At 47.3% G+C, this 71,377-nt stretch overlaps 1 protein-coding gene and 2 long non-coding RNA genes across 3 annotated transcripts; all 3 read right to left on the bottom strand.

The window, feature by feature from the left end:
• Positions 1–15,601: 15,601 nt before the first annotated feature.
• LOC128776255 (uncharacterized) lies at positions 15,602–17,034 on the bottom strand. The gene is made up of 2 exons (XR_008421354.1): positions 16,618–17,034; positions 15,602–16,378 (listed from the first exon to the last, which is right to left on the bottom strand). It is a non-coding gene; the product is annotated as an uncharacterized LOC128776255 (long non-coding RNA).
• A 9,603-nt stretch (positions 17,035–26,637) lies between these two features.
• LOC109265817 (uncharacterized) lies at positions 26,638–36,095 on the bottom strand. The gene is made up of 4 exons (XM_053903600.1): positions 36,012–36,095; positions 33,266–33,451; positions 31,264–31,870; positions 26,638–26,948 (listed from the first exon to the last, which is right to left on the bottom strand). The coding sequence occupies exons 1-4, from the start codon at positions 36,093–36,095 to the stop codon at positions 26,929–26,931; spliced, it is 897 nt and encodes a 298-aa protein (XP_053759575.1). The 3' UTR covers positions 26,638–26,928.
• Positions 36,096–38,562: 2,467 nt separating this feature from the next.
• Positions 38,563–67,098, bottom strand: LOC109266104 (uncharacterized). Its single transcript, XR_002079552.2, has 2 exons — positions 66,960–67,098; positions 38,563–42,279 (listed from the first exon to the last, which is right to left on the bottom strand). It is a non-coding gene; the product is annotated as an uncharacterized LOC109266104 (long non-coding RNA).
• Between the last annotated feature and the right edge of the window lie 4,279 nt (positions 67,099–71,377).

Here is a 71,377-nt window from a genome sequence, read left to right as displayed (position 1 = left end):
ATTAAAAATGGTTCAAACCGACTTGGCCATAAATTGGCATTCTCATGCATCTTAAAAAGCACGCGCCTTCCGAGACACTTGGCTCCTAGAATCTAATCATGGCAGACACTCCCCTCACCCCCCACCCCCAGCCCCGTGTTGGAGTCGCGCGGCCTCTGCTTTGCTATCTGTGGTTGTCAGGTGCACTACCTCCCGTGCAGGCCATGTTCAACCACACCTACAGCCGCCTCTCACAGGGTGCGTGCTGTGCTGTGAGCGTGGGCTCTCCCGCCCCACGGCCGCCTTCTCTATCCATGAGTCTCAGCTCAAATGCTTGGTCCTCCGGAAGCTCTTCCAGAATCGCCCAGGCAGATTCACTCCCTTTGTACACAAATCCATTATAGCCATTATATTTTCTGTATTTTTTAAATATTTATCCATTTTTTTTTAACTTTCTATTTATTTTTGAGAGACAGACCGTGAACAGAGGAAGGGCAGAGAGAGAGGGAGACACAGAATCCGAAGCAGGCTCCAGGCTCCGAGCTGTCGGCACAGAGCCCGACGCGGGGCTCGAACTCACAAACCGTGAGGTCACGACCTGAGCTGGAGTCGGACGCTTAACCGACTGAGCCATCCAGGCGCCCCTATTTATTTATTTTGCGAGAGAGACAGTGCAAGCAGGGGCAGAGAGAGAGAGGGAGAGAGAGAGAATCCCAAGCAAGCTTCAAGCTGTCAGCACAGAGCCCAAAACAGAGCTCAATCCCACAAACCGTGAGATCATGACCTGAGCCGAAATTATGAGTCGGATGCTTCACTGAATGAGCCACCCAGGAGCCACTCTCATAGCGTATGTTTATACTCCAATTTCTCTCTCCATTGGACTACATCCCTTAAGGACAGGAGTGATGTCTTACCTTTTGCGGGCTCAGCAGCTGGTTTATTGCCCCATAACAAAGTAGTGTTTAATGAATACATCATATGAATAATTGAATGAATGAACGAGTGAATGAATTATACCTAAATGAAGTTCTACAGAAGCATAGAGAGGGCAGCTATAACCACTGACTAGCCACACCAAGGAGACAGCATCTGAGCTCGGTATTAAAGGACAAATCTGATTTTTAGGAAGGGAAAGGGAAATAAGACTCACAAACAGAAGAAGGGCACGAACAAAGTCATGGGGGTGGGAAATAGGGCAGCCTTCCCAGAAAGCGACGAATACTCTACGTCCAGTAGCAGACAGACATTAAAAAGGAAGAAGCCGGGGCTGACACTTAGACCAGGATAATGTGTGAAGAGCTTAGGCTTTATTCTGGACATAGTGACAAACCATGAGGGGCGCCTGGGTGGCTCGGTAGGTTGAGCGTCTGACCTCAGCTCAGGTCACGATCTCGTGGTTTGTGAGCTCAAGCCCCAAAGGGAGCTCGCTGCTGTGAGCACAGAGCCCGCTTCGGATCCTCTGTCTTCCTCTCTGTCTGCCCCTCCCCAGCTCACGCTCTCCCTTTCTCTCTCCAAACTAAATAAACATTAAAAAAAAAAAAAAAAGAATCATGAAGGAACTTTGATACGTGATCAGATAGGTGACTTCCCTGGAGATCGGTTAGGAGGAAATTGCTGCCGTCCAGGGATTTATAGTTATAGCTGATAAAGCACAGCAAGAGTGGAACAAAGCAAACAAGGGAAACCTGAGGGACCTTTTGGAAATAGGAGCGACCCGTTGAATGTGGGAAGCGAGGGACCCGTGCGGCTGAAGACTGACCTGAGCCCTCTGACCTGGTGACTTGAGTGCAGGCTCACACAGCACCGCCCGCGAGGGCCATCTCGTCTTCACGAGCAGGGTTTTGGTGGACGCCTGGCACTCACTTAGCGTGCAGCCGGGGGCACTGAGCAAACATGCCTCGCCAGAATTCATGTTCCTTATGCGCGCCAAATACATTAAAAAAGGGAAATATTACAATCCTTATGACGAATGTCTTTTTCAGAGACTCTCTGAGCGTTTCTTAGACTCCCAGCATGTTTTTCAACCACAGATGGATTCACAACCCCTTCAACCGTCTCGTTCAACCTGTCCACCCACCAAACTGACCCCTGCCCCTCCATAAACGGAAATCACCTTGACGATCGTGTGTGTTGGGGGGGGGGGGGTGGGGCGAGACAGGCAAGTGCTTGGTATTTTTACTTTTTTGGAAGGGAGCGCTATGACAGTTTCAGCCCACCGAAAAGAAATCCAAAACAGTAAAACGGGCTGAATGTTTTTCTCCGGTAGAAGAAAAGAAAGCAAACCTACTACAGGTAAATTGAAATCCTCAAATAGACCCGCAACGCATCGCTGAGACATTCTTGGGATAATGGCTTAGTTAGACTGGGGCCACAAATCTTTACATTTCTTCACTCGCCTGGCAGGACTAATGAGATTTTATGGCGGGCAGGCTGTTTATCCCTTGGGTGACATTGGCAAGAACAACTATATCTTTATTAGTTAAGACTTTTCTGCACTACAGCTTTTTTCCCCACCAAAGACTGCCCCAGCCTGGATCACAACACACACAACACGTAAGAACCTCATTTCTTCGTATAAACACTCCACCGCCCCCTTCTGTTGTTTGGCTCCAATCCTTCTTTCCTAACGTCACGTCACTCCGTCAAAGGGGCTGGCAGAAAAAAATGGATCAATGGAAAAGGGAAGAAAAGGTTTCAAGGGGACCTGCAAAGAGATATAGAGCTGACAGCTCCACTTCTAGAACATTCGGTGTGCCCCAAAGCCATTAGGAATAGAGCTGCAGACCCTCTGTTACCGGCAGTACAGGCAGGGCTCTGCTCCCATCAGCAGTGGCAAGAGATAAGAGCACGGTGACCTCCACTTCCCTCTGGGAAAAGGATTCGACCCCTTCTGTGGTTTTCTTCCGCACTTAATTAGCATCCATATACACGCAAACAGACAAACTCACATATTTGACAATTGCCATCACAAATGCCTACAATGAAGTATCCATCCTACCTTTGTGACTAGGAAAGGGGCCCCAGGCCTCAGACCAAAGGATAGGGGAGAAATTGCCCAGCCAGAGTCAACGCACAGGTTCTATTTTGGGATAAGGCGGAATAAACACACTCCACCCTGCTTCTCCCGTTGAACGCAGCTAGAATAGATGGACACAATGCACGGAGCAGCTCTATGAGGTCTTTTTAAAAAGGAAAGAGTAGGGGTGCCTGGGTGGCTCAGTCGGTTAAGCGGCCGACTTCGGCTCAGGTCATGATCTCGCGGTCTGTGAGTTCGAGCCCCGCGTCGGGCTCTGTGCTGACAGCTCAGAGTCTGGAGCCTGTTTCAGATTCTGTGTCTCCCTCTCTCTCTGACCCTCTCCCGTTCATGCTCTGTCTCTCCCTGCCTCAAAAATAAATAAACGTTAAAAATAAATAAATAAATAAATAAATAAATTTAAAAAAAAAAGGAAAGAGTAGCCGGTCATCTGGGGAGGAAAACAAGAATTCAAAGAACCTTTAAACTGGCTGTGGACTTAATGTTTTTTTCCCCTTTGGTGTCCCCTAGACAGGACTCAAGGCAGACTGAACCCCAAAAGGAGACACCCGTGTGGACAGAGAGAACTGAGCAGAAGCCTACTAGCTCAGGTTCAAGATGTGAGAAAGAAGTCTTCTGGCAGTGGCAGCGGCAGCACGGAAGGTCCACGGCATAGAAAATGCCAACGAAGGGGAACCTTCCTCTCCAGTTAAAGGAGGGGTGGTCCAAGGACCATGCTCTTTTCCTCTCCGTGTGTACCCACCACTTGGCCCAGGACATGGGAGAGTCACAGGAATGGCACAGAGTAGATTAAATAAAACAGCAGCTTTCTAGATGGATGAACCCAAAGGAGAACCTGCAGGAAACTGGAAAATACAGGGAGATCAGGGAGAGAAAGGAGTTTGGAAAAAACAACGCCATAAAGTTCTTTGCTAATTCGGGGGGGTCTCACCCCAAGCTACGCACGCTTAGATTTGATCACATACAGCATACAAAGAGTCTGAGAACTGAACTAACAGATACGCCACCATCCGGATCCCAGACTGACCATGAGATGGTGGGCGCTCAGGAGAAATCTAAACACTACCGCAAAGACTTTGCAAATGGAACTGACGGTGGAACCACAACCCACAGAAATCTGGTCAGAACTTGCCGCCTATGCCCGACTGTGTCAATTGTCTGCTTAAAAAAAAAAAAAAAAAAAATCAACATTCTCTGCAGGATTTACGTAAGATCCAGTATTGGGGCACCAGGGTAGCTCAGTTGGCTGAGCGTCCGACTTCGGCTCAGGTCATGATCTCACGGTGTGTGAGTTTGAGCCCCGCGTCGGGCTCTGTGCTGACCGCTCAGAGCCTGGAGCCTGCTTGGGATTCTGTATCTCCCTCTCGCTCTGCCCCACTCCCACTTGGGCTCTGTCTCCCTCTGTCTCTCTCTCCCTCAGAAATTAAATAAATAAATAAATAATTAATTAAATAAATAAGATCAAGTATCTCGTAACATAATACTCAAAATGTCCATGATATGTAATGTTAAATTTATTTACTTTAAGTTTCTGTTTTTAAATTTATATTACCATTTATAGATTCAGTTTGGAAGCATTTTGAATGTAGTAATACTTATTTTTAAGCTACTGTTGAATAGAGGTGCCTGGATGGCTCAGTTGGTAGACTGTGCAACTCTTGTTCTCAGAGTTGTAAGTTCGAACCCCATGTTGGGTGTAGAGATTACTTAAAATAAAATCTTTAAGAAGAAAAAAGCTGCTATTGAATATGTGAACATTAATACTAAAAAAAAAAAAAAAGTCCATGAAATGATCCAAAAATTCTTGGCATATAAACCAGGAAAATCTCAACTCACATGGGAAAATACAATTGATGGATGTCAATGCCAAGATGATACAGATGTGAAACTTATCTGATAAAGATTTTAAAGCAACTATTATAAAGAATGGTCCAAGGAAAAATAAACATTCTAGAAAGGATCTGCAAAAAATAACAAGACAAAACAAAACAAACACCTCAAACAGATATTACAGAACTGAAAATACAATAATAAAAGTTTAAAACTCACTGATTGGGCTCAAAAGCAGAATGGACATAAAAACAGAGGGAAGAGTCAGTCAACTTGAAGACAGAGCAATAGAAATGCTCCCATCTTAACAAGAGAGAATAGAGATTGAAAAAGAAAGAATACAACTTCAGGGTCCTGTGGAACAATTATACAAAGTCTCATGTTTGTGTCATCAGAGTCCCAGAAGGACAGAAGAAAGAGTCTGATGTAGAAAAATACTTGAGAAATGTCTTTCTTTAAAACTTCCCAAATTTTCATGAAAAGATGCTCAACGTCGCTCCTCATCAGGAAAATACAAATCAAAACCACACTCAGATATCACCTCACGCCAGTCAGAGTGGCCAAAATGAAAAAATCAGGAGACTATAGATGCTGGCGAGGATGTGGAGAAACGGGAACCCTTTTGCACTGTTGGTGGGAATGCAAATTGGTGCAGCCGCTCTGGAAAACAGTGTGGAGGTTCCTCAAAAAATTAAAAATAGATCTACCCTATGACCCAGCAATAGCACTGCTAGGAATTGACCCAAGGGATACAGGAGTGCTGATGCATAGGGGCACTTGTACCCCAATGTTTATAGCAGCACTCTCAACAATAGCCAAATTATGGAAAGAGCCTAAATGTCCATCAACTGATGAATGGGTAAAGAAATTGTGGTTTCTATACACAATGGAGTACTACGTGGCAATGAGAAAGAATGAAATATGGCCCTTTGTAGCAACGTGGATGGAACTGGAGAGGGTTATGCTAAGTGAAATAAGCCATACAGAGAAAGACAGATACCATATGGTTTCACTCTTATGTGGATCCTGAGAAACTTAACAGAAACCCATGGGGGAGAGGAAGGAAAAGAAAAAAAGAGGTTAGAGTGGGAGAGAGCCAAAGCATAAGAGACTCTTAAAAACTGAGAACAAACTGAGGGTTGATGGGGGGTGGGAGGGAGGGGAGGGTAGGTGATGGGTATCGAGGAGGGCACCTTTTGGGATGAGCACTGGGTGTTGTATGGAAACCAATTTGACAATAAACTTCATATATTGAAAAAAAATAAAATAAATAAAATAAAACTTCCCAAATTTAGCAAAAGGCATAAACCTGTAAATTCAAGAAGTTCAGCAAATCTCGAGTAGGATACACCCGAGAAATACATGCCCAGACACATCATAATCAAACTGCTAAAAACTAAAAACAAACAAAAATCATGAAAACAATCTGAGAAAAGGCAACGTATTATTTATGGGGGAGAAACAATCAAATAAACGGCTGTGGAATTCTCATCGGGAACCAGAAGCCGGAAACCGTCGGGGGTGAGAAGGCAGCTGAAGAGCAATGTGAATGTGCTAGAAGAAAAGCAATTGGCATCCACCAGCATTCTATATCCCAAGACAATAGCTTTCAGGAACAAAGGTAAAACAACAACGACAACAACAACAAAAGCATTCACAGGGTGCCTGGGTGGCTCAGGAGTTTAAGTGTCTGACTTCGCCTCAAGTCATGATCTCACAGTTCATGGCTTCGAGCCCCACTTCGGGCTCTGTGCTGACAGCTCGGAGCCTGGAGCCTGCTTCGGATGCTGCATCTCCCTCTCTGTCTGCCCCTGCCCTGCTCATGCTCTTTCTCTCTCAAAAAATAAACATTAAAAAATTAATTAATTAATTAATTAATGCATCCTCAGATGAATGAAAAATTAAGAGGGTTTTTTGACAGCAGACACGCTCTAGGAGAACTGATAAAGAAAGATCTTCAGACAGTGGCACCTGGCTGGCTCAGTTAGTAGAGGGTGCGACTCTTGATTTTGGGGTTGTGAGTTTGAGCCCCATGTTAGGTGTAGAGAGGAAAGAAAAGAAAGAAAGAAAGAAAGAAAGAAAGAAAGAAAGAAAGAAAGAAAGAAAGAAAGAAAGAAAGAAAGAAAGGAGGGAGGGAGGGAAGGAAGGAAGGGAGGAAAGAAGGAAAGACCGAAGGAAGGAAAGAAGGAAGGGAGGGAGGGAGGGAGGAAGGAAGGAAGGAAGGAAGGAAGGGAGGAAAGAAGGAAAGACCGAAGGAAGGAAAGAAGGAAGGGAGGGAGGAAGGAAGGAAGGAAGGAAGGGAAGAAGGAAAGACCGAAGGAAGGAAAGAAGGAAGGGAGGGAGGAAGGAAGGAAAGAAGGAAGGAAGGGAGGGAGGAAAGAAGGAAAGACCGAAGGAAGGAAAGAAGGAAGGGAGGGAGGGAGGGAGGGAGGGAGGAAGGAAGGAAGGAAGGAAGGAAGGAAGGAGAGAGAAGAAGGAGAAGGAGGAAGGAAGGAAGGAAGGAAGGAAGGAAGGAAGGAAGGAGAGAGAAGAAGGAGAAGGAGGAAGGAAGGGAGGAAGGAAGGAAGATCTTCACACAAAATTACCCTGCATGCAGGAAGCTGGACTCAAAGGTTATGTACTATACCAGTTTCATTTATATGATACTTCCAGAAAGCTAGAACTATGGTTCTGGAGAATGGATCAGTAGTTTCCAGGAGCCGGGGGTGGGATGAGGGTGTGAATAAGGTGGGAGAGCACGAGGGAATCCTGGGCTGACAAAGATGTGTGTATGCTGATTGTGATGGTGCTTACACAAATCTCTGCGTATAGTAAAATGCACAGACCACTACAGCCACATACACGGAGTCGGTGTTGCTACCTACTAAATTTTCTTAAGTGGACAAATCGAGACGTTGGTCCCTACGAAATTTCGAGTCTTTGAGGGACACTCTAAGCTTCACCATCTCCCTTGGATGCGTGCTTGTGAGGGTCATCTCTGCGTCACGGCCATGGTCAATATCAGGCTGTTTCTGCCGCCCTTGCGTGCAACTAATACCTGAATTGACCTCTGCACCGGCCCCACTACCAGCTCAAGCACAGAGAATGTTACGTGCTCGAGCTGAACAATGAGTAAAAAGTGAGTCATTCTGTGGTACAGCCCTCTTGTTCTCCAAAAACTGTAAAGCCGACCTCCCTTCAAACCTCCTCACAAACAAGAAAAAAACCCACTGGACTCCTCATGGGAGCACCCGATTCTGAGTTTCCTTCCTAGCTGCCGCACCCACAAAGGTGCAGCAAATCCCCAGCAGGTCCTGGAGCCTCTGTACCATTCTACCACTTTGCGGACAGTAGACTACTTCCTTTATAACAGATAACCTTTCGGTCGAAGCAATAATTCTCCCTTGGCATCAGGTGGTTGGTATTGTTATTTTTGCCTTTGGCAGCCCTGTAGAAGGGAAAGGGAATCCGCGTGTCTGCAGGGGAAGGAACAAGATAAAGACGAGACCTTTAGCACCAACACTGCAGTTTTGCATCATTTAAAAGTCGTGTGCGTGTGGCTCTCTCCTCCGCCCTTCCCCCCACGTAAGACAGGAAGTGTGCTTTACTAAGTTTTATGTCTCCAGAGACCTGAACAATGACAGACACATAGAGGCGCTCCTCTAACTAGGTTGCCAACCAGTGAATGGATGCCCCCGTGACCGAATAAATTAACTCTGTGACTGATATGGGCAACGTCCTGCGAACATATCAGATGGCCATGCTCCGCCCCGTTCCCCGTTCAACTGTGTCTCTTGCCGTTGAAGGCAATGGGCTGTGGTGATCCAATGGCCTGGGACAGACGAGGGTGCCAACTGAAGGACCCGAGCTGGCAACAGGAAGACAGGAAAGCTGGGTCACCGCAGGTGGCTCACCATCCTGCCCCGACGGATTGGCATGAGAGGTCCATCTCTATGTCGAGCAGAAGGAAGGAAATAAGGAACAGAAAACCGCACAGTGAAATACTCTACGCTCAACGTGCAACCCAAAACATCCTCTAAGGCATTTTCTGTTCCCTGTTGTTCCTTCCAAAAGCAACTGGTCTTCAGGGGCACCTGGGTGGCTCAGTCAGTGACATTGTCCAACTCTTGATTTCGGCTCAGGTCATGATCTCACGGTGTCACGTGTTCGAGCCCCATATTGGGCTCCGTGCTGACAGTGCGGGGCCTGTTTGGGATTCTCTCTCTCTCTCCCTCTCTCTCTGCGCCTCCCCCGCTCATGCTGCCTCTGCCTCTCTCAAAATAAATAAACTTAAAAAAAATTGGGGAAATAAACGCACATATGTGTCGAAGATTTTTATTAAAAAAAAGTGATTGGTGTTCAAATATGTTTAAGAAACACTCTGTATACTGTATCGCCTTCTTAAAGATGTACAATGTATATTTGCTTGATTAACAAGCCCTTAGTAAAGAAATATGTTTTACTTTTTAAAAGATTTAACTGAGGTATAATTAACATATGCACAGACCGTTCAGTTCAATGAGTTTTGAGAATTGAATATTTAAATCTTCCACCAGCCAAAGCACGATATAAAACATTTCCATCACCCCAGAAAATGTCCCCATTTCTGTAAATCCCCTGTCCCTGTTCAGCAACAGCCAGTATCTGACTTCTCATCACTAAAGTCCATATACTTCTTAGACGTAAAAAAACAAAAAAAAAACAAAAAAAAACCCAAATCATGTTGCATAGATTTTGGGGGGTAGGACCTGACTTCTTTTGCTCAGTATGAGATTTTTGAGTTTCATCAATGCTGTTGTGGGTATCAGTAGTTCATTCATTCATGATTTGTTTGTCCATTCTCCTTTCAATGGACATTTGGGTTGTCTCCAAGTTTTGACCGTCATGAATAGGGCAGGTATGAACATTCTTGTGCAAGAATGTTTGGGGCCATATGTTTTCATTTTTCTTGGGTAAATCCTTAAGAGAGGAATTGTTAGGCCAGAGGGCAGACACATTTAACTTTATAAAAACTGCCAAACAGTTCTCCAAAGTAGTTGCACCTGTTAGACTTTTTTAACTTAGTATTTCCTGTATTCATTTGACCACAGACCCCCACCCCCTAACATCTGTAAAATGAGCAGGTAGGGTTAGATAGCTTTTCAGATTCCTCCTAGCTTTATGTGATGAGACAATGGCCATACCTTTCAGGAGTGGAGTTATTTTGTCTTCTTTGTATAGATCTTGTAGGCAAAAGCCAATGAGGTGAAACTCAGGATGGCCAGAATCTAAAAGCCTGGGAGTAGAAAGAAAGAAGACAGCACTGAGTCCAGTGGGTGGGGAAGAGGTGCTGGCAGGTAGTTATCTGGACAGATGCATGAAAAAAGATTTTTAAGCCACAGGGAATTGTGATACCAAGGTTAGAAACAATTAAAGCAGAGGCAATGGTGTAGAGCGACCTCCCACAGCGTTTAAGAAGTTTCTCTGGTCCAAGGACATCACTAATGACAAGGTATTAAGAAAACTCTTCAGGGTGCCTGGGTGGCTCATTTAAGCGTCCAACTCTTGATCTCGGCTCAGGTCATGATTTCACGGTTCATGAGTTCGAGCCCCACGTCGGACTCTGCGTTTATGGCGCGGAGCCTGCTCAGGATTCTCTCTCTCCCTCTCTCTGCCCCTCCCCCACTCTCTTTCTCTCAAAAATAAACATTTTTTAAAAAGAATCTATTGCTGTACGGCTACCACCCTGCATAGATTTTTCAAATTTCTGCACATCTTGTGTAGAAAAACTAACCACCCCTTATTCTGGACTTTCTTTTGAGGGACGTTTATGTAATGGCCAGCCTTGAGGAAAAGAGACAGTGTCTCCTTCTGGAGCAAAACGCAGGCTTGCTTGTATCCTTGGAAGATAGAGATAATGTCTACCTCTGAAGCAAAGGGCGCATATGCTTACTGCCCTTTATAAAAGATTCGGGCTTCTGAACCTCAGGATTCCTCTCCTGAAATGCAACCCACTGCATATGCAGGTATAATCCAGCCCTCTTTGCATTGTTCTCTGGAAATTGAGGTTTGGGGAATCAGTATAAAGAACAAGGCTGATGGTCTGTCCCCCGGTCTGGCCGCGAGTAATAAACTGTCCTCTGACCCAGCAGACTCTTGTCTTCACCAGTGGATACTGGTGAGACTGTAGCAGGCTAACTTTTAAGTGTGATGTAGTGTAAGATCTTGGTCCCTTCAAAATTCTTGACAGTCACGTGTGAACTTCTTGAATAGCAGTAGCAAAAATTCTTCCTCCACGCTTTTCTGAAGTCTAATTTGTAAACAAGGGGAATCGATTCTAAACTCAGGAGATTTTTTAAAAGAACAGTTCAAGAAATTAAGGATTGCTTGATACGCTGTTAATTTCCAAACTTAGGGGCTCTGGGGCAAGTATTTTGCCCCACTTTTTAGGGAGTTATTTTGCTGGCACCAGCTGGGGGAGAGATAATTCCTTTGTTCGAGGAGCCCATACACTAACGCTTCTCTCTCAGATCCTGTATCACAAAGAAGAGAATCAAACTCAGCCTCAGCTGCCAGAATCACTAATGTTGTCCAAGGGCAAGGGTCTCTCCTGCTTCTTCCGTTTCAAAGGGGAACTGGCTCCCTGCTCCCACAGCAGCCCTGAGAAGCGCACATTTCCTCCGTGGCTTCTGAAAGGGAGAGGACAATTGCCCCTCCACGCTGCATACAGTTGGAGAATCCTTACATCTCCAACCAGAAAACCGAGGCTCCGTGGCAGGTGCCTTTTTCCCAACTTGCCAGGGTTACGCCTGTTGTTCCCCGTTTGGAGCGTAAATTTGTCGTCCTAGTCAAAGAAGTCAGGAAGACTCGTCCCCTCTTTCATTCCAACTCTCACTGCACACAGTCACCTCCTCCTACATTCCAGCCACTTCTTCACTGAACTCATCTTTGGAAATGATTAAAGTCATATGAGTGCTCCCCACCACCACTACCACTGTCACGTGAATTTCATCCACCTCGAAAATCATGACCTTGCCTTACACCTTTCTCTGAAGGACCAGGATTGCACCCATCCTGGGGGACAGCCCCCTTCTCTACTCTGAACTCAGTGACTGTCTTCTTCACAGCGTTCATTCCCACCTTCAACCATCGGGCCAGATGATTTCACGACATTCTTTCCACATCTAGTATCTCTCATTTATTGCTCCCTATGCATTTATTCACTCCCCTTAAAACAGGCACATACCGCCCAGAATTGACATTGACCCTACATGTTCCTCCCCTTCTAATACGACCTCCTAAAGTGTCCAAGTACAAGTCAATTCACTTCTAGCTAATTCCCAGGGTGTACTTTATCTGTGTGTGCCACAGAAGCCGTGTTCTTAATAAGGTCCCTAAAGACCCACTCATTTCAAATCTGATGAGTATTTCCCCTCCCTCTTCCTCATTGCCCTTTATCTGAGGACGTGTGGGGGGTGGGGGTGTGCACTCATGCACCCGCCTGCAATTTATTGGTCCTTAACCTTGTTATGCCTGGTAAACTATTAAAATGAACTATGCTTAGCACACTGTATGTCGTGCATTCTATTCTACATAGTATAGTCTACATAGTACATTGGTCTTATCAGGCTACCGTATCCAAAAAACCATAGACTGGGGGAGCCTGGGTGGCTCAGTCGGTTAAGAGGCCGACTTCGGCTCAGGTCATGATCTCACGGTCCGTGAGTTCGAGCCCCGAGTCAGGCTCTGTGCTGACAGCTCAGAGCCTGGAGCCTGTTTCGGATTCTATATCTCCCTCTCTCTGACCCTTCCCCGTTCACGCTCTGTCTCTCTCTGTCTCAAAAATAAGTAAACGTTAAAAAAAAAAAAATTAAAAAAAAAAACAAACCATAGACTGGGAGTCTTACACAATAGACATTTATTTTCTCACAGTTCTGGAGGCCGAGAAGTCCAAGATCAAGTGCCAGAAGTGTTGGGGTCCAGTGAGAGCTCACTTGTTGGCTTGTAGCTGGCTGCCTTCCCCATGTGTTCTCCCACGGCCTTTCCCCTGTGCAGGGGAAGGGGGAAGGAGTGAGGATTGCTAATATTTCTTCTGCTTTTTATAAGGACACTTGTCCTATCAAATTAGGTCTCCATCCCTATGTCCTTAATTACCTCCAAGGCCCCATCTCCCCCTCGAGTCGTGTTTGGGTTCAGGACTTCAAAGTACGAATTTGGCGAGACACAGTTTGGTCCATAACAATAGGATGCAAAGCACACACGAAACAATTACAGAGCGGCAAGGGGAAAAATAAAGGTCACGGCTAAAGGCAGAATGCTGGCTATTATCTGTAGAAACAAGGAGCACATTGCAAATACAGAGGTTGTTTTATTCATATTTTAAATAAGCTCTTCTAGCTAACATGCTGATATCTTGTCCACTCACCCTCAATGGCCATTGTTAAATACAATGATTTTGACTGTACAAGCACAACCAGATTTTACAAAAAAGGGCAGGCTCGGTCAATATTTCCATACCGTGCCACCTGCGATGGTGGGGAAAATGTGACTTTAACATTCAACACAAAAAGGCACACAGTTCATGAATGGCTCTGATGTCCTCTCTCTGACATTGATTAGAGATCTTTGCTGAAGATCCAGTCATTCTGAGACAACTGGGGAAATTGGTTGTGTCTTAGATAATGTGGAAGAAGTATCGTTAATTTTGCTGGATGTGATAATGATATTGTGGTTATGAAAGAAAATGAAGAAACATGCAGAACTATTCAAGGGTAAAAAAGGAGGAGGAGGAGAGAGATAGGAAAATATGAAGCAAATATAGTACAACATTCATAACTTGAACTGGGGGAGGGAACATGAGCTTCATTATATGTTGTGCCTACTTTGTGTACGTTTGAAAATCTTCATTAAGTGTTTTTAAAAAGCATATTGGTGAGCACTTACAAAATGCCTAAAATGAGAGTCAGCCGGCTGCCTGCCATTAGGGGTAGGTCTAACTTTTGCGATGCCTGAAACTTTTACGATTTGGGGAGCACTTTGTAAGAAAAATCATGAATACAACACTCTCTTGGAAGAGGCCTATGTAGTGAGAGGTCCTGATGCTTGAACTTCAGCGGATCCATGGTAAACCCTTCTCTGTCTGTCATGGGTTACGTTTGGCTGGCCAGTGATTTTCCCTTCTTCTAGTCCCCCCCCCCGCCTTTTTATTATGAACATTTTAAACATAAGCAAAAAAGAGATTAGACAAGGACCTTCTCTGCACCTATCCAGCTTCCATGGCTGACAGTCCTTGGTGAGTCTTAGCCTCTACTCTGTCCACTCCCCTCCACACATACTGTTATCCCAAAGCAAACATCTAGTATCATTTTTCTCTAAAATATTTCAGTATGCATCTCTAAAAGATAAAGACCCTTTCTTTAAAAAAAAAATTTATTTTATTATTATTCTTTCTTTGTTTCTTTGTTTCTTTCTTTCTTATTTATTTTTGAGAGTGAGAGAGCACATAGGAGAGGGGCAGAGACAGAGGGAGACAGAGAATCCAAAGAAGGCTCAGGGCTGTCAGCACAGAGTCTAATGCAGGGCTCAAACTCACGAGCCATGAGATCATGATCTGAGCCAAAGTTGGACACTTAACTAACTGAGCCATCCAAGCTCCCCATAAAAATAAAGACCCTTTCAAAAAACAGAACCACAACATCATTAGCATACCTGGAACGATAATTCCCTAACCAAGTCAAATTTCTCTAATTGTCTGAAATATTTTTTTATAGTTTGTTTGAATAAGGAAGCAAATGAAACATATATTTCAATGGGTGATTATAGTGTTTAAGTCTCTTTTAATATGTAGGGTTGCCCTCCACATTGTTGCTTTTCCTTGCAATTGATTTGTTGAAGAAACTGGGTCGTTGTGTCCCACAGGGTTTCCCGCAGTCTGGATCTTGCGAGTTGCATTCCTGTGGTATCATTTAGCATGTTCCCCTATCTCCTTCCTTCCCGTAAACTGGTAGTTAGAGCCAGAAGCTTGAACAGAGTCAGGTTTTGCTTTGTGGACAATAATTCTTCCTAGGAGTATACTTGTGTCAGAAGGCCGTGACTATATGCAGGTGTTGTGTACAAGTTGCGAGATGCTTCCTTATCTTTACCCCAGGCCCACTCCACAGTTTCCCCGGCAGGCTCCCAAAGGTGCTGAGCCATTAGAATTATTAGGCCTGGAAACACCCCAGACAAAAGACAAAGTGTAAGCCTCGTCCTAAAGGAGTTCATAGCATGGGTGTTGTAAATGCATGAAAATAACAACAAAAGAGGTTCACAAGGTGGTACAAATGACTTGTCTAGAGGTCCCCCGGGAGTACCGAGGGGAAGACAGCCATCAGTGGGGACGGTCAGGGAAGAACTTTAACCCAAACACAGATTTTCTCCGGCTGATGTGGAATATTGTGGGACGACGACTGCTCCATAGTCCTGGTTACAAGTTGGCGTCCACCAGCCCACCTGGGCTTCTTGTCACAAACTGTCCTGTGCCTTCTTCTCCGCTGTGTGTGTCGGGCCAAAGTTTAGACAGGAGTAGGGCTAGAGTTACCCTTCCTGGAGACTACATCCGATCCTCAGAGCCTTAGGACAACATCGCTGGTCTCAGAGATACAAATAATCCTGATGAGGCCGCTGTAATGCTGGAAAGGTGAGACCCCAACCTCTAGAGAGTTCTTAGTACTTTTTACATTCCCAGGTAATTTCAATATGTGGACAAAATTGACTTTTTTTAAAAAATTTTTTTTAAAATGTTTATTTGTTTTTGATCCAGAGAGAGACAGAGCATGAATGGGGGAGGGACAGAGAGAGAGGGAGACACAGAATGTGAAGCAGGCTCCAGGCTCCGAGCTGTCAGCACAGAGCCTGACGCGGGGCTCGAACTCACGGACTGTGAGATCATGACCTGAGCTGAAGTCGGACGCTCAACCGACAGGGCCACCCAGGCGCCCCCAAAATTGACTTTTAAGGAACTGCCTTGAGTAGGTAGTGTCTAAGCCGTGACAGCTAATAAAAGAGGTATTTCGCTGTTGCAATAATCTAAGCCCGAGGCAACAAAGGCTAAAAGGGTGGTGGAGACGGAAAATGAGAAATGAGGCAAAAACTATTTTAGAGCAAGAATCTCCAGGGAGGGGCTTAACATAACTCAGATCTTGAGAAGGCTGAAAAAATGTGGTGCTACCTGAGAAACACAGGACAGCGATGAGAGGGGGAGGGGCCCTGGGTCCCCAAGGGATGGTGATTGTTCGAGTTTCTGTGCTGAGCCATAGTTCTTGGCATCATGTCCAGGTGGAAGCGTCCAGGAGGCAGGTGGAGATGGGAACTGGATCTCAGAAGCCAGAGTTACAAATTTTGCAGTCATTTGTACCCAGGTGACATCTGAAGCCTGAGGAGTTTAAAAGTCTTTCCCAGAATGCACTATTGTCCAAGGTATCACCCATTTATAACTGCTGGGGGTCCACACGAATGACTGGAGTTCACGTGCCACCTCTGCCACCAACCAGCTGTATGGCTTTGTACAAGATACTCTGCCTCCTGGGCCTCAGTTTCCTTATGTGGAAAACAAGAATTATCATACCAACCTCTCTGAGCTGTTGTGAATAATAAGCAAGCAAATCCTCGCAAAGCACCTGGCATTCTACCTGGTGCAAAGCATGGCCTCAAGTCTTGTTAGATCTCTCTGATTTTGCTTGCCCTGTCCTACAGAGCTCCCTAGCAAGCCACGGCACAAGTCCTTCCCACAAGTAGAAAATGAGTCCCGCAACAGCACACAATCAATTTGCACTCACCTCAATGGTATTTGAAGATCGAATCTCGGCAGACCGATTTAATTTTCTTTGATAAATAGATAGGCCATGCAGATAAGGAATGAGCGAGAGATACAATCTCTCCGTGGTGGAGTATGACCTCAGATTCCACTGCCAGTGACTTTTCATCGGCGAGATAGAAAGAAAGAAGAGAGGGGTGCCTAGGGGGCTCAGTCAGTTAAGCGTGCAACGCCAGCTCAGGCCATGATCTCATAGTTCGTGAGTTCCAACCCCGCATCGGGCTCTCTACTGTCAGCACAGAGCCCACTTCGGATCCTCTGTCCCCCTCTCTCTGCCCCTCCCCTCCTCGCTCTCTCTCCCTCTCTCTCTGAAAAATAAATAACTATTAAGAAAGAAAGAAAGAAAGAAAGAAAGAAAGAAAGAAAGAAAGAAAGAGAGAAAGAGAAAGAAGGAAAGAAAGAAAGAAAGAAAGAAAGAAAGAAAGAAAGAAAGAAAAGAAAGACTTATTTCTAAGGGGCAGGTACCGAGAGCTGAATAATATCACCCAAAATGTGGCTTATCGATGACTCAGCCTCAACCCGGAAGTATCCCGCATGATCTCACTCTTGTCAGAGCTGGAGCCGGTGCTGAACATCTCTATCTTTACCCCAGTGATGTAACTGAGAACTTCCTAATTAAATCACAGATGACACCAGGTTGTAAGAGGGTAGGAATAGAAGTCAAAATAGCATTAACTGACTTAAGAAATAGTTCATGATGCGGGCGAGGTTCCATAGGAACAAGTGTCACTAGCACATTTTGAAACAAACTGAAGAGACAAAAAAGAAGGATATGTATTGACTAGTTCGCAGGATCATCAACGAGTTTCACCCAGAGCTATAGGCAGGTAAGCAATGTTCAAGTATGGTAGGGGTGCCTGGGTGCCCCTGATGGTGAGAGAAGAGGGCAAGAAGGCAGAAGAAAAGAGGAGAGGCAGGATGAGAAAGAGAGACAGGGAGAAATGATTGACAGGTGGGATGTTAGAGTGCTGTGATGTATGTTAAAAGTGGAAGGTTCTAGTTAATTGGAATCTGAGTTCACTTATACAGTCAATAAAAAATTTACTGAGCACATAGTGTGTGCCGGGCACTGTATCCAGAATCTTGCCCTCGTGGGGTCTTCTTCTTCTACCTGGCTTCTACATGTTGAAGAGCCTTTACAAGCCCTTAGACGTCTTCTCTTTCCGTCTATACTCCCTCCTTGGGTGACGTCACCCACTACCAAGGCTTTCCATACCACCCATCTGCCGATGACTCACAACTCAGTCCTTCCATCCCAGACCCGGGTGACCAGCCGTCTACTTGTCCCTTCAAAAAATCACAGACTCGGGGCACCTGGGTGGCTCAGTCAGCTCAGCATCCAACTCTCGATTTCGGCTCAGGGCACGATCTCACGGTTCGTGAGTCCGAGCCCCGCGTCGGGCTCCGCGCAGGCAGTGCGGAGCCTGCGTGGGATTCTCTCTCCCTCTCTCTCTGCGCCTCCCTCCACTCAAAATAAATAAGTAAACTGGAAAGAAAATGTTTTTTAAATCACAAACTTGGTTCACGTGAAGTGGACTCTGGAGTCTTCTCTCTCCCGCCCGAATCTGTCCCTTCTCCGGTCTTTCCCATCTGCATACGTAGCACCAAACGCGGCCCAAATACAGGACTTGTCCTGGATGCCTGCGTCCCGTGTCCTGTTGCTTCTAATTCTCCAGAATCAGAATTTGATCTCACGGCTGAAAAACAACAAGACCTAATTATTTCACCTCCTAAAGATCACTGCGCCCTCCCTGTGGGGAAAGGAGATGCTGGGAGGCTCTAGGACAGAGGTCGGGAGACTTTCTCTGTGAAGGGCCAGATGGTAAACATTGTAGGACTTGCTGGCCTTACAGTGTCTGTCACAAACACTCCACGCGACCGCCGTAGCATGAAAACGGCCATAGACGGTAATGAATGAGACATACATCAATGAGCGAGGCTGTGTTCCGATAAAGCTATTTATGGGCACTTGAATTTGAAACTCATCTGATTTTCACAGCTTCTCATTTTTTTAAACCACTTAAAAAGTTTAAAAAAAAAAAAAAAACAACCAAAAATTTGTAGCTCACAAGCCATACAAAAACGGAGCGGGCCAAGTTTGGCCTCTTGTCCGTAGTTTGCCAACCCTGAATCCAGGGGAAGCACGCGCAGACACGGTGGGGACCTGCCAGAAGGGGGGACAGTGACATGGGACTCCCCAGTGGACACAGCTGATGAACTGTGGCCTTCAAGCCCATCCTGGGTGGAGTGAAGTGTGGTGAGAGGGCTGTGCGGTGTTTTCTTCTGGAAGCTGGAAACACACAGGAACATAAGCCTGGGCCTGCTTCCTAGCTGGGGTTTCTGAAGGCAGGACCCTCTGTGATGCAGCCCCTGCCCCGAGAGGAGTCGATCTCAAAACTACTGTATTTTTATAAAATGGTGTCTCCCTAACTCCAGCTCTCTCTGAAGTAAACCGAAAATGTACCAACATGGTTACAAGTGACTTATCGGCACGGGGAGCTTCTTGTATGGGTTTTTGGAGTATTTGTTTCTAAATTTCTACTATTGTTGGTGTCATTTAAAAAATATATTCAGGGGGGCTCCTGGGTGGTTCAGTCAGTTAAGCGTCCGGCTTCAGCTCAGGTCATGATCCCACGGTCCATGGGTTCGAGCTCCACGTCGGGCTCTGTGCTGACGGCTCAGAGCCTGGAGCCTACTTCGGATTCTGTGTCTCCCTCTCTCTCTACCCCCCTCCGCTCATGCTCTATCTCTCTCTCTCAAAAAAAAAAAAAAAATATATATATATATATATATGTGTGTGTGTATATAACACACATATGTGTGTGTGTGTGTGTGTGTGTGTGTGTGTGTGTGTGTGTGTGTATTCAGGGGCGCCTGGGTGGCTCAGTTGGTTAAGTGTCTGACCTCAGCTCAGGTCATGATCTCACGGTCCGTGGGTTCGAGCCCCGCGTCAGGCTCTGTGCTGAACAGCTCAGAGCCCAGAGCCTGCTTTGGATTCTGTGTCTCCCTCTCTCTCTGCCCCTCCCTTGCTCACACTCTGTCTCTTTCTGTCTCTCAAAAATGAATAGACATTAAAAAAATTTTTTAATTATTCAAATGAAAGAAGGCTAAGCACTGATACCAGTTAACAAGAGAGGCTGCAGGATGCCTATACCTGAGAGCTTTAAAACTATGACCCACAAGCCTCTGTTTTGGAGGTTTTAAGGAGAGTCCAGCCTGCCTCAAGAAGCTAGGTGGGATAGCCACTTGGGAGTTTCCTCCGTCTCCCACAATTCCGGGGTACAAAAGGAGACAGATGCCCACGGGGATCAGCGTTTAGAAAGAGCTACCCTTCTTTCCTTTTCTCTGACAACAGAGACAGGGGAGATTAACTCCCCAAATCCCCGGGCAACACCGAATACCCAGCAAAAGGGGTTTCCTTTGAAATTACATCTGCCTGCAGAAGAGGGTCACCGAGCCTGCATTTTAATGCTGAAATAAGTCCAGCTATTAGAGCTGCTCTGATGCTAAAAGATTTTTGAAGAGGACAAAGCAAAAAGCTTCTCCATATGACAAAGAATTTGTCAGAAAGGACCGGGTACAAACAAGGTGCTGATGTACTTTTCCCTATAAAAGGGATGGGTGCCCTTGAGAAATTGCCTCAAGTCCCTGAGAAGACACAGACAGCCTTTTTAGGTCGAAAGTTTCTCTGTGCCGAGTGGCCACTGAGTCTCTCAGGATCTGTAAGTCAGGGCATTTTCTCTCCACCTTCTGAGTTTTCCCTAGTGCTAGAGAATCTGGAAATCCATAGGCAATTGGCAAGTTGTGTAGAGGTCACAGAGGGCAAAATTCAGTGCGGTTTGCTCTTCCTGGGCTGATTTCAAATCACTGGATTACCAAGAGCCAACACTGACTTTTCGCCCCCAATTACACTGTATTTAACTGGTGTTTTAAAAATAACATGGAGATAGATAATTATGTAAGATCTTCTGTTCCCCAAAAATGTTTTCTGGCTGTCACCTTTTGCCGTCCAATCTTATCTCTGCCATATGCACAGCGCAAGCTTTGCCGCTGTGATATCATTTATGCCGTGTCATTATCAATCCAGGCGTCCAGATAAGTTGCTTAACAGAGAAGCGGCAGAGACCCCGCTAAGCCCGTTCAATAACGATCCAGCCGAGAAAAGAATCTTCGTTCACTCACCCCGCTTCTGTCCCGGACAGAACTAGGTGGCTTACGTTCGTAAGCAGCACACTTGCAAATCGCTTCTCTTGGCTGAATGTGCTTCTCGCTATTGCAGGATCAATAATGATGAAAGGATAAATACAGAAAAAGAGCAGCATCGCTTCTACCATCCCCACCCCCCCACCGGATGGGCACCGACCATGTACCTGCCGGGGAGCATGCGTGCTCCCCTCCCCCAACAACTGCACAGACACGCATTTTTCATCCATTTTTACAGCTATGTAAACTAAACTGCAGGAAGTCAAATAACTTGCCTCGGCTCATACTTCTGGTATGAAGTGGAGGCTGGCTTCAAGCCCAGCTCTATTTGCCTCCAGTGCCTCGTTCTTCCCAATCTTCCACAACGCCTCCCTCCGTAACTAGCCGGGGCTGACCGAGCATTTTCCGCGGCTGTCCCTCAAGCACATTTATTTGCCTCTTTATATGACCCCTTTCCCACCTCTTTCAAAACTGTTGCTTTTCACTGTAATCGCACAAGGAAGACTTGAAAGAAAAATGTCAAGTTGGGGGTGTCCCTCTCTTCCACCACTGGCTTTAGTTTTTGTATTTTCTTCCAGTCTTCGTCCACGCAGATTTAACTGGTACATCGTTCTCAAATGCGAACAATTCTATCCCCTTTTTGCACTTAACATTACACCATGAACATATTCCTATGTTTGGACGTCACCATGATAGTTACTAATTTAACAACTGCAGACAATTCCATTAGGTTGATACACCTCAATTTCTTAAACCATTTCTCCTATGTCAAGTTGTTTGTTTCCCTAATATAAGTAATGTGACGATAATTTTTTTTAATTTTTATTTATTTTTGAGAGAGAGAGAGACAGAGCATGATCGGGGGAGGGGCAGAGAGAGAGGGAGACACAGAATCCGAAGCAGGCTCCAGGTTCCGAGCCATCAGCCCAGAGCCCGACGCGGGGCTCGAATTCACAAAGCGCGAGATCATGACCTGAGCTCAAGTCGGACGCTTAACCGACTGAGCCACCCAGGCGCCCCGAAATTTTATTTTTTAAGTAATATTCACACCCAGTGTGGGGCTCGGACCCACAACCCCAAGATCAAGAGTCGCACGCTCCACCAACTGAGCCAGCCAGGCGCCCCTACAATACACTTTTTTCACATACATGTGCTTTTTCCTCTTCCTGGGAATTTTCTTTAGGCTAAATTCCCAAAACTATAACTACAAAACCACAGGGGTTGCCTGTTGTACGTTTGACCCTTGTTCCTCCATCTTGAACACGTGAGCTTCGACCTTCTTCTCCTCTTAGGAACACAACCTGCCAGAGCCAGATTCGATTCAGCGTTTCGTTTCCCTCACGCCTGGTGGGCGCTGGGTTAAAGTGGAGGCTGCTGACACTCACAGCTGTGGCCAGTTGGTGACTATAAGCTGCACTTCAAGAATTCTTATGTTTCCCGTTCAAATACAGGCCAGAAAGATTTAAAAAAAAAAAAAAAAATTCTCGTGGCGGCAAGGGCAGAAGGAAATAGACACACTAATAAATTTCACTGAGTATCAACCGGTATAGCCTCTCTGGAAGGCAGTTTGGCAATATGTCGAAAAAGCTCTAAAAATGTACAGATGCCTTAATCTAACCGTTCCACCTTAATAATTTATCTTAAAGGGGAAAAGTCAACGATAGGTACAAATATTTAGCTACACGCTGAATCTATAGCATTTCTTTATAGCATCTCTTTCATTAGCAAAAATGGAAATAAACGTATATCCAAGAACAAGGAAATGGCTTAAAAATGCACGACACATAATGGGGTACTGTGCAACCATTTAAAACTATAATTGTAGGTGAGAGGTGCCTGGCCAGCTCAGTCGGTGGAGCCTGCAACTCTTGATCTCGGGGTTGTAAGTTCGAGCCCCACATTGGGTGTAGGGATCACTTAAAAATAAAATCTTAAAAAAATATATTTAATAAATAAATAAAATTATAATTGTAGATGATATAATACCCTAATGGCATAAACACAGGCTCATACTATACTTAATTAAGAAACAATTTGCAAAACGGCACTCATTATATTACCTGTTTGTGTAACACAGATAGAAATAGTTGTAGAAATGCTCCAGTTGCTAATAGTGTTTATATCCAGATAGTGAAATTACGGGTGTCTAATGGTTTTGCCTTTTTATTTTTTACACCACAGATATTACTGCTTTTGTAATTAAGAGAGAGAGAGAGAGAGAGAGAGAGAGAGAGAGAGAGGTTCTTATTTAGACCAGTTTCTAAAGCCTGCATGTGCACAAAAAATGTTTTCCATACTCCACCCAGCTGGAACAGGGACAGAAAGAACTGTCTGCGTCATCCTCTAGATTCTATGTGTGCTTTATCATCCATCCATGCAAATATCAAAGGAACAGACAAGGGATTAGAAGTGTACGATGACTGGGGTGCCTGGATGGCTCAGTCAGTTGAGTGTCCAGCTCTTGCTTTCAGCTCAGGTCATGATCTCACAGTCCGTGGGCTCGAGCCCCATGTCAGGCTCCGCACTGACAGTGTGGAGTTTGCTGGGGATTCTCTCTCTCTGCCCCTCCCCCCGCCAAATTAAGTAAATAAACTTTAAAAAAAGAAGTGTATGATGATGAATGTAAGGGAAATATCATTCTAGATCTCATTCAAAACACCAGTACCCCCAGTTCAGCAAAGGAAGCGAAGGTGACTCAACTCCTCTACCAGAGACCTATAGACAGCTGAGATCAGCAGGAGGCAGGCACCATGAGGCGCCATCTTGGAGGCGGCCTACCGCATCCCCCAGTCAAGATGCCACAATGCTGAAACCCCTCAGCAAGAGAAGTGGGGGCCCCGGAACCTAAAGCCGCCAAAACGAAATGAGGTTGGAGGACCAGGCTTGCAAATGTATCTGCAACATTTCTAATAGGTAAATTTTTAATTTTATTAACACAAAATAACAGACAATACGGTAAATAAAGAGCTTACCAATGCCATTAGATTAGAGGTACCAGGTACCATACAATTAATTTCCATTTTGTTAACGCTTTGCTTTACCAGAACCTTTTTCAGGTTTCCTTGCCAGGAGTTTCAAGGAGATTTTCATAAATCTATTTTGCTCAGATGCAAACACGATACACATCAAGAAGCTTTTTTCCTCTGCATCTGGTCCCATGTATGAGTGCCACTCCCGCTGATTTCCTCTGAGTCTTGCTCTGATCAATGCCCTACATCACCTTCCACTACCGCCTTGGCTTCCTCTTCACCTCCTTTTCCATTTCTTGCTTCCGTCATCGTTTAGATTGTTGCCAACAAGACCGACAATCTCCCTATACCATCCCCTAAATTCTAGACCCTAATCAAAGGTATCAAGGAAAGTGAAGAGTAGAATTCGTGTGGCCCTTTAAAGTCTTCCAGTGACTTGAATGTAAGCTTGTTGTATACCCTCAGGGCTTACAGCAGAGTCTTTACTAGCCTTGTTAACAAATAAATGAATTAACAATGGGAGGATTCATGTAAGCTTACTGGCCCCAGTTTGGCAAAATAAAAGTCAGCAACTCTGTTTTCCCCTACCCCTACCCCATAATAAAAAAAGGAATTCTACCCGTGAAATTGTGCAGTCTGGGGACCCTTACTGGGCCCGGTACTGCCATCATGTCATTTGTACTGTTAATACCAGGGCTGTTCTGCCTCTTGCGGTCAGAAGACTAAGTAATGCCTATCAACTCTAAGAGGTCCACATTAGGAGGCTTGAGCCAAGTAAGAAGAAACAGAGAAGAATCTTATGGATGAGATACAGAACGTGCTTAGAAGGGGAAGTAGATGGGAATGCAAGCTGGTGCAGCCACTCTGGAAAACAGTATGGCGGTTCCTCCAAAAAAAACCAGTATGGCGTTGGGGCGCCTGGGTGGCTCAGTCGGTTGAGCGTCTGACTTTGGCTCAGGTCATGATCTCACAGCTCTGTGAGTTCGAGCCCCACATCGGGCTCTGTGCTGATGGCTTGGAGCCTGGAGCCTGCTTTGGATTCTGTGTCTCCCCCTCTCTCTGCCTCTAACCCACTTGCATTCTGTCTCTCTCAAAAATAAATAAGCATTAAAAAAAAAAAAAACAAAAAAAACCAGTATGGCGTAGAACTACCCTACGACCCAGCAACTGCACTACTAGGTATTTATCCAAGAGATACAGGTGTGCTGTTTCAAAGGGGCACATGCACCCCCATGTTTAGAGCGGCACTATCAACAATAGCCAAAGTATGGAAAGAGCCCAAACGTCCATCAACTGATGAATGGATAAAGAAGATGTGGTATATATATACAATGGGATATTACTCGGCAATCAGACAGAATGAAATCTTGCCATTTGCAAGTAATGGATGGAACTAGAGGGTATCATGCTAAGTGAAATTAGCCAGAGAAAGACAAATATCATGACTTCACTCCTATGAGGAATTTAAGATACGAAACAGATGAACATAAGGGAAGGGAAGCAAAAATCGTATTAAAACAAGGCAGGGGACAAAACAGAAGAGACTCTTAAATACAGAGAACAAACTGAGGGTTGCTGGAGGGGTTGTGGGTGGGGAGATGGGCTAAAGGGGTAAAGGGCATTAGGGGGGACACTTGTTGGGGTGAGCACTGGGTGTTATAGGGGATGAATCACTAGAATCTACTCCTGAAACAATTATAGCACTACATGCTAACTAACTTGGATGCAAGTTTAAAAATAAATAAGTACATAAAAGGAAAAAAAGAAGAAGTGGAAGAAAAGTTGTATCATGGGGAGAATGTACCTGCTTACAGACCTGGGTAAGTCCAAGGGACCCGGTGGTGGGCTCTCCTATGCTGGTAAATATGGTAATGTCTAGCATCAGGATAGCAAGATGTATATGGAATATTACTCGGCAATCAAAAAGAACGAAATCTTGCCATTTGCAACAACGTGGATGGAACTAGAATGTATTAGGCTAGGGGCGCCTGGGTGGCTCAGTCAGTTAAGCGTCCGACTTCAGCTCAGGTCACCATCTCGCGGTCCGTGAGTTCGAGCCCCGCGTCGGGCTCTGGGCTGATGGCTCAGAGCCTGGAACCTGCTTCCGATTCTGTGTCTCCCTCTCTCTCTGCCCCTCCCCCATTCATGCTCTGTCTCTCTCTGTCTCAAAAATAAAAATAAACGTTAAAAAAAAAAATTAAAAATGGATAGCAAGATGTGTAAGCACTATGTTGTCCAGAACTCACCCACTGGTCCAGTGACAAAAGCTGAACTCAACCAAATTGGCTTAGATAAGGAAGGTGGGGACTGGGAGGCAAGGATTTGAATGCCCTCCGAATTCTTTCTCCCCATCCTCGTCTCCGCTTTTTCTGTGAGAGGACTGCCTTCTCTCCTCCTACAGAGAGCTTTTCTTCACACAACATGGGAGTCCACCTCACTGGGTCGCAGTCGAACGACTCCGCGACCAGAGAAGAGACGGTTCTTCGGCTAGGCCCTGCGAGGAACGTCCAGCGTTGGGACTCTGTTGGGTGACATCGATGTCTACACCAGTCATTATAACCAAGAGGCCAGCCGTGTTTACGTAGTCTCCCTAAGCCTCACTTCCCTCATCTGTAAGACGGGGAAAATGTCAACACCAGCCACAAAGTGTTGCTGTGAAGGTTGAAATAAGCTAAATGAGACAGTGTATATCAAGTCCTGAAGCCCGTACCGGGCACGTGGTGACGGTTCACAAAGTCCATTGCCTATTTCGGCAATCGTTAATGCTCTGTGATCTGCTCAACATGGAGACCAAACCACAATTATCTGGTCTTCCATTCTTGCCGACGCTCCCGCATTCCTACAGCCAGACTGGAATTCTGTTGAATCACATACACAAAACCCTGCATTCTGGAAGGTGTGGGAGGGTCAACAAAGGCCAAAACCAGAATCGCATAGTTTAGGACTTAAAGGAACTCCTTGATATTGCAGATAATAAAGCCGTACCCTTACCTGGCTAGGTACAGGCAGCAGACGCAAATTAGTGCCTAAATCCTGTCATGGAGAGCTAGCCCACGGAATCCGCAGGCTGGAAAGCTAGTTTCAGCAGCGGTGGATTTGCTTCAAGGCCTGTTTCTTCCATCTGTAAAATTGGGATAGTGTTATTCCCCTTCTACTCCCACACTAGGGTGTGGTGGGACTTAATGAGGCACTGTTGGTAAAATGCTTTGGGCTGGGCTAAAGAAAGTGCTGTGCAAGCACTGACATTATCACACGGACCCTTGGTGGTCATGCGTGTTTGGAATAAGAAGTTGGTTGGCACCACTTCAGAGAACTGCTAAGAAATGTAGATATACTGGGGCGGCTGGGTGGCTCGGTCGGTTAAGCGTCCGACTCTGGCTCAGGTCATGATCTTGCGGTTCACGGGTTCGAGCCCCGCATCAGGCTCTGTGCTGACAGCTCAGAGCCTGGAGCCTGCTTCCCATTCTGTGTCTCCCTCTCTCTCTGCCTCTCTCCCAGTCATTCTCTCTCTCTCTCTCTCTCTGAAATAAATAAACACTAAAAAAAAAAAGAAGAAAGAAATGTAGATATACTAAATGGTCTTCAAAACTGAAACTAAATCAGAACAGAAAGGTTGGCCAACTCACTACCTTGTCCTAGTAAGACCTCATGCCTAATCGTGTTGACATGGCTTCCCTCGGAGTACTACCCGTGGGGACTGATGACCTCCCCACACCTTATTTGAGCTTAACTTTTCTTTTTGCCCCTCAAATCAAGCATCATTTCCTTCGAATGAAGTGTCATCCTTTCTTCTGCATGTGAATCCTGCATGGATTACCATTGTGTTAATAATATACGAGTCATATGTCAATAAAACTTGGGGAAAACCCCAATAGATGAGGAAAGGTAATTATGTGCAGGAGAGCAGCTAGTGGCTCGTGAAAACTGATTGTGAAATTTGTAGGAATTTTTTGAGCCGGTTGTGAAATACAGCCAGTTTAAAAACTAAATTACATATGCCTAAAATATTTTAAATTATATTAAAAACAAACCTAACAAACTCTCCGAACTTACTATTCATAGTAATTTTATAATTATCTACTCTGTTGAGGTCATTTAGGTCTACTGTTCACAGCTATTGTGCCCACACGGCGGAAATACAGATAGTCCCCAACTGACAACGTTTCGGTGTAAGATTTCTTGATTCTATGACGGTGTAAACGCAATTCTCATTTGATAGAAGCCAGGCTTCAGATTTTGAATTTTGATCTTTTCCTGGCTTAGCGATACGCAGTACAATCCTCTCTCCTGATGTTGGGCAGAAGAAGCTCCCAGTCAACCCCGCGATCACGAGAGCCAACAACCCATACACTGGCAACCATTCGGTCCCCAGACAACCGTTCTGATTTTCACTTTCTGTACGGTATTCAGTAAGTTCCATTATATATTCAATGTTTATTATAAAACAGGCTTTGTGTTCAACGATTTTGCCCACTGTAGGCTAATGTAAGAGTTCTGAGCACATTTAAGGCAGGCTAAGCTATGCTGTGAGGACCAGTAGGTGAGGTGTATTAAATGCATTTTCAACTTAGTTTACCAGGCTGTAACCCCACTGTAACGTCAAGGCAGATCTGTATTATATAATGATATGCAACTTTGCATTTCTTCCCATCTGCATGTTCAGCGATGTCCTTTTGGTAGCTTGAAATTAGCCACAGTAGGAGTATTTATACCACAGAAACTGGACTGCTACAAATCAGGGCTCCCCCCCCCCAAAAGCCAGTTGCCAAACACTTAGAAGCACACCCTGTCTAGACCCATAAGGACAAGGAGAAGACAGGCACAAAAACAACAGCAAACAAAACATGGCAACAATCTTTTGGAAACTAAAAAAGCAGACGAGTAAGAGGTAATTAATTTAGCAGAGAAGATAAAGCCAAAACCAAGGTCACAGAAAAGGAAGCCTGTAAGAAGCAAACTAGCTACACCACAGAACCTCAGAAAGAAACAGAAATTGGTTCCCTCTGTTGCCGAACATGGGCGCAGGTGGGCGGAAATTTGTGGAAGGAGCACTGAGACTCCCCACAGTTTTTCCTGCACCTGTGCAGCCGGACCACTGCCCCTGCCCAGCCCTGGGAGAAAAGGTTGAATCAGAGATCATCTGCACCGTGGGCACAACGGAGAGCTGGCATGTGACTGACACACTACTGAAACGAGATTAAATGACAGGCTGCATTTTAGATTGTAAGATTCCACAGTCCCCTTCACCCTCTTGGCTCCCAGGACACTGGCAATGAGGCTTATACTCCACAGGCAAAAGAACAGATGATCCGGTTCTGGGGAAGCCAACCAGTCCAAGGGAGAAGACTTACGGAGACCAATCCAGCAGGATTCCCCCAGGGAAGCATCCAGATCACTGCAGAGTCACGGACGGGGAGCCCTCTGGTCCACAAGCTTCGCCCACGCACACGTCCCTTTAGTGGCAGCAGTATATCGCCAGACATTGGAGGGACGCCTCTCACATGAAGAAAAATTCTTTCCAAGGTCTAGTAATACCTTCAGACAAGCTATCGAGCGCCACAGTAGACTAAAGACATTTACAAGGTCTCCAAACATTTACCTGCCACAGGCCTTTCTCAGGAAGACGTGCTCCAACAAAACAAAGAACAGACCAAGAAAGAAGACAGGAGCTCCGGGGAACAGGAGATCCAACATGGAAAAGAAGAAAAGAGAAATCCCAGGACGATGTGGAAGGGACACTCTGAGATGCCAAGTGCCGTAGGCCCAGGAGAACCCGGCGCTGAGTTTGGAGCAGGAAGACAGCTCGGGGGGCGGGGGGGTCCCCACGGGGAAGGAATTGCAACTGAGAGATTGCCAATGCGTTCACCACACTGGGGAGAGCCTGGGGATGAATTACTCATAAATACCCCCCCAAAACTACACAGTTAAATAGAGCAGGCAGTTATTAGCTCCAAAGGGGAAAAGACGTACAAGAGTAGAAATGTAATTATAGTACACTGTGAACAATATTAACACAGTTAAAATAACGTATATACTGATCGGTGATTTAGCCGGACATTGTGATGTCCCCTAATTCACGAGATTCTACAATGCACGTATTTTTCACATTCTAACATCCTGAAAAGCAAACTGCATCTTGTAGCCAACGTGATAAAGTATTGTATCAGGGGCTCCTGGGTGGTTCAGTGGGTGAAGCGTCTGACTCTCGGTTTCGGCTCACTCGCAATCTCATGGTTTGTGAGATGGAGCCCCAGGTAGGGGTCTATGATGACAGCATGGAGCCCCCTTGGGATTCCCTCTCCCCCTTCTCTCTCTGCCCCTCCCCCATGCACAGGCATGCACTCTCTCTCTCTCAAAATAAATAAATAAACAGACATTAATTTGGTTTTGAAGTATTGGATCATAGTGTCATCGAAAGCACTTTTGTTCTTTTGTAGTGACTCATAAATAATGCTCCATCGTATAATGGATGGCATCTAGGAAGAGAAGAAATACAGGACCTCTGTCGGGAAGTGACGGAGAAGTTGGGGTACCTGTGTCCGGGGGGAGGACGAAAGGGCTAAAACCTCATCTTGCACAGAAATAAGTCAGCGGATGATTTCTTTCTGGTTTTGTGTTTTGTTTTGTGTTTTTAGTTAATCTGTTCATTTTGAGAGCGAGAAAAATGCACAAGGGGGGGGGCACAGAGAGAGGCGGACAGAGAGAGAGGGGCAGAGGATCCGCAGCGGGCTCTGTGCTGACCGCAGCGAGCCTAACGCAGGGCCTGAACTCACGAATGTGAGATCCTGACCTGAGCGACGTCTGACGCTTAACTGGCTGAGCCACCCAGGTGCCCCAGTCCGCGGGTGATTTCTAAAATTAACAAAGATGCAGCTTTATAAGCATATTATCCGGCAATGATCGCTGCGCATACCTGGGGTACAGCCAAAATCATAGACAGCTGTTGGCTCCGGGAATCAATAAATGGAGAGAAGAATGGGTAAGGCGGGGGAGACTACTGTGTTGTGATTTCTTCATGCGCCTCGTAAACATACGAATTTTAAAACTCTTTATACATGGACTGAAAGTGAAAGTACTATGTGTAGAAATCAAAGGAATGAGATGAAGCTCTCCATTTCAAGCCTTCCCCCGGCACAAGTTTTCAGACCGGGAAAAATCAAAAAGGGATCTTTAAGGTCTCCCTCTCAGGGCCAAGGATCTAAGGGTCTACTCCGGCCCCCCTCTCGTGCGTGGTCCAGGCTGGTCTGGTTTGCAAGGCGCCTGGGGGGATGGCGGGGGGAAGGGGGACGCGCACCTGGTTTCACAGGCCACCACTCGCCTCCCGCCTTAGGAAACTCAGCCACCTGATTTTTCACGCTCGGGAGACGAGCTGGCTGGCCTTGGGTGAAAGTGGAAACCGCGGCGCACACGACACATTTTTCACAAGCTCGTGTTACCTCGAGCCCTCGAGAATGAGAAAGGAAGCTGGCGGTTTGGCAGGTGTGGAAGCCCTTTCCCACAGACATCTGTCAGTGGTTCTGGAAGCCCAGGCCCCTCCTCTTTACGCAGGAAGAGCCCCGGATTCCCGGGCTGAGGCATCCGGTCCGCCGGCTCGTTGCAGCTGCTCGTCACCCGGGAAGGCGAGGGGGAGAAGGCCGGAGAGGGGTTCCTGCTGGTGAAGCAAGACGTGCCTCCGCTTCCGAGGTCAGACGGGAGCTCCTTCGGGCAGAGGGGCGCCTGGCCGCGCCCGCGGGACGCTCGGGCACCGCCTGCCTCGGCAGGAGGGAGAACGAACGTGCGCGATTCTGCCAGGCTGGAAGAGGCCACCGGTGCCAGCCGCGATTCGGCACTGGCACTTCGGGGCAGCGCCAGGCGGCGGGGGAGGCGCCCGGGACCACCGGCTCTTACCCCACCCCCACCGGGACGGCGTCCAGCCGCTGTGAACTGCGGCAGCCACACCACGTGTTCACGTGGGAACGATTCCGCACCGGGTGGTAAACAGCCACGGCCACGGCCCCGGCCCCTCCCCTGGCTGCCCCACCCCCGCTGCAGCCGAATTGGAACCTACGGACCAGCAGAGGGCCTCCCGGAGCCGGCGCTGGAAGCCGGGCTCTGATTGGTCAGGCCCGCCGGTTAAATATTTTAAATAGCACTCCCTGCCACTAGATCGCCCAGCCAGAGGCCAGAAAGCCGACTTCCTGCAGAGAGCCCTCCACATTCCTCTCCCTGCCTCCGTTTCTCCCTAGCCGGGAATCTGCCAGCTTAGGACACCTGGGAGTGTCTTTTGCAGCAAAATGGCTTTTCCTCTGTGCCAGCAGAGAAGCCCCTTAACTCATTCCCCTGGGGACCTTGATGCTCCGGACTGCAAGGAAATTTTCCTATGTGCCGCTTCCTTTTACTTCCCTAACTTGTTTACCCCGATGAAATTAGGTTAACATGGTCGGGGAGAGCAGCCTGAAAGGGGAAAATAAAGTTACCATAGGCAGAAGGGCAGCGTCAGGGCCACGTACTGACGGGGAGAAACAGCCAGGGCCAGGGTGACGTGCACAGCGCTGCTTTGCTGGAGGCCTCTGAATACCCACGTTCTTTAATCCTGGCTGCCCGAGGCCCCCTTTGCCTCTGCCTTCCCACCTCTGTCAGCTGCCATCCTGGTTTCCAGCCCCTGCGGGAGAGGGATCCCCTGGGCCCCGTGTAGGGCCCAGGCTAGGAGACTCCTGGCCCTAAGGATGTTCAGATCCTCTTACATAGCCAAGGGGAGAGGACTTCCCTTTCCCCAGAGCGGGACGTTTAACTGGTCTCTTACCCGCTGGTGGAGGCAGGTTCAGGTGTTAATCAAAGAAGCCGCCCCAGGTCCCCAGGCTCAGTGAGGGCACTAGTCCAAGGGTACCCCACAAATAGTCTTTGGCACTTACGGGTGTGCATTATGAGCTGGAAATAGTTCGGCCTCTTGCATCTATCTCCATAGAAAACATTCTCGTCTTTCAAAATTACAAGGCTTGGGACAATTGAGCAAAATGGTCATTTTTGCTTTTGCTTTTCGTTTTGCTTGTTTTTATGTGCAATCAAAGGCAGCCTGCAGAGTGGAAAGGGTCAGCCCAGTAAGGATGACACAGAAGACAGAGTAAGTCCTTAATCCTTCTGGCTGAGGTCACCTCTTCCTGAAATGAGAAAAATAGTTGCTGACCGCCCTCCTCAAAGAATTGTCGTGAGTGGCACCTTTAATCCGGTTGCAGAATGCCTTAAAAAGTATAAAGGAGCCATGTGAACGTAAGCGATACTGGTCTTCTGTCTTGTTCCAGCAAATTCGTGGCTGTGTGTAGGGAACATTCATGTAGTAAAGTCGGGCCATCACACGCTTAGCAAAGCTTGCCTTTTCATACGCAGGCTCAGTTCCCTCTTGGTCTGTGTCCCACTCAAGGGCCTTCCCTCCCCCAGATACCCCCTGTGAGACACCCTCACCGGGTAGCCACTACGCTCCCACTGAGTGCTCAGGACAGGGTCTCCCCGGGCAGGGGTGCGTGTCTGGGAGCCCTCTCTCCCAAGCCCCACCGTCCTGCTGCACCTCAGCGGCCGGTTCTGGGTCTGCCGGGAGAAGGGCGCTAAGACGACAGGGGCAGAACCGATGGAAATAAGAGCTTGTTTCACCTGGAGAAGAGGCAGCCAGTTTAAGGGGCCTTGGGAGAGGTCTTGAAAGGCCTGCCGCAGCAGAAAAAAGACGAAAGTATTTTGTACAGTTTTAGAGGTAGAACCGGGTGGGCCCTGTCCTAGGATTTAAGAGGTCAGATTTTTTTTTTTTTTTTAAGCCATCTTAACCATTTTGAAATGTACAATTCAGTACCATTAAGTATATTCACATTGTTGCGCAACAGATCTCTAGAACTTTTTCGTCTTGCCAAACTGACTCTGTCCCCGCTAAACGTGAATTTCCCCTGCCCATCCCCCAGCCCTTGGCAACCATCTTTCTCTTTTCTGTTTTTATCATTTTGACTGCTTTAGACACTTCACGTGAGCGGAGTCACGCTGTCCCCATCTTTTTGTGACCGACTTATTTCTCTTAGCATAACGTGCGTAAGGTTCATCCGTGCGGTAGCATGTGTGAGGATTTCCTTCTTTTTTGAGGCTGCGTAATATTTCACTGTGTGTATATACCACATGTCATTTGTTTCGTTTGTCCATCGGCGTGTGGGTCATTTCCTGTTGGTCATCTTGAATAATGGTCTAAGGAACGTAAACGTACAACTATCTCTTTGAAACCCTGCTTTGAATTCTTTTGGATATATACCCAGAAGTGGGATTGCTAGATCATATGGTAATTTTATTTTTAATTTTTTTAGGAACTTCCATACTGTTTTCCATATGGCTGCACCATTTTACATTCCTACCCACAGTGCACAGGGTTCCGATTTCTCTGCCTCCTTGCCAACAATTGTTATTTTCTTTTCTTTTGATAATGGTCCTCCTAATGGGCCTGCGGTGATAGCTCATTGTAACTTTGATTTACATATTTCTGATGATTAAGGATATTGAGCATGTTTTTATATACTTGTTGCCATCTGAATATCTTCTTCAGAGAATAGCCTATTCGGGTCCATTGCCCATTTTTTAATCAGGTTATTTGGGGTTTTTGTTGTTAATGTATGGAAGTTCCTTATATATTTTTGTCCTTCATCCCTTATCACATACATGATTTGCCAATATTTTCTGTGGGTTGCTTTTCACTCTTGTTTCCTTTGATGCACAGAGGTTTTTAAGCTTGATATCGTCTCATTTGCCTATTTTTGTTTTTGTTGCCTAAGAAGACATGTTTTTTTCTTTTCAAATTTTTATTTAAATTCCAGTTAGTTAACATATGATGCAGTATTGATTTCAGGAGTAGAATCGAGTGACTCATCACTTACATACAACACTCCGTGCTCATCACAACAAGTGCCCTCCTTAATGCCCATCCCCCCTCTCTCCCATCCCCCACGCACCTCCCTCCATCAACCCTCAGTTTGTTCTCTGTAAGAAGACCTATTTTTAAAGAAGTTTTCGGGGGCGCCTGGGTGGCTCAGTCGGTTAAACGTCCGACTTCGGCTCAGGTCACCATCTCGCGGACCGTGAGTTCGAGCCCCGCATCAGGCTCTGGGCTGATGGCTCAGAGCCTGGAGCCTGCTTCCGATTCTGTGTCTCCCTCTCTCTCTGCCCCTCCCCCGTTCATGCTCTGTCTCTGTCTCAAAAATAAATAAAACGTTAAAAAAAAAAATTTAAAAAAAAAAAATAAAGAAGTTTTTGTGTATAAATATTGATTGATTTTGAGAGAGAGAGGGAGCACACGTGCACACGAGTCGGGGAGGAGTCGTGAGAGGTGGGGAGAGAGAGAGAATCCGAAGCAGGCTCCGTGCCGTCAGCACAGAGCCCAATTCAGGGCTCCATCTCATGAACTGTGAGATGATGACCTGAGCCAAAAATCAAGAGGAGGAGGGTTAACTGACTGAGCCACCCAGGCGCCCCGAAAATAGTTTCATTTTTTAACAGCTGCCTGATTTTCCACAAAACAGATACTGCTCCATAATTTGTTTAATCAGTCCCCCAGTCAAACATTTAAATAATTTCCAGCCCTTCGCTCTAATGAGTATCTTTGCACACATGTCTTTGAACCCATGGGGACTGTATCTACAGGATACGGGATACGGGTTAAAAGTGGAATCGTTGGTCAGAGGCTTTGTGCATTTTAAATTTGGTTGATATAGTCACATAGAGGGTAGATCTGACCCCAAAATAATAAAGGATTTTACCAACCAACACTGCCCGAAGTGCTGTGCATTACTCTATGAGGTTGTGAGTGTCTGAAAAAAAACAAGAACAGGCTATGAACCAACTTGTCTAGAATGCCATTGGATGTACTCAAGCACTGTAAACTCATTGACTGCAAAATTCCTTCCAACACTGATATGGTAGCTTCCTAGTAATAGGAATAGCCCAAGAGACTTGATATAGTTTTGTTGAAGATTGTTCAGTGGTAAAGCAAGATGTTGGCTCGATTTGCACTGGGAGGTCCATGAAGGATGCATGTTAATGTTAACTATGGCAAGAAAGGTCCTTGAATGAAGCAAGGCTCTAAATTAAGGCCTCCCTGTGGTACGTCTGTCCCATGTGGCCCCGGGAAAGTGGTTAGAAAGGATATTTGGAGGAGCTCCTGTCCTTTCCATCCATCATTACTCACGCCACACATCCAGAACTCCACATGTGGAAAAGTGCTCTGTAGCAGACGTGGCCAAACAGGAAGTGCTGTGTCATCGACAGCCATTAGGTCGGGGTCCTCAAAAGCAGGAACATAACACACTGGTGTGTTGGAATGCAACGTGAAGGGTGTATTTATTGCTCTTGCTAAAGAACCAAGGTTTCTCAGGGATGGAAAGTTCCCTACCTTACGTCAGCTCATTTCAGTTCCGGGAGTTGGGTTTTTTTTTTTTTTGAAAGATCTTTCCTGAATACCCAGAACTGAAATCTATTCCCATTATTGGTTTTGGTTTCTCCTCTCAGAGCCACCAAATACAAAATTTTTCTTCTTCTGCATTCCGGACCCTCAGATATCCGAGATCAGCCAGTAGAGGCGCACTCCGTCGTCTCTTCTTTGGGTTCCTTCTCCTCGTCTTCCACCCGTTTCTTATGTGTCATGTTTTCCTGTCTTAATTGCTCTTTTTGAACACCTCCCAAGTAGTCAAAGGCCCCTGACAGTGTGCTTCCCAGAACTGGGCCTGATCCTGGCCAGGGAAGAGCAAGATGGAATCATTTCCTTGTTTTTCTACACTCTTTTAACAGTGGAGCCTAAAATCAGCATGCCAGGGATCTCTTGCTTTGGCCAGCCATGCCTTTCCACCTTTTGGGGTAAAAGTACCCTGGTTTCCCAGTAGGGAATTAACTCTTCCCCCATTCTGAGAAGTCCTGAGGGCCTGTCAGTCAAAGATTTTCCATGACCTCTCCTATTGGAAGGATATTGGTGCATAAAACCCAATCTAGGCCATTCAAGCTGGCTCCTAGGGTTTGGAACCTTTGAGAAAATAACAGAAAACACTGGAGCTTAGAAGTGCTCATGGAGGAACATAGAGTCTGTCCATTTATTCCTGCTAACAGCCAGCCTTCCTTCCTCCCGAGGCCTGGCTCTTCAGTATCCAACAGCCAACACTTCCATCCCTTTCTAGCAAAGTCCTTTTCCAATTAAGTTCATCAGAATCTCTTTCAAGTGCTTGCCACCAAAAAACTCTGACACCATCAGGTTACCTTGTTTGGCCACAGTCCCAGCAGGGGGCTCGTTGTGGGCCAGACTCCTAAATCTGTTTCATAGCCTGTTTCTGTTCACGACACTCTGGCACCAAATGAGTGTGGGTTTTTTCCCCCACCGAACAGTTCCCCAGCTCTCTGGACACCAACTAGGTGTTCTACAATTTAGTTCTGACACTTTGTCCCCAGAGTTAGTACAGACCCCACAACTGAAGGGTTCAGTCCCATAAGCTGTGCCAGTGGAGTTCAGAGAGCTTCCCCACCCTCTCTGGGTGCACCCCCTGCCCTCACCTTGCTGTGTTCACCAGCCTGGAGGCTCTCTGAACTCCACTGTTTATGGAGGTTCATGGAGGCCGCGTTACAGAAGTGCGGTTGATTAAATCACTGGCCGTTGGTGATTACTTCCGTCTCCAGCCCCCTCGCTCCAATCATCTCATCACAGAGTTGGTTCCTCTGACACCCAGCTCCCATCCTGAAGGGATGACGTCACTTCCTGAGCATAAACTCAGGTGTGGTTGAGAGGGGCTTGTTGTGACTAACAAAACAAGCTCGGCTCACTCCTATCATTTGGGAAATTTGGGAAATTTAGGCAAAGGGGTTTAGACGATGTTGTGCCAAGAACCAGGCAAGAAGACGAAATGCATATTTCTCATCAGATCACACTATGACATTAGTGCTGCCAGTTCTGTCCTTGGAAAGTTGCTTTGGGACCAAAACACAGCCTTTGAGGAGCCTATGATCTCTCTTCTTTGTCCCTTTCTATCGGAAGGTAACTGACCGCACGTCGATTTGGTTATCCTGCCGTGAAGGCCCATCGCAGTCTTTGGCAAAAATGTTAAGCCAGCTAATTATAGCCCCTGTGTTTTGGCTCCTTACTCTGTGCCACCTCTCCAGGCAAGAAACTCGGCATTCACGGAGGTTTCCCGGATGGCCAGTAAGTCATGGACCTGAGCTTCAAACCCAAATCTGTCACACCCAAATCTCCCTCTGCAGCCGGGGAGAAATAAGAGATTCCATCATGATTCACAGCCCACTGGTGATCTGGGGGGGGGGGGGGGGGGTAAGGCGTGTGTCCAACTGTTCCTGAAGACCTCGGAGAAGCGGGGTTAAGAAGCACTTGGAGCCAGCACCGGGCTGCAGGAGGTCCCGGACTCCACGTGCTACCGAACAGAGTGACACAGCTAGAGACAGTATCACCGAGGGTCCAGGTGGAGGTCTGAGGTGGCCGATTACCAGTGAGACAAAGATCCGGGTGGGAAGGGTGCTCCCAGCCAGGCTTGCTTCAGCTGGGATCAACACAGTGATGTCCCCCACATGCAAGTGCCTGTGCCAGACGTCACCCTCCTTCTGATTCAGAGGTTGCAGGAAGGACACCCCCGCTTTCTCACTGTGCCTCCTCACCCCAGCTCCCCACCTCGCTCCAACAGAGACCACGCTTCGGGAAGGAATTAACAGCATAAGGAATCCGACATGCCCAGAGAAAAGACAAACACTGTGGGAAAATGGAAGTTATATTAAAATAAATTGAGACATGGCTTTTAACTGGAGCTTTTGCTCTCACCCAGATTTGGTAGTTTTAAGATCCTAATTTTATAACCTCGGTCACGGGGAGAGCCTCGACTGATTCCTATCACTTTAAACAGCCTTTTATAGCCTCGGCGTCTAGGGTACATTTCCTCTGCTTTTTCAACATATCACATTTCTTGGCAAAACCATCTAGCAGAAAGCACCAAAATTTTTATAATGAGGATAAAATCAAAATTTCACACATCAGATTTGTCTTGTAGATTATTTCTTCCTGCTACATCGTTCCCTGTTTCAGCTTTATTTTAGTGGCCAACAATTTTAAATTTGAATTCAGCGTTGTTCAATCATCTTATAGGTTTTTGCTGCCAAAGGACAGTTGCTCTTTGCTCTGACTTCAAAGTTGCTAAATTCAAAGACTTTGCCAGTGTAATCACTCAGGAGCTCGGCTGCATTCGGCCAGTTGTTACCTCCCACTCGAACTCCGGGGGGTGAACTCCGCCACGGCCTCCCGCTCTTCCGGTCTTAGTTTAACTTGGCTTCTCGCTATGATTTTTTTTTTTTTTTTTCTATTTTAAAATGTGTGCTGTGCTCTTGATTCCAATGTAAAGGTTGTTTGCGATTGCCTCTAGGCGTAAAGATCAAGTTCAAACCCAAAAGACCGCAAGACGCACTGCAGGACCCACAGAAGGACTCTCGCTTAACTACCGAGCAGGGCCAGGAGGCCAAAGTGGCCCTGGCCACTTCAGCTGAGTCACCGTGGTCCCCCAACCTTCTGCTTTTTCCTCTGAAAATGCTTTCCCGTCTCTGCTCGGTGACTAACTCCATCACGAATGTGACCCAGTTTGTTTGGCAAGATGTGATTTTTTTTTTTTTTTTTTTTTTTTTTTTTTTTTACTCACGTTGCTTTTCCTGGTCACGACTCTCTCACAGGCATTAAGCGGCTCCCTCTCGGCACCCGGCTGGCCCTGCTGCCCGGCTGGATTGATGGCTTGCTCCCCAGCTGTTCCCTTTCCGGCCCGCCCTCCTCTCCCCAGCAAATCCATATTCCATTTGCTTTTCTGCAGCATTTTGATACCTCCAGAGTCTCCTTAAAATAGACAGATAAACACTAATCTCCAAGGGAAAGTTGCAGGGCAGAGCCCACAGATTTGTACCAACTCAGTCTGCTCTAGAAGGCAGCTAGATGAAAAGCAGAACAATGGTAGCCACCGTGCACAGGGCTTTTTATCATGTACAAAGCACGTTGGACTCACGTGGTCCCATTTAATAATAATGTGTGATCACCCACGGCACGGGTAGAAGTCGTCCTTCCATTTTTCAGGCAGGAAACGAAGGCTCATAGAGACGAAGGAGTTGTCTGGACAGTAGGAGAGACAATTGCTATACAATTTGCATTCGATAAAATGCACGGATCATCGGCGTCTTTGCTGGACTTGGGCAGATGTATATGCTTATGTAACTACCTCCCGCGAAGGGTATAGAACATTTCTATCCCCTAGAAAATCCCCTCCGGCCCTTTCCCAGAACCACTCAACCCTCAACCCTAGACCACTATCTGATTTCTACCCCAGCGATTAGTTTTCGTTGAACCTCAGTCTTCTGACTCCGAACTCCACGTCCCGTCTTGTCCCATTACACCATGTTGTATCTTTGAAATTAATCCAATGGCCACCACAGGTGGTACCTCGCCGGACTCTACAGACACAGGACTTGGGGAAGATGGGCCATAGTCTTTCGGCTGAAAAAGCTGGTCGACTGGTAGGGTGGATCTTGAGGCTTGCAGCTTCTGGAGTACGGAGATCGATCCCCAAACAACATACAGGCCCCGCCCTCGGGCCTCAACGGCACTCCTGGTACCCAGGATTACTGAAGGAAGATTGTTATAAGGTTTAAAAGAGAGGGATAGACCAGCTTTGAGATAAACACACCAGAGTCCAGCCCGCACCTCTGCGACCTCCCCCTAACCCTGAACTCCACTGCTCTAGCTGCGGCCACCAGCTGCCGGCAACACCCTGACTTCTCATACCAGGCTCTTCCATACCCATCACACACGTGTAATCTGTAAACTGGAAGTTTTGGAACCGGGGGCCTCCACTGTAGGGGGCAAAAAAACAAACGAAAAGAAATACTGAAAGGCGGGGCGCCTGCGTGGCTCAGTCGGTTAAGCGTCCGACTTCGGCTCAGGTCGCCATCTCACTCACAGGTCGTGGGTTCAAGCCCCGCGTTCAAGCCTCGGAGCCTGGAGCCTGCTTCGGATTCTGTGTCTCCCCCTCTCTCTGCCCCTCCCCTGCTTGCACCCTGTCTCTGTCTCTCTCTCTCTCAAAAATAATAAAAAATAATAATAAAAGGCAATTCTATTGCTTCCAAGAATGTACGGCAAAGGGCACGAATTGTTGAGTCATGTTAAGGCCGCATTCCCATCAGGCGGTCATTCATGAAGGGATCCATAATACAATTAACCTTATCTGCTTACTTGCCCACAGTTTTGGGCTAAACTCTTTGTTCACTCTAGCCGGTCAACTGGTTCCTCTTGGATCTCGTTTGTACACGGCAGCGTGCTGGTAAATGTTTAACAGCTGATTCTCCAGGAGGGGGGGAAAAAAAAGGCCACGATTTGATCTGGACAGTGAGTGATTGTGCGTGGCCTTGGCCCCCGTGCCTGCTCTCTTAAGCGCTCCCAGAGTGGTGTTCTCTCTTCAAAAAATGGATCGTACGGTCGAGAGTTGGCAAGGTGTTCCTTTCTCTGCTGGAGTGGAATCCCCAAATAAACCTGTAAAGTCACTTTGAAGTGCAGAATACACAGAAACTAGCCCGCGATGAATTCTTCCATATCCCCGCTCCAGGGAATCTGAAAGGCCGGCCTCCACCTTCCTTTCCTTGCTTCAGTGAACGGCACGCCTTTAAAAGGTTTTAGAATATCTCTAAACATCCAGCTTTCTTTTTTGCTTTGTTTCGTTTCTCTCTTTAGAAGACGAACTGCAGAAAAGCCCAAGCATGCAATCATTTCCTGCTCCCGGATGAGCATCTACAGCCACGCGCGGAGGAAAAGGATGTCAGAAGAGGCTGCGGCCTAAGCGGGCGCCAGGAGCTCGTTCTAGGGGTAATACATGCTGGGAGGTCCACCACTCGGCCATCCTACTCCTCACCTACACAGCCACAACGGGAGGCGAACAGATTTACGGGAATTTGCTGCTTTATGAAAGGAGTTGTGTGGCGCAAGGATTGCTTTTCTTTTTCACGTTGGGTCCGCCTTGCAGCTGGGCTCCTTGCTCTGCTGGCATTTACTGTTCCACGCTGTTCTCTTTAACCACGTTAATTAGCGCTCACACATCATGAGTGCTTTGCTCCTCCGTCCCCCGGAACTTGACCTCATTCTGCGCGACCTTTCCCAATTTCTTCTCCATTTCCTGTCCCAACTTGCCCTTGTTCTCTGCTTTCTGCTCTGGGTTTTGTTTTCTGCTGTGCACATTTCTTTTGCAGGAAGGACTGGCATTACGTTTTCTAAGCCTTCTGATGACTTTAGACATTTCAAATAATTATCCGAGCTTCCTGTCTGTCTTGGTCAGCCCAGTCTCTTTCATGTCCCACGTTCATTAGATTCCTCTTGCTGGCACTTTGCTGACTGGTATGCAGAGATTCAAAGACATCCAAGAAGGGGTCCCAGCCCTCGGTGACTCTGTAATCTAGGAGAGGGGATAATAATAATATCTAAGCTGCATTGACGGCTTTCTGTCAGGCAGTTTCCTTCCATTACCTTAGGCCTCATAATAATCCTTGAAATAGACACTAATGTGACACTCATTTTACATATGTGATAACTGAGGCTCAGAGAGGTTAAGTAACTTGCCAAGGCCACAACAGCTGGTAAAATGGTGAAGGTAATTGTGATTTTAAGGTTCTGGCCCAAATGATTCCCAAACCTGAGCCCCTTACCAGATAGTGACAAGTAAGCACCCATACAAAAATAAGGTGGGCGCCTGGGTGGCTCAGTCGGTCAAGCCCCAATTCGGCTCAGGTCATGATCTCACGGTTCATAGGTTCGAGCCCCGCATCGGGCTCTATGCTGACAGCTCGGAGCCTGGAGACTGCTTTGGATTCTGTGTCTCCCTCTCTCTCTCTCTCTCTCTCGGCCCCTCCACCTCCCCCTGCCTCAAAAATAAAATAAAACATTTTTTAAAAACAATTTAAAAAAATACATAAGGGAGAAAGGGCTGATGGCAAAAATGAAGCAGAATTTATGGGTTGGGTGATTTTAGAAGTTGGAGATGGGGACCAAAGCTGCTTCAGGAAAACCTTTTCTTTGTGAAGTAGTGAGCTCCCCGGCCCTGAAGGTACCCAAGCAGAAATCAGAGCTACCTTCAGTGCTGTGGGCTAGTGCCTGCATCTGGGTGAGGCCTCTCTCTGGGAGACCTTCATCTCTTGGTATGATGATTTCAGCGAATGGCCTGTGAGCTGAGCCTAGAAAGCAAGGATCGAGGGGAGAAGGGCAGAAAGAACCCAGGGGCCGAGTCCCTGGAGCTCGGGGCTCCGACCTGCTTTTCATTTTGAGTCTGGTTCTCCCATGCCGTAAAGCTCACCCGTCACTTGGGCAAGAATATATGTATCGACACAGTTGCTGTTCGACAGCGAAGGAAGAAAGAAGTGTCATCATTTTAAGTCAGTGGTTCCCGAGGACTTACTCCATAAGCTGGGCTCCGGGGTTCTACAAGTAAAACCTGTCGATGGCAGTTAGTATCAATTTTCAGGGGTGATGGAGTTGTACTCCTGTCCCAAGGCCCCACAGCCTTAGCGTACTCGGCTGAAATTTGTCTCCTACATTTTTTCTGAAGACTTTGGCAACTGCTACCATTCGTCTGCCAGGGAAGACTTCTATGATAAAACAAATAAATGAGCATAGCTAACAAAAATTAGCTGAAAAACGCAGAAATCACCAATTAGGCTTGGTGTGACAGCTTGATTTTTTTTTTCATGGACAGTTGGTGGTAATTTTAGATTGCATACATATATTATAGAGTCAAACTTTCTGCCCATAAAATTGTCTTAAGTTATTTAATAGAAATAAATAGGTCACTATTTCATGGTATTCTGCAAAGAGCATCGTGGATTCCGGTGCTCCCTTAGCCTTCCTGACAATCCCGGGTGACTGGGTGATGATTCTACGATGACTGCAACGGGAGTAAAAGCGTAGAAATTCTAAGTGGTGGGATTGTACCGGTTAGGCTAGAGGACATTTTGAAGTGTTGGGAGGAAAACAGTTCAACTTAAGGGCTACGAAGTATAAGAAGGATCCCAAGACTTCTCCCCAGTTAGCCCCGGGTCCCCCATAGCAGGGGATCTCCACCCACCCGGGGGGAAATCACCCCAGGAGCTTTTTCAAAACGGCCCCACACCACCCCCTCCCCAGAGGACAGCTCCCAGGCCTGTCACAAGCCTATGACCGTGAGAATCTGCAGGGAAGGGGGGGGGGCTTGCACAAGTTGAAGAGGCCTGGGAGGTGATTTCCTCCCCTTCACCTGCCGAAGAACCTGTGCCGAGGCCCCACCGACCAGACCATTTCACGGTGTTTCACCCGTAGTTTCAATGTTCCCATTTAAAAAAAATTTTTTTTAATGTTTATTTATTTTTGAGACAGAGGGAGACAGAGCATGAACGGGGGAGGGGCAGAGAGAGAGGGAGACACAGAATCTGAGAATCGGAAGCAGGCTCCAGGCTCTGAGCCATCAGCCCAGAGCCCGATGCGGGGCTCAAACTCACGGACCGCGAGATCGTGACCTGAGCTGAAGTCGGCCGCTTAACCGACTGAGCCACCCAGGCACCCCACAATATTCCCATTTTAAAGAGCCCACTTAGCCAGCAGGAGACTGTGACTCACATCCCCTCCCGAGGCCTACCCTTCTCCCGGGTCCTGAACCAGAACCAGCCCTGGGACACAACATCCCAAGCCCTGAAACAGGCCTACCATCCCCAGGTCTCCCGTAAAGCCAGCCGAGGCTGCAGCATCTCTGCCCACCGGAGTTTGCTCTATTCCGGAGCCCTTGAACCTCAGAGCAACGGATGCCCTGAGCCGGTGCCCCTGCAGGGCTCTGGCCGCCAGCAGCGCCACAATCCTTACTCAGAGCACCGGTCAGCTCCCCCCTGAGCCCACCTCTCCTCCAAGATTTCAACAATCCACTAGATGCTCGGGGCGCCTGGGTGGCTCCGTCGCTTAAGTGCCGACTTCGGCTCAGGTCATGATCCCACGGTTAGTGGGTTCAAGCCCCGCGTTGGGCTCTGTGCTGCCGGCTCCGAGCCTGGAGCCTGCTTGGGAGTCTGTGTCTCCCTCTCTTGCTCTGCTCCTTCCCTACTCGTGCTCTGTCTCTCTTTGTCTCTCAAAAATAAATAAACATTAAAAAACAATTAAAAAAAAAAAAGAGTCAGATGCTTAACCTTAACCGACTAAGCCACCCAGGCACCCCTGGACCCTCTATTTAAATATCCATCAGGCACCTCCGACTCAATGTGTTCAAGACCGACCTCATCATCTCCTGCTCTAGCCCAGCTCTTCTATCGTTTCAAACTCAGTGGTTGTACCACCACCTTCCCAGCCACCCGAGCTAGAAACCTGGGAGTCGACACTGAATTCTTTCTCCTCCAACCCTCCACCCGTAACCGATCAAACATCAAGTCCCGCTCAGTTTATTTACCTGGCCTTCCTATGATCACAGTCGTGGCTCCAGCCCTTATCATCTCGTCTGGATGCACTGCAACAGACCTTTCTGGCTCAGCCTCGTCTCTCATGAATTCCACCCTCCATACTGCTGTCAGAGGGATCCCTTTACAGAGCAACTCCTGTATCTGATGACACACACCATCGTTGCTGGAGAGTCAACGAAGCCCGAGATCCTTCCTTTGGTACACATGGCCCTATCTCCCCATCTTTTTCCCCAACCTTGCCTTACCTAAGACTTGAAGCCCCGTCAAGACAAACCGCTCAACTCTCGCCTCCCTGTTACCTACACCTGCCTACACCTGGAATTATGCTTCCACTGCCTTCTGCCTTGGAGGCGGACATTTGGCAGATATTACCAGCCACCTCTGACCCCACCACTTCCTTCCCAGGGTTAGATGTCTTTCTCGAAGGTTCCATGATCCCCCATGCTTACCTCTGGATTACGCTATTGATTTATACTTTCTGTTTATGGGTCCTTCTCTTCCCATGAACATTTGCTGCTTGAGGGCAAAGGCTGTGTTTTCTACTATCTCTGAATGGCCAGACCCTACAATAGCGATTGGCCAGTCATGGAGCAGAATTACACAACGGGTAAAACTCTAAAGCAAGCTTCAGCACAGGACGGTTGGCATCGCTAGCCTTCTGGGAGGAAATGCCAGAGTCCCGGCTACCCCAAACCTGTGCATGCCGTCTCATCCTATAGGCATCTCTCCTATAAGGTTCTCCATCACCTCCCTAGACACATGCACACAGGTCAAGTGTCTCCTCCCCGACACAGCTCTGCTCCCACGTAACCCCCATCAAGATCACCCCGTGGCCTCCAGTGTCCCACCACTGGCATGGTCCTATTGGGCAGCAACACGGTGGCATCTCACCAACCCCCCACTGACGCTGGCTTGGCACCTGGCCACACAGAAGGGACTTACCCTTTGAGAAATAAACTGTACTACTAGACCTTTTTTTTTTTTTTTTAAGTTTATTTATTTATTTTGCGAGAGACAGAGCAGAGAGGGGCAGAGAAAGAGGGAAAGAGAGAATCCCAAGCAGGCTCCACGCTGCCAGCATAGAGCCCGATGCGGGGCTCCAACCCATGAAACCGTGAGCTCATGACCTAAGCCGAAACCAAGAGTCAGGGGCTTAACAGACTGAGCCACCCAGGCGCCCCCCTCCCCGGCACCCACCTTCTCAACCACGAAGGCTGTGTGTGCACTGCCTGAATCCCCTCAGCTGCGGAGCCAGCTCTCCATTCCCAAGGGTTACACTGAACAAGATATTCTGCATCCTTGTGTAGATAATGCTTATCTTTTTAGTAGGAAACATGCCCTAAGCTGATTCAAAAGTAGGAAATGCCTCATACCAAAATGCAGTCCTTTTTATGAAAAAAAAAAAAAACAAAACCAAACAAACATCCTTGCCAACTAACACCTGAGCAAGCCAGTCCCTGAACAGGAAACTGATACGGTGGCTGAACAACAGCTCAGGGTTCCAAGTTTTGACTGGGTGTTGTCAACGGGCACCTCCACTCCGCCCTGGGAGTATCGGAGAGCTGTGCCCGCAAGGACGGTGGCTGCAGATGGGGCACGGGTATCTTCAGCTGCCAAAGGTCGCCTGGCAGGAAGCACGTTGGTGCCCTGGCGGTTTCTGGGACCACGTGATCTAACTGCCAGGTTAGACTTCTGCAATTATAGCCCCCAGGGACCCGCCTGAAACAGACATTGGTTGCTATAACTGAGAAAGGCTGAAGCTATAGCTCTTCGGCTAGGAGGGAAAACTTGGGAAGGAAAAGTTTACTTTAGCTCAGGTTTTGTGGTGACAAACAGCACGATAAGCAAGACTATTGCAGCCGGATGATTAACGAGGCACAGGAACCTTTGCATTGGGCTTTGAAAGATTATAAACACACGGGGCACGACAAGCGCAGCCAGTCAGCTACAAATTATGACTCGTCTTTCAGTTGCTGTCCCTTTGCACCTCCTGATTTGGACAAGGCGAGCAAACAGCTCTCGATCCGCCAGCCGTGGGGCTCCAAGCAGACGCCACAGGGCCCTGAGACACACGTCTGACCCCTGCGTGGTTGCAGGTTAACGAGACGCGCGGTCAGGATTCGAACCTTCCTTCCCCTCTTTGGTGTGGATCGAAGGCTCCGTTCTGACTGTTCGCTATTCAGGGATAGTTCCTTCATTAACAGCTCTTAGATCCCATTTTGGCACATCCCTCCGGTCACAGAGATACCTAGCTATGCAGGCCATTACTTCTAAAATGCAGTGGATGGATTTGTGCTTGGGGAGGCTTAACGATACACTCAAGACTCCCCGCATTAGAAGTTGTTTGCTTCCGGAAAGAGAACATTATACCAGAAAGATAGGTTTGAAGAAAATAACTCCATGGCAGCAATCCAGTGTGCCGCTGCGTTTGTAGGATAATCATGACACCTGCTAACGGAGGCTTCTTTGCGATTTCGGTCTTTGGTGTGAAATACACACACACACACACACACACACACACACACACACAGAGCAACGGTAAGCATATATACTCCGCAGCTTAAAATCTCAATACTCAATAAACCAAAAGATGCTTGAGCCGTCTAAGACTCGGCTAGAGTCCACTTCTTCCAACATGAATTCTTTTACCTTTTAAAATTCACCAGGGGCGCCTGGGTGGCTCAGTCGGCTAAGAGTCCGACTCTTAGTTTCGGCTCAGGTCACGATCTCGCCGTGTGTGAGTTCGAGCCCCGCATCGGGCTCCGTGCTGACAGCACAGAGCCTGCTTGAGAGTCTCTCTCTCCCTCTCGCTCTCTGCCCCTCCCCCACTCACTCTCCCTGTCTCCCTCCCAAAAATAAATAAAGAAAACTTTAAAAAATAATAACAAAATAAAATTCACCAAAGTAGATTTTTAGTTTACCTGGGGTCTATTGTAACTAAACTTTACATTCATCTTCATTAGGGAAAAAAAAAAAATTTTCTCTCAAACTGAGAAAACACCTTCCTTTCAGGTTCACCCAACTCTCAGAAAAATATAATTTGATTGTTTTTGTTCTCATTTCTCTTCCTTGAATGCACTGGCCAGAAATGTTCCTGTTCTTGAAGCCAGTCAGTTGGGCAAAATCTGGTCAGGCCACCTTTATGGCACATTTCTTTCTCCTGGTTGCATTTCTCCCATAAAAATACAGTATTAAATATTTCATAACCTGGCGGGGGCGGCGGGGGGGGGGGGAGGTTGGTGCCTGGCAAAGCGGTTAAGCCAGAAGCTGTTTTGAGCACTTGCCCAGCAACTGGGCAACCTCCCCATCCGTGCCCAGACTGCCACTCCTACTCCGCTCTCTGTCCTAGCTGTGTAAGTTAACAGCCCATAAATTACCCTGAATTGCTTCCTATTTGGGGGCGGGGGGGGGGGGGGCGGGCGGGCGGAGCAGAAGGCAAAGACTCATGCCCTTATTCTGTTCTTATCTGTTCTAGTCCCTACTAGTTACCAGATAGAATTGTATTAGAGAAAATGGGACAAGTAAATAAACTCTGGTCACAAAAGTCACCCATAGGAAATCAGAATTACTAAGAACATGCCATGATTTTTGCCGTTGCGTTCAAAGAAAATGTGGCCCAGGGCGCCCGGGGTGGCTCAGTCAGTTAAGCGGTTAAGCATCTGACTTCGGCTTGGGTCGTGATCTGAGTTTGTGAGTTCGAGCCTCCGATCGGGCTCCGCGCTGATGGTGCAAAGCCTGCTGGGGATTCTCTCTCTCCCTCTCTCACTGCCCCTCCCGCGCTCCCCTCTCTCTCAAAATATATAAATAAATTTGAAGAGAAAGAGAAGAAAAGAAAACAAAAGAAAACAAAAGAAGAGAAAATGTGGCCCAAAGCACGACCATCCACCCGGCTGCAGAAGCCAGGAACTCTGAAGTCATCGTGTCCTTGCCTCTTGGCTTTATCCTTGCATCCAGTCAGCCCCCTCATCTTGTTGAGTGGCCCTCTCGCCAGCCCTGGGAGCGGCCCGTGGGCTCCAGTCCCTTGCCACTGCTCGCCTGGACGGTGGCATTTGTGCCCCTGGCCCTCCAGCCCCAGCTGCAGCAGTGAGGGCTCCAAATGCACACCCAGCCAGCTCTCTCTCTCTCCTAGCGCGGTGCCACCGCCTACAAAAGAGTCCCACCTCCTTGGTCGGGCATGCAGGTGCCTGCAGATGGCGCTTGCTGCCCCTCCCCCCGGGCCTTTAGCACCGCGGGCGCATCCCTGCGACTGAACCCATCTCACTGCCTGTGATCAGAGGTGCGCGATGGCCTCGCCGCCTTGACCGTGAGGTCCGTGAGGTCAGCCGCTGTCTCTCTCAGATCTGCTCAGATCTCTCTCCGGCACCGAACAGGGGAAGAGCTCGCTTTACTAAGTGAGTGTGCAACATAAAAAATAATGTTTATACCTTGCCTTATTCTAGACAGGATGTGAAAGGGCAAATGAATAGAATTTCTAAATACGGTCTCTGTCCCACTAAGACCATACATTTACGGAGACGGTACACGTGTTTAGAAGTACAGGCAAATGAGCCATGGGCCTGTCACCCTCCTCCGTGCTCCCCACTATAAATGTTACTAACGGCTGCCGTTCGACAATATGTACCAAGCACTTAATACTAAATCCTCACAAGCCTCGGGTGCAGCGTTTTCTCTTTTCACAGGTGAAGGCGCTGCGGCAAGAAAAGGTTAAGAAATGTGTCCAGGGTCACACCAGGAGTCAATAGGGAGAAAAGAGTCAATTTTTGGAGACCTTCTGTCTCCAAATCCCATGCTCCTTCCGCTGTGTCATGATGCCTCTCTGTTTAAGGCTTGGCTTCCGACGCCACGAGCATTGCCAAAATTTTAAAACAGTTGGCTTATGTCATGGTCGGCAAAGGCTGTGGGTGGCACTGAAGCGTGGCTTTAAAGGAAGAGGCTGTACCTTAAGATGGGAGAAAGTATCGCCTGAACTCTGATCACACCCGTCCTGTGTCCCCAACCCGCACCTCTGGGCTCGGAGGCGGGAGAACCGAGCAAGCCTGAGAAGCCGTCTAAGTGACACCTTGACCTGAGCTAATGGCAGGGAACAGGCACCTTGGCTATTTGCATCTATGGCCCACAGGGTCCACTGGAAACCACCTGAAGGTCTGCAAGCTCCGGGGAGAGAGGATTGGCTCCAAAACGCTTTGCAACTCATTAGGGGAAGGATATCAGATCTTCCTTCCAGGAATGGAGTCGGTCTCAAACCGGTTTGAGGTACCACACCGGGGTTCCAGTCTCTGAGCGCTGGGAGGGAAGGAGCTGGAGAGAGCGCCAGGGGTCTTGGTAAGTCAGTGGGTCTTGGAACACCTTCATACGGACCAGGAGGGAAGGAAGACATTCCTCTTCTGGTCGCTCCTCTGATCTGACCTCTTGTGCTGGAAGACTGCAAAGAAAGCGCGAACTCCTTGACCTTTACAAGGGGGACACACGCGATCTGTTCTACGAGGCGGGGGTATAGGTCCTAGCTGGAAGAGAAACGGGAAAAGGGGCAAAACAGGCAGTTTTTTCCCAGGCTCCCTTGTCTCACACGGAGGTGGAGATGCTCTGGGCCGTCCCCAGCGAGGGTGACAAAGGCGCTAACGTGGGTCAGTCTCTAACCCCCCGGGGACCGAGCACAGCCTCCCTGTTCTGCAGCTGTCCCCGCCTGCAGCAGAGGCAGTATGACTCTGGGGTCAGCGGTGCAAGCAGCAGGTGCACCAACTATCTGGCCAAGCCAGTTCTGCAGCGAGACTCTGGGGGCTGCGTCTGGAGGCCCAGTCTGGAGCCTCTGTCTCCAGCCCTTGTGACCATTCTGTAACCCACTGGTTCCCAGACGGTGGCCCCTAGACTGGCAGTGTCAGCAGCACCTGGAACCTTGCTAGAAACGGAAATTCTCGGACCCCACGCCAGGCCCACTGAATCAGAAACTCCAGGGTGGGGCCCAGGAAACTGGGCTTTAACAAACCATCCCGGATAGGGACACCTGGGTGGCTCATTCGGTTAGGCATCCAACCCTTGATTTCGGCTCAGGTCATGATCTCATGGTTTGTGGGTTCGAACCCTGCCTTGGGCTCCACACTGGCAGCGAGGAGCCTGCTTGGGATTCTCTGTCTCCCCCCTCTCTCTCTCTGCCCTTCCTCCTCTCTCCCATGCACATGTGCGCTCTCTCTCTCTCTCTCTCTCCAAAATAAAAAACAAAACACACACACAAACTTTCCCAGAGATTCTGATGCATGCTAAAGTTTAAGAAGCTGGCTCGGCCGACTTCCCCTCAGGTCATGATCTCACCACTCAAAGGCTCATGGGTTCGAGCCCCGTGTTGGGCTCTGGGCTGCCAGCTGGAGCCTGGAGCCTGCTTCGGATTCTGTGTCTCCCTCTCTCTCTCTGCCCCTTCCCCATGCACGTGCTCTCTCTCTCTCTCTCCCTCAAAATAAATAAAAGAGAAAAAAAAGAAGTGCGCAAATCTGTAAGAGCCACTGTGGAGATTCAGAGAGGAAATCAATTAAGCCCACCCAAAAGGATCTCTGTGTGGCAATGAAGGCATTAAAGATCATGCTGTTTACAAAAGACATTCAAAAGAACAAAGTTGAGAAGCTAACACTTCCTAATTTCAAGACTTACTACAAAGTTATAGCAATCAACATGGCTACCGACATAAAGACAGATAAACCTATCACTAGACTAGAATTAAAAGTCCAAAGATAAACCCATGCATATAAAGACAACTAACTGATCTATGACAACAATGCAAAGGCAACTCACTAGAGAAAGAACAAATGGTACTGAAACAATTCAACACCCACATGAAAAAATAAATAAGTAAAAGGATCTTGACCCCTACCTCACACCATATACACATATTAACTCAAGCGGGGCTCTAAACGCAAATGTAAAACCTAAAACCGAGACACTTTTTGAAGAAAACGTGGGAGAAAATCTTGGTGACAAGAGTAGGCAAAGATTTCTTACATGTGATGCCAAAAGCACAATCTATAAAAAAGTAAAATGAAAAATAAAAATTTTTTTAAAAGCCGATAAATTGGATTTCGTCAGATTTAAAAATTCTCTTCTTTGAAAGATGTTACTAAAAGAGAATGAAAACACAAATCACAGACTAGAAAAAAATATTTGCAAGGTATATATCTGATAAAAGACCTGTATCTGGAACATATAATGAACTCTCAAAATTCAATAATAAGAAAACAAACAACCCAATTAAAAAATAGGCAAAAGATCTGAGCAGACATGTCATCCAAAAAAAGATACATGGACGGCAGTGATACTCAACATCTTTGGGTAGATGCAGATTAACCTCACAATGATATGCCATTACATTCCTTTTAGAATGGCTAGAGTCAAAAAGATCAACTATTCCAAATATTGGCAAAGATGCAGAGGAACCAGAACTCTCATTTACTGCTGGGGATGGGACAAAATGGTACGGCCATTTTGGGAAAAGCTTGGCAATTTTTAAAAAATCAAACACACTGGGGCGCCTGGGGGGCTCAGTCGGTTGAGTGTCCGACTTCGGCTCAGGTCACAATCTCACTGCTCATGGGTTTGAGCCCCGCATCGGGCTCTTTGCTGACAGCCTGGAGCCTGCTTCGGATTCTGTGTCTCCCTCTCTCTCTGCCCCCGTCCCCCCCACCCCCGCTCACATGCTGTCTGTCTCTCTCAACAATAAATAAACATTAAAAAATTAAAAAAAAAAAACACATTAAACACACCTTCCATATGATCCAACCATCTCACTTCTATGTATTTTCCCAAAAGAAAAGAAAGCATATGTCCACGGAAAGACTTGCGCATGTTTATGGCAACTCTACTCAGAATCTCAAACGATTATAAACAAACACCTGATTAAATTGGGTGAAAAAGGAGGAAAAAAATCCATTATGATCAAAGATAATAACTAAGAATCAACTAAAATCCAGATCACGGTCTTGAAACCCCTATTCCAGGGCACCCCAATAATTAAGACATTAAACCCTTTTTGGAAAACAATAGAGACCCTTGGTACCATCAAAAAAGCTATTACAATTATTTTCATATCCTTAAAATAAAATAACATGGGTAAGACAGTAAATAAAGACATTGTGGTACTTAATCACCTTATATTATTAATCAATGAAAACTTATTTTTTGTTGGAAAGAAAATTAAAGCCAGGAAGAGTCCTTTCACACGTAAGTAGATGGACCTTGGCGAATACGTACCGTGGAATACCACCACTGCTCAACACAAACAATCCAAATTCATTTGGATGAATCTCCAAATAATTAAACAAAGTGAGAGCAATTAGACAAACGAGAATGCACACTGTGTGATCGATTCCATGTATGTAAAACTCTAGACGTGACAAATTCACCTCTAGTGACAGAACGCGGATTCAGTGGTGGCCTGGAAAATGGGGAAGCGGGGGGCCAGAGAGAGCACGAAGGAGTTCAGGGAAACTTCTGAAGATGACAGATATGTTCAGTATCTTGATTGTGGTGATGGGGTTCTGAGTGTAGAGAGGTGTCAAAATTTATCAGGTTGTACGCTTAAAGTCTGTCCAGTTTATCGGACGTTGATTATCCCTCAGTTAAGCTGCTAAAAAGAAAAGAAGACAGCAAGTACACCCCGTTTACATGGTGATCGCAAAAAATAGGTGCCTGTTAACTTTTGTGAATTGATTGATTAGAACCACAGCGCAGTTATGATTAAACCATGTACTGGTCGGCCCCGGCTGCCATAGAAAGTACCACACTGGATGGCTTACGCAACAGAGATTTACTGCTTTATGGCTCCGGAGTCTAGAGGCCCAAGATCAAGTGTCAACGGCGTTGGTCTCTTCTGAGACCCCTCCCCTTGACTTGTCGATGGCCACCTTCTCCCTGTGTCCTCGCATGGTCTTCCCTCTACACCTGCGCCTGTCTGTGTCTTAATATCCTTGAGAGGACACGTGTTCCTATGGGATTAGGTCCCACCCTAAATGCTTCACTTTTATGTAATTACCTCTTTGAAGTCCCTGTCTCCAAATACGGTCACGGTCAGAGGTATTGGGGGTTGGGACTTCAACAGGGGGTGGGGGAAGTGACACAATTCAGCCTGTGACTAACATGGTTTTCCATTTATATGACAGCACTTACCACACAGTTCATTTAGATGTAGCCTAATTTCCTTTAGGATGTTCTGGTTGTGGGAGTAGTGAGATGATTAATAGAAGAGAGAATCTCGTGAATTAGCCCCTCGACTAAACTACCAAAAGCTGTACCTGAGTCCCTAAAAAAAAAAAAAAAAAAACACCCCGCAGACAGGCAAGAGAGAAACTGGCAGAAGGAAATGTGATCTTTGGTGAGATCTTTGGGGGTCTCCAACCCCCGTTGGAGACACAAAGGAAAGCCTGGCAGGCAACAGAACAGGAAGAGAGACAGGACCGTGAAGTAGCTTTTTCTTTATCCTCAGATCCTGTCTTACCATCAGACTACCAAGTAGTCTGATGGACTGCAGGGTCACCCCGCCCCCCCCAAAGGAAAGTCATGACTTTACCATCTAAACAAACGGCCAGGTTTGCACGCAGAGCTCCTCCCTTGCTGTGGGCCCAGGCCTTTCTGAGCCCCCCTCTCCGTGGATGCCAAGGGCAGGAAATCCAAGCCGGAGGTGGGCAAGCAGGGAGATCAGGTGTGATACAAAGCAGGATGCTCATGGGACAACCCCCTGGTGACAGGGGCCCAAGTGTGGGCCTTTGAAAAGCCCCAGGTCGCTAGTTCGCACACTGACCTGTAAGTACTTTTGTTTAGATAATCAAACAAAGCTCGATTTCGAATTTGCATGGGTTTCTAGTTCCAAAGCGTTCTTGCTGTGCCTGTGACGGCAACTTCCTCTCTGGGCCTGAGACTCTTGGCCTTGCAAATGGAGTGGTAGGGGGTTGGGGGGTGGGGAGGAGCAAGTGTCTTAACCTGGGCTTAAGATGAACTGCTTGTCAACATAATGCAGGCAAGAGCTAAGCATCATCCTTTCAGCCGTCAGATACGCGCCCCTACTCTGCACTCCACCCAAAAGAATCATAGTCCTTTTCCAAAGTTTTCATAAATTACTTGCATTTAGTTAAATGTTTGACCATCTTCCCATACTTCACTGAAACACTGGTGTAAAAGCAAGAGGCCCAGAGGACGTACCTATGCCACCTCTTTGGGAAAGTCATGTGGCCCCGTGAGGCCTCTCTTCGGGAGGAATTGTTCTCTGATTTCTATCTAAACCCAACAGAGTGAATTAAGAGGTAGAATCCTACCTGGTGTTTGAGCTGGACTCAAGATCAAGTGGACAGCTAGAGGATTATGACCCTTGAGGATTATGACCTTATTAAACAACAATGATGGTGACCGTTTATTGAATATCTACTATGTACCAAGCACTGTTCCAGACTATAGTATACGTGACTTAATTCCCACCATATTAAGAAGTAGATAATAATCTTCACCATTTTACACCCAGAAAATGAGGCTCAGGGAAATTCCTCGGCCAGGGACACGCAAATCTTAAGCAGCAAAGCTGAATTCAGACCTACGTTTGTCTGATTTCAAAGCCTGCACTCTTTTTTACCACCTCTTGCTTTTCTGGAGGATGGCCCCAAAATATATTTTGGACTGTACTTGAGTGTCGTTATTTGGTGAGTTATCTTTGTATGTCTATTTAGATCAGAGGCTCCTTCGTATGAAAAGATTGAGTCTTTTTCTGGCTTTTGCTGAGCAGAATACGCAAGTTTAAGACACTCAAAAAACGTTGCCTGAAGGTCTGTACCTGACCTTCGTCACAGTATTATACCAACGTCAAGCTCCTGGTTTTTGACAATGTGCTGTTGTCATCTAAGACTTCACTGTCGGGGGAAACTAAGTGAAGGACACACGGGAACCCTCTCTTCTATTTTTTGGAACTAGTTCAAAATAAAGGATTCGTTAAATGTCATTTGATAACGATAAGGGGCACTGTGCTGGTACAGTAGAAACAAAATTAGGAAGTCAGGTCCCAGGTTCTAAAACTGTTCTTCCTCTAACTAGCTATGTGACTTTGTACGAGTCCTGTCCAACTAAGGCCCAACAAAAGTGGTATCCAACCACCATTTTGGCGTTAAGAGTCATGATTTCTGATATTAAAAGAAAAACAAAAACAAAACCAAAAACCATTCTCAACTTCTTTTTTTAGGATGCAAGAGTGAATATATACATCTAACTTGCTTCCTCCCCAAACGCACTAACGCTACGGTAAAAAGAGACTCTTTAAAGACACACCCCACAAAGACAGGCAGGACAAGAGAGGAGAAAACAGCAACAAGATGATAGAAGGCAGGAAGCAGGTGAGTGAGTGATAAAAGGACTTACCAGGCCTTGAGCTGACAGTACATAAAGCTGAGGATCAACCCGTTTGGCACTATAGAATCTTCCAAAAAAGTCAGGAACCAACAGCTCCAGGCAGTGGTGGATATATACGGGGTGGCTACGGGAAGGACTGGGTGAAAACCCCCAAAGACAGATCTCTAGATTCCTCCCCCCCCAACCCCCACCCCACCCCCACCCCCCCGCCGTATCCCGGGAGACTGCTTTTACCCCATCTAACCAGAGTCTAGGGATTTCATCCTCCTAAGAGTGGAAAATAGAAGTCTGTGGACTGGGAACTTGGAAGCACCATGTCCAGGCAAAGAAGATTAAACGAGTGTATACACAATGAGTGCCAAGTGCCGAGAGAGACCTCCATCCCCCCAGCTCAGCTCCCAGGACTTTGGCAGCCAGATGTTAAGCTTCCAGGCAGGAGACTAAAATTCTCCTCTGGAGAATCTGACCAGCCCCAGAGAAACCTCCCAAAGATACTGAAGTTAGGGAGTGCTCAACAAATAGCCCACACAGTGAGCTCACCCTGCAGGGAAGCTTACAGTCAGCAAACCCCCACCTTGAGCTCAGAGCTTCCAATTCTGGCTTGTTGGTTCCCAACGCTACCGTGGAGATAGATACACCACAAACCAAAGAAAAAGGCCACCTGGAGTCTATGCAGGGAGACGAAAACTTTCCCCACAATAAATAATATCCTCAGAGCAACGACAGACGATCCAAGCAAAAGAAAACCTAAGCAAAGAATGCTATAAAAGAAGAGGAGGAGGAGGAAGGAGGAGAGGAAGAAGAAGAAGAAACATAGAGAACAACAGCCAAAGAGCTCTCGGGAACTAAAAACAAAACTGCACAGATGACAAATTAAATATAGAGAGACTGGAAAATGAAGTTGATGGTAAGTATCCCAGAAACGACAGCAAAAAAGACAAAGAGATGGAAAATGAAGGAGAAAAGAAAGTAGAGGATGGGTCCAAGAAGTCTGACATTTAAAGAATGGAAGAGATCTCAGCAAGAGAGAAAAGAGAAATAGAGGGTTGATCATCGACAAAATCACTTGAGTTGTTCTCCAAGGACAGGACACGCTATTCTAGAATGGAAGGGTCTAGCGCGACGGACCCAACACAACGGACGAAAATGGCCCAAGGAACATCACTGGGCAACTTCTAACCCCTGGGGACCCACTGGGAACAAAACACGATCCTACGGGCTTCCATGAAGATAAAATTGGTCAATTACAAGGATCAGGAAACACATCGACTTCCAACTTTTCAAAGCCAAGAGACAAAGGACAGAGGGTCCGGTTCTGGGTACGACGGTGAACGTACCCTCCGCCCGGACTCTCCCATGGATTGCCATTCTAAAACCCGGACAGAACGATGCAGCATTTGTTTGGGGAATCAAAAAAGTCAACGGGAACAGGCAGACTGAGATAGGAGACCAGAATCCAGAGGACGCCCAAACCAGCAGTAATTGTAACATTTTTGTCTCCCAGAATATCCCGCCGTGCCTCAAGGCAGTGTGACGGCAATGGCAACGGCAGCCTGAGGTGCCTAAAAAGTGGAATATTAATTCAGCAATAAAAGGAGCAAATTATCGATTCATGTAACGGAATGACTGACTCTCAGACACATTTTGCTAAGTGAAATAAGCCAGATCAAAAGGCTATTATAGAATTCCGTTCGTCTAACTTCCTGGAAAAGGCCACACTACAGGAACAGGAAACAGATCAGTGATGGCGAGGGAACGAGGTGCAGGGAGGGGTTGACTGCAAAGCGGCAGCGTGAGGGAAATTTTGTGATCGAATTATTCTATATCATGACTGCGGTGGTGGACACACGACTCTATGCGTTTGTCAAAACCCACAGACCCGTACACCAGCAAGTGTGAAGTTTGCCGTACATAAATTTAAAAAACCAAATGAATCAGGGTATGGGAGGGAACCCCAGAGGGATCTAAACCATAACAAATTCACCTAAGTGTATTATAAACGAATAACATAACCACATGAAAGGGGTGGAAAGAATTTTGAAAACAGTGGTGTTTTGTTTTTTTTTTTTAAGTTTATTTATTTTGAGAGAGAGAGAGAGAGAGCTCAAGCAGGGGAGGGGCAGAGAGAAAGGGAGAAAGAGAGAATCCCAAGCAGGCTCTGCACTGGCAGCACAGAGCCCAACTCAGGCTCAAATTCACAAACAGCAAGATCATGACCTGAGCGGAAACCAAGAGTCGGAGGCTTAATCGAGCAACCCCCCGCTGACAACGGTGTTTTAACAGGATACCGTAAGGCTTCGGACAGAAAGAACTCGATGCAAATATGCATTCTAGTCAGTACATTTGTTTCTCAGAGGGCTGTGGGTTAGCAATTCTCAAATTCCTTATGTGGATGCTAGTGTCGAACGGAATAGTAAATACGGTATTGAGCACGAGAACCAGGCCTCTCACGGTCAGAGAAAGAAGTTACACATAGGGAACGGAGAAAGGCTAGAATAATCCCTGTGGTGTGTGACTGGAGTCAAGGGTATCGACATGAACTCTCGTGTTTTTTTTAAATATGTACACAGTTCAATAGACAAAGAAATGAACATAAATATGTGTATAGACTTGGCTTATTATACATGCATATATTTCCTAGCTCTGCCTGCTGAGCAGGCCTCGAAGCAATGACACCCCAGTAAGAGTGAGCCCACCTAGTGCCTCGATGTTGGTCTCTAAGTGCTGTGAGCTATTAAAGGGAACCAGGGCTCTTTCAGAAGTGGCTGATCGAGCTCAGAGAGTGGAAATAGGAGATGACCCGGGAGTATCTTGTGAAGCCAGAAGGTAAGAAGTTACCCCCAAGGATGAAGGCCCAGGATGCAAAGAACACAGGGACCAACCTGAAAGCACTTCCAATGGCCAGAGTTGGCACAATCTGAAGTACAATATAAATGGTAATATAATTAGATTACAGCCCATAGAGTAAAACAAATACCCATGGGTCCACACTAATATAAATACATGAGTGAACGGATGGATGGGTGGATGGATGGATGGATAGATGGATGGAGAAAGGGGTAGCTCTTCCTTATAGAAGAATTCCAATTAACAAATGTAGAAGATGGGGCGCCTGGGTGGCTCATTCAGTTAAGCCTCCGACTTTGGCTCAGGTCATGATCTCGCCGTTCACGAGTTCGAGCCTCGCGCCGGGCTCCGTGCTGACAACGCAGAGCCTGCTTGGGATTCTCCCTCCCCCTCCCCTGCTCATGCTCTCTCTCTCTTTCTCTCTCTCAAGAAATAAATAAATAAAGTTAAAAAAAAAAAAGGTAAACATCACTAGCTATAAGAATTATCGCAGGGGGGTGGAGGGCGGGGGGCGCCTGGGTGGCCCTGTCGGTTAACCATCCAACTTTTGATTTCAGCTGGGATCACGATTTTTACAGTTCTTGAGATCAAGCCCCGAGCTGGGTTTCACAACGAGCAGGGAGCCTGATTGGGATCCTCTCCCTCCCTCTCTCTCTGTCCCTCCCCTGCTCTCTGTCTCAAAATAAATCAGCATAAAAACATAAGAATTATTGACATCATGAACCCCTTGGTCTGATGCCCTGAGAAGTGCACATCACTTCTATGGTGTTCTTGCTAAAAATTCATGAAAAATCAACAGGCAAACCCAAATCCAGGGACACGCTACAAAATAACTGACTGGTAGTTTTGTTGTTGTTGTTGTTTCAATAGTGACAAAATCGTGAACAACAAGGAAAGACTGAGGAACTGTGACAGACTGGAGGAGATTGAAGAGAAATGGCAATTAAATGCAGTGTGGGATCCTGGGGAGGGGCCGTCAGTGGAAAAAACTGGCAAACTCCCTCTAAACCTATGGTTTAGTTAATAGTATTTGTACCAAAGTTAATTTCTTAGTTTTTATCATCGTACCAAGATTCTAGAAGATGTAAACATTAGGGGAAGCTCGGTGAGGGATATACGAAAACCCTCTGTGCTATTTTCACTCTTCTGTAAGCCTGAAATTATTGCAAAATAAAAGTTGTGTGTTTTTTTTTTAAGTACATACTATGGGGCGCCTGACTGGCTCACTCGAAAGAGCATGCGACTCTTGATCTCGGGATCGTGAGTTCGAGCCCCACGTAGGGTGCAGAGATTACTTAAATAAATAACTTTTGAAAAAGTACCTACTGTGGTAAAATGTCATTTTACATCCTTAGCTGACCTGTCACAGCGAGGTACCTCCGATGTGGTCTCACAGATGCTCGTGGCACCAGTGCTTAAACCTAATGGTGAATTCTGGTGCCTGGACCAGCTGGCTGGCTGATTCTCCCCGCTCGTTTTGCTACATCGGCCAACAGGTTTGGCCAGAATTCCGAGGCCTTGGACTTTGCTGGATGAGAAAAAGGGGAAAGGGAGCAAACGGCCAGGGGGGTAGAGCCTGCTTTCCCGTGTGCTTCTAAGTGGCTTTCAGCTCCCACCCTGCAGAGCTCCGACCTCGACCTCTCTGGAAGCCGCTCCTCTTGGGTCTGAAAGATCACAGAAGGCATAGTCTAGGTGGGAACTAGACCATCTGTTTATGTCCTCGGAATTTTAAAACCGATCCCCGTGTTTACAAACCCGAGCTTACATGTCACGTTTGTTGGGCAATAACTAAGTAGCTGCCAGGCAGTGGCAGGGTTTCTCCCCTTCAGAAGCTCCTCCCCGAGGAAGCAGGTCAGGTCCTGAAAGGTGGTTCTCAATCGCACTGTTTATCACCCCGGTTGCCGACAAGGAGTTTCCACTTGCAGCCCTCAGACTGGGGGCCATCAGACAGGAGTGTTTCAAGATCAAGCACATGCACGGGAGGCCTGGGTGGCTCAGCTGGTTGAGCCCCTGACTCTCGATCTCCGCTCAGGTCACGATCCCAGGGATGTGGGATGGAGCCCCGCATTGGGCTCGGCACTGAGTGCAGAGCCCGCTTGGGACCCTCTCTCTCCCTCTGCCCCTCTCCCCCGCTCATGTTCTGTCTCTCTAAAATAAAAATTTTTAAGTATCTATTTAAAAAAATTGTGTTAATAAATAAAATCAAGCACATGTTCCCCCCTCTTGGCCGATAGATGTTCCCTCTGGCATATTTTCCCCAACAAAGCTGTTCTTCACTGCATCGAAAACACATTAAGGGAGAGAAGATCTGCAAATATTGTGGGAATCTCCTTAACTTGTATCCACCGCCCCCCTAGACTCTGAAGTCAGGCACTTCAAAGGGGCCTTGTAAGGAGGAAATATCCGTGGCCTGGGGCAAGCAAATCATCACTCCGGCCTCTGTTTCTGCAAAATCCTGGTCTGCTCCTGAAGGAGGCTGGTAGGCTCTTTGTGGACGGGAGCCTGCAAGCCATGGCACTTCGAACCCTTTCGTTTTTGTTTATTGCCTGTCCTATTTCTTGCTGATTACCGACTATAGAAGCAAGGCGGCTTCTATATATTACACAGTTACCCTTTGTCCCTTAGAACCTCCTCTAATGTTGAAGGACTCAGTCCACGCACAAGGGCAACATTCACTATTTTTTTCACTGATTTCCATTTTTTTTAAAATGATCTCTTGTTTGGGATTGAATATATTAGTAAGCCCTTATGTGCCCCTACATGATGGGGTTAAAAATGTTTGCAAAACACCTCGGGCTGAGCCTGAGCAGACCAAGCACACTGTAGACCGACGGGCTCATGGCCAAGAACCCTGATGGGGCATTGGCAGCGAGCAGAGCTTTTTCAGGATGGCCGAACTTCGTTGATAACCGTGCAAGACCTCAAGAAGGATGATCCTGGGGTTGTGAGTTTGAGCCCACATTGTGCGTGGAGCCTACTTAACATAAAAAATAAAATTAAAAAAAGAGCAAGAAGGAGGCTCTAAATTGCTGCCTGATACCCTGTTTCCGGAATCAGCCAAGCAGGAGGTTGACACAATTATCCGGACAATCTGAGCAGAGATCTACTTATCTACATTAAAAACCATCATCATCAGGGGCGCCTGGGTGGTTCAGTAGGTTGAGCGTCCGACTTCGGCTCAGGTCATGATCTCACGGTTCGTGGGTTCGAGGCCCCATATGTGCTGACAGCTTAGAGCCTAGAGACTGGTTCAGGTTCTGTGTCTCCCTCTCTCTCTGCCTTTCCCCTGCTCGCTCGCTCTCTCTCTCTCTCAAACACTCATTCCCATATTGCAAATACAGAAACCAAAACACAGATAGGTAAAGTAACTTTTATTTTAACTTTTTTTTTTTTAACATTTATTCATCTTTGAGATGACAGAGACAGAGCATGAGTGGGGGAGGAGCAGAGAGAGAGGGAGACACGGAATCTGAAGCAGGCTCCAGGCTCTGAGCTGTGTCAGCACAGAGCCCAAAGCGGGACTCAAACTCACTGACCGCGAGATCATGACCTGAGCCAAAGTCGGACGCTTAATCGACTGAGCCACCCGGGCGCCCCAGTAAAGTAACTTATCCAGAGTCACACAGCTAATTAAGAGCAAAGCTGGGATTCAAACCGGGGTCTCTGACCACAGACATCTTAGCCACCAAGCTGAACCGTTCAGGTGACCACCTCCGTCTCAGGTTAACTGACCGGAGCAACGAATATGCTTCCATACCCAAGCATGCCTTCTTCCTCACAATATCCTCATGGAGCAGGGCTGGCACCGTGAGCCCCGTGTCTACCTTCGAACATTCCCACTGGGAGTCACCTCCCTATGACAGCCAAAAGCCACTCTGTCTCCCGACCCGACCCCTTAAGAACCAACGCAACAGGAAGCTACGGGTGGCCATCTGTAGACAGGGCTCGGGAAGCGGCTCTCAACCAGGGGCAACGTCGCTTCCCGGGGACATTCGGCAACGTGTGAAGGTATGTTCGATCACCACAACTGGGGGTGGGGAGGAGGAGGAGTATTAAACGGCAGCCGGGGACGCTACTAACCATGGCACGAGCCAGCCTCTCCACTCCCCCACCTCCGGTCCGGCCCCGGTGTCGGATGGCGTAGAAGGTGGGAGACCCTGAGCGAAAGGAGTCAGTCCTGCTCTTCAACCCTTGTCCCCGGCCTGGCCTGGGATGATGAAAAATCACTGCTACTGCAGGCAGGAAGCTGTATCAGACGGGTCATCTCACCTGCCGGGGAGATGCGACCGCCTGCATGTGGGGCTTTCTCCACCGGGCTAATTAGTGCATTTGCGGATTGTCTGAACGGACAGCCTCCTTTCCCCCATAAACAGCACGTTGGCAAGCCAGTCCACACTCAGAACACTGCCCTGACAAGCTAAGCAAGCGATTCAACAAGGTGACTCTTGTTGCTGCGCGGAATAAAGGCGGGTGGCATGTTCTAGGGGCAATCGTGGGGGGGGGCGGGGGGCGGGGGGGAGAGAAGTGTGACATTGACAAGGTTAAAGGGGGCTTTGACAGGTAAAGCAAGGAAAGAGCACTACCAGCAGAGGGGAAGAGAGGAACTTTAAAGCTGGTCAGGGAATCCTGTTGGCCCCACTCCCTAATTATTTTAGCACGCGATGAGATCATCCTCCACGAGAGCGGACTCAAAGAAAGGGGAGCTATAACCGGATACCGCTGCAAATAAAGTTGGCTTCACTCCAGAACCTAAAACAAGACGCGTGCGGCATTCGCTTCGTGAGAAGTTTAAGGTCAGAGTTCTGTCACGAAAGCACCCGCCTGGGGAGTCAGACAGACCTGGTTCCGAGTCCCCGCTTTGAAATGTCCTCGCCACGCAACTCCCGGCAGAAAACAATCTCTCTGCACCTTGTGCCTCATCTGCAGAGCGGAACTACTCGCAAGAGCCACTCGGGGTCGTCCTGGGAAGTACAGGGTGTGATGTGTGTGTGACACGGGCACTTGGTGGTGCTGGGCACAGAAAACCCGCGGGGTAAAGTATACACGGAATAAATGCCCTGACCCACCTTCTCCCCTCCTCCCTTCCCTTGCACGTGTAGAGAGGGAGGTTGGTTTTCCCCCAAGAGCCTGGTTGGGTGAAGTCGAGGTGCAAGGGGCGGAGTCAGAGCCCAACAGAGGCTTTGTATTAATGGAATCTACTTTTACAAATCATTCCCGAGAGATGTTCAGATAAGCAAGCTTGCCCGAAACAAGGATCTTTGACTCTAGGACCCAGAAAACGACTCCCTGAGATACACTTAGTATGCCCCCAGGGTCACTAGAAACAGGTTTACCTTGAAGCTGATGAAAAGGAAGCTCCAGGCCTTTCACCCAGGCAGGAGCCCCAGCAACGCATTCACGGCCATCGGCTTTTGTAAACTTGGCGGTGGTAAGATACTCTGACCTTGACTGCTTAAGATCTCTGCCTCTTTCTACTCTGAATTCCCTTGGGCCACATTTCCCCTCCTTTTGGGTGACTCTGAAAAAAGAATTTTTTTTTAATGTTTATTTGTTTTTGATGTTTATTTATTTTAATGTTTATTTTGTTTGAAACAAACAAATAATGTTTATTTTTGACAGAGCACTAGTGGGGGAGGGGCAGAGGGAGAGGGAGACACAGAATCCGAAGCAGGCTCCAGGCTCTGAGCTGTCAGCGCAGAGCCTGATGGATGCGGGGCTCGAACCCATGAACCACGAGATCACGACCTGAGCTGAAGTCAGATGCTCAACCGACTGAGCCACCCAGGTGCCCCTGGGTGACTTTGGAGTGGCCATGGGTATTTTGGGGGATCTGGCTAAGAGGAATTAGGAGTTAGAGATACCGTTACTTTGGGCTCAGGTTATGTTTTAAATTTTATATATTTACAGTTCAGTTACTGCTAACTGTTCTGGAGCAGGGAAGGTTGCCAGCACCATTCCTACGGCCCACTGGGTTGACCCACCCGGCATGGAGATATGAAGGCTCAGATCCAGAGGTCACATCACAAGTTATGTGTCCCGTGGTTTCTGGCACCACGGGTAGCGTGGCCCGGGGGAGGAAAATCAAGATGTGGCATAGACACAACCAAAACAGACTAGTTAGAAGCTGGCCTGGGGAAAACTTTTCCAACCATCAAACTTCACAACTAACTGTAGGCACACTTAAAATTGATAACTGGTCAAGATGAATTTGAGACCACCTAAGAAACACGCCCCCCAAAATACAGGATACAAAGGATATCAGAGGTAAATATCTGATATATGATAAGCAAATACGCTTATATGCAAATCTGCTTATATGATAAGCAACTAAGAAGTATGTTTCTGAATTTGAGGATACTTTAATACCTACTTTTGTATTTATAATTTTATATTCCCTTCAAAAGGGGCTCTCACATCCTATAAGCTTCGGGCTGTACAAAACCTGGGTCCATCCCTTAGAGTCACCTACTTTTATCTTTTTCGAGAGGGTAGAATGAGGAGTGGGGGGGAGTGAGAATGGAGACAATAAAACTCCCTCACTAAATTTCCTGAAATAATTACAGCCTGGTCAGTGAATCTAGAAAACTGGAAATTCCTTATGTATCCGTTCTATCGGGAAGGATTTAAATAAAGTAAATATACAAGGCTCCAGACTATTCTGGTGGATTTCCTTGCAAGGCTGAGCACATACCGCAAGGCGTTTGGGGGGAAAGTACTTTTTCATAACGTGAAATAAAACACACCTAGCCTTAAAAAAAAAAAAAAAAAAAAGTTAGTTTAGTTTCTGCTAAAATCTTTTATCTGTCCTTTATCTATCCCTTGCCTCCAGCAGAGATTCTAAACTGTATTCACGCTGGCTATTGTCGCTTGTACACCCAAATCAAACAAACTCAGCTGGATCATTCGTTTTTGAAAGCACAGAGTAACACCCCACAAGCTGGAGAAAGTGAAAGAACTTCTTTCTAAATTCAGCCGCCTGAACAAGGAAACATTCAGGTAGGCAGCGTCCTTCCAGTCTCTGTTCCCACCACGTGAAGCCTTAAAGGAACCACGCTCTGGAGGCTGGTCTTCCTTTCCATGAAAACGCCAGCAGAAGTGCCCACGAGCTCGCCCTGCCTTTTCCCACCCCCTCACCCCTCCCCGCACGCCGTCGGCTCCTAGGAGCACGAGTTTCACAGGGAAGAGAAAATGTAGCGTTCTGCTAATTTCAGAACCGCGTCCTCCCCGTTCGCGAACGCCTGGGCCCCGCGCCCAAGCCGCCTGCCCCCTCCCTCCGCGCAGCGCCCGGGATGCTGCAGCCCGAGGCTCCTCCAGGTTTGGGAAGCGGGTGGCCCCGGGCAAGTTCGTCGAGTCGGAGCGGAACGACACCCGGGAGTATGTGTTGGCTCTTTTCCTTTCCTTGGAAAGCACTTAGCAAGCTTAAGGCACCCCCCACACACACACCCACCCTGTATACCTTCTCTTGCAGTGCTGCGTGGTTTACAAAAACAGAGCTCGTGTCTTTAAAACCTGCGTTTTCTCCCTGGGAGTAAGCATTAGTTAATGACTGCCAGCCGGTTTCTGTGTCTCGGCACCATGTGACCCGGCCACGTGACTTGGAGCCGGCTGTGGTTGTTCCTTGTATTTGAATAAAAAGATCAAGCTTATTATTGCACTGAAAGCCTGCGGATCTCGCCCGTGCAACGTGATTCCCAGGCGGGTTACACAACGCGCTGCCGCCCTGGGCTCCGGCTCCCAGCGCCCAGCCTGTCTCCGCCCGGCGCAGGGAGCTGTTTGCTAAGGGACATAGAACAAACACGGTTTTATGGTTTCCAAAGTGAGAGTCCATTTTCCTCTTGGAAGACGCATGATGATCCTGAAAAAAGAAGAGACCCAATTCCTCGGAACCTTCTTATTAGGATAAGGTTAGGATCCCTAGTGCACGCATATAAATAAAGGGAAAAGGAGGAGATCCAGTCTCTTTTTCAACAGAAGATTCAGGATTTGGTTTGACCTTTCACTATTTTCCTGTCTCCCTCCCTGGAAAGTCTTCAACACACATTCTTGCCTCCTTAGAAAAAAATACAAACTAAGAGTGACATTTTGAAATTTAAAATGTAAATGGCATGTTCGTTCGGTGGGTTCCCCCCCCCCCCACCCCTGCCTGGAGATTTCTAGAACATTGGCAGTTAAATTTTGATTCAGCGTATCCTGCAAAGGAGAGAGCGAAGGGATTAGTCTGTTTATAGGTGGGAAGAGCTGGGTGTCCCTTCGTAGGTTAGGGTGGTGGTGAGCACAGGTATGCAAACGTATGCAGATTTGCCTCCAAAGGGACCCAGCCCCCTCAGAAGGTGACATCCTTACTCTGCTCATTTTAATACTCCCCTCCCTTCCCCTCCCCCCCAGTGCAATGTTTTGCTTCCTCCTGTCTCTAAGGGTAGTCTTCAGTGATGACTCAATTACAGAAGGACCAGGGAGGAACAATAACATTGGTTATCTGTAGCCCAAGGCCTTCTCTGAATGGAATTGCAAAGCGCTTCTCCCCAGCAGCCCCCTTTCCAGCCGCGTCTGCCTTCTAGAACACGAGGCCAGCCCACTCTCCAGCACAGGCCAGATTTCAGCTGTGGATTCATTCATTCTGCCGATACTGACCGAGTGCGTCCTCTGGCTGGCACTATTCCAGGTGCTGAGGAAGCAGGCGTGAACAGGGAGCCTGCTCCCTGCAGCCGGGGGCCCTCACTCCGGGAGCGAGAGTTATCTCCAAGAGGCCAAGCCCACGAGGCCTGTCCAGGCTGGGGGAGCAGCCTGTCAGACTCCCTTCTGTGGTCCAGCCATTGCTCAGATGACAGGGCCACTGGAGACTAAATAATTGGCCAGCTGGTGCTTTGGAAACAGTTAAATCTTTGCGGGCGGATACAGGTGTGATCTTGTTTCTTAGACACCTCCTATTCAGCCCCGAAGAGTCCTTGCTCCCCGTTCCTGATCCTGCGCGGACCAGAGTCATCGTGTAGACGTCTCACTGCTGCCGGCGGCATGGCCAAAGATACGGCAGAAATGCCCGGTAGCGATGCCTCCTTGAGCTGTGATCGAGGCATCGCCCAGAATTCCAGCCGGATCATCTGCTCCCCTGCTCCCCTGCTTCTCCACAGCCCCCCTTCAGAGGACACCCCAGCAACTCTGGCAGGAGCTACCGGAAAGGCCAGACCGTCCACGGTGCTGGAGGGGTGAGGTATGGCCTTGGGCAGCCTTCCCAAGGACAAGATGCCCAAGGGCTAGGTATGGGGCAGCCCTGAGGTGGATCAGAGAATGAAAGTGTTCTGAAATTGGCAGGGCTTCTGACATCCTGAATAAGAACTGGCCAGGGGACAGAAAGGGGGAGACAAAGAGAAAGAATGGAGCTATCAAGTTTTCAATGAAATCTTGATCGGATTTCCATGGTCATTGAGTAGGCACTCTTCTCTGTGGAATTATACAGCACACCAAAGGAGAGGGAACGAGGCAAGTTCAAACAAAAGTCAGAGACGCAGCACGATGGTCTGCTGGCTGAGCGTGGTCCTTTATACCAGGACCTCAGAGAAGGTCCTCGGTATCTGTGTGTGATAAGCAGGACCGATAACCAGACCCTCGTCACCCAGACGTGGCCTCCAGCCACCCCCAACCCCGACCTGTGCCATGGAAGGAGGGGCGGCTCACACCGGAGGAAAGAAGGGCACAGGCATAGGCTCTGGTCCTGGGAACTCTGGGTATTTTGAACCTAATTTGTTCTCCCAGCCGATCTCAATAATACTTCCCATAGTCCCTTGTTTTCCTGATCGGTCCATTGAGTGTCCGACTCTTGATTGCAGCCCAGGTCATGATCTCAGGGCTGTGGGAGAGCCCCACGTTGGACTCCATGCTAAGAGTGAGCTTTCTTGATGTTCTCTCTCTCCCTCTGCCGCTCCCCCCACCACCCCGCTCATGTGCTCTCTCTCTCGCTCTCTCTCTGTAACATAAAAAATTTTTAAAAGAAAAGAAAAGAAGACAATATAGCAGGTCCTCAAAAAAATTAAATGTCGAATTGCCATATGATCCAGCAATCCCACTTCTGGGTATATATCCACAAGAATTGAAAGCAGGGACTCAAATATATATTTGCACACTCATGTTCATAGTGGCATTATTCATAATAGCCAAAAGGTGGAAACAGCCCAAGTGTCCATGGACGGATGGATACACCTACAATAGAATATTTTCAGCTTTAAGAACAAACTGAGGGTTGATGGGGGGTGGGAGGGAGAGGAGGGTGGGTGATGGGTATTGAAGAGGGCATCTTTTGGGATGAGCACTGGGTGTTGTATGGAAACCAATTTGACAATAAATTTCATATATTAAAAAAAAATAGATAAATAAATAAAAAAGAATATTTTCAGCTTTAAAAAGGAAGGAGGAGCGCCCAGGTGGCTCAGTCAGTTAAGAATCTGCATCTTGATTTCAACTGAGGTCGTGATCTCCTGGTTCCTGGGATCGAGCCCTACCCCAGGCTCTGTGCTGACAGTATGGAGCCTGCTTGGGCTTTTCTCTCTCTTTCCCTCTCTCTCTCTCTCCCCACTCTGCTCAAATGCATGTACATACATGCTTTCTCTCTCAAAATAAATAAACAAAGAAACAAAGAAATAAATAAAAAGGAAGGAAATTCCAAGGGCATCTGGCTGACTCAGCCGGTGGAGTGTGTGACTCTTGATCTTGGGGCTGTGTGTTCGAGCCTCACACGGGGTCGAGCGATTACTTAAAAGTCAAATCTTCTGGGGCGCCTAGGTGGCTCAGTTGGTGAAGTGTCTGACTTTGGCTCAGGTCATGACCTCACGGTTCGTGAGTTCAAGCCCCACGTCCGGCTCTGTGCTGACACCTCAGAGCCTGGAGCCTGCTTCGGATTCTGTGTCTCCCTCTCTCTCTACCCCTCCCACACTCACGCTCTGTCTCTCTCTCTCTCTCAAAAATAAATAAACATTAAAAAAAAAAATTAAAAAAAAGAAAAAAAGGAGGGAAATTCTGACAGGTGCTACAACATGGACCACCCTTGAGGATAAGATGCCAAGTGAAATAAACCCATCACAAAAAAGACAAATACTGTATAATTCCAATTATGTGAGAGACCTAGAGTCAAATTCATAGAAACAGAAAACAGAATGGTGGTTGTCAGGGGCTGGGTAGACAGGAGAATGGTGAGTCAGTAGTTAAGGGGGACAGTTTGGGAAGGGGGACAGTTTGGGAAGGGGGACAGTTTTCAGTTTGGGAAGATGACAAAGTTCTGGAGATGGACGTTGGCGATTTACAACAGGTAAATGTATTTAATGCCACTGAAGAGTATGCTTTAAGATGTTATGAGGTTCAATTCGATATGGCGTGCCATTTGCCAAAATAAAAAAAAAAAAGGTGAAGGGTGTCAGAGTATCACCTACACAGTTTTGGAGTTTCAGGTAGTCTCAAACCATCTTTGCGTTGTGTATTGTGCCCTGTGTATCTGCAGGATCCATGGGATTTACTCACTGGTCCTAACCCTCCTGACGTCCAAGAAATGAAATTGAAATGCGGCCACGTGGGCCGTGGTGCCATCTTGCTTGTCCTTGGTTCTGTGAGGCCCACAGCCCAGAGAGGTGAGGGCTCCTCCTTCATCAGGCCACCCTTTTCCTCACCCAGTCCCTTCAGCCCACTGATCTGATTTACTAGAAAGAGAATCCGTGGCGTGGAAGAAGAAAGGTAATGGATCAAACCCTACTGCCCGACTAGATTTCAGTGCCTCCAGTGGAAAATGTTCGAGATTTGGGATTCACTTTTTTGCTTGCACTAGTAAATTTTCTCTCGCCTATTAACAGATCTTTCAGGTCATAGGAAATACTTGATGGAGGGTTAGCAAAA

The sequence above is a fragment of the Panthera pardus genome, unplaced genomic scaffold (assembly GCF_024362965.1).
Source record: "Panthera pardus isolate Hobbes unplaced genomic scaffold, ASM2436296v1 HiC_scaffold_1, whole genome shotgun sequence".
Classification (NCBI taxonomy): Eukaryota; Metazoa; Chordata; class Mammalia; order Carnivora; family Felidae; genus Panthera; species Panthera pardus.
Note: the sequence above shows the minus strand (reverse complement) of the source record. Positions and strands in the feature narration are given on the sequence as shown.

Coding starts and splice junctions, on each gene's coding strand:
- LOC109265817 (XM_053903600.1), bottom strand. CDS start 36,095: ATGGCTGTCGATGACACAGCACTTCCTGTTTGGCCACGTCTGCTACAG. Junction 33,452..36,011: donor TGGAGTTCTGGATGTGTGGC/GTGAGTAATGAT, acceptor CCTCTTCTCCAG/GTGAAACAAGCTCTTATTTC. Junction 26,949..31,263: donor CTCATTCTCGAGGGCTCGAG/GTAACACGAGCT, acceptor CCAATTTTACAG/ATGGAAGAAACAGGCCTTGA.